The following is a 72,089-nucleotide window of genomic DNA, read 5'->3' as shown; positions in this document are numbered from 1 at the left end:
GAATGTCAAAAGTGGGCGGGTTGCTTGGCAGGTGTTGATCGCATGAACCTGGGTGGTTGAGGTAATAGTGACTTGGTAATAATCATTTGTTCTTGTGTGTTTTCTCTACATTCCGCAAATGTTGAAATGTTGACTAGTTTGATGATGACATGTTGGTTGTTTTTTTGTAGAAAATGATTGCGCAAGGATTATTTTGAGATAGGAACAACAAAGGAGAGAAGAGGGGGGAGAAAGGAAGAGCTTTCACTTTTCAACATTGCTACAAAGAGCTCAAGGATGAGGAGAAGTGGAAAACTAGAGAAGTTTTCAATGCTTCGAAGAAGAAAAGTGTGGTGGTGGAGGATGAAGAAGATGTCCCCGGTGATGAGAGAAGGAGCCCAACCCCTCACTCGGCGACTAAATCATATAGGCCCGTCAGAACTAAGAAGGTGAAGGGAACCCAGGCCGGAGACAATGATAAGGAAGTATTTGATGCCATCGTCATGGCAAGGAAAGAGTATGCAAAAGAAAAAAATGCTGAAGCTCAAAGAAATGGAGGAGACGAGCGAAGTCGAGCGACGGAGGGCGGCTGAGGAGGAGAAGAGGGCGACAACCGAAGAGAGGTTGGCGGCGGTCGAGGAGAGAAAGGTTGAGCTTGAGGAGAGAAGGCGGCGGTCGAGAGATGAAGATGGTCAAGGAGAAAGCACTCAAGTTTATGTTCATGGACACATCTACTCTTGATGCCAAGGCAAAGGCGTATGTCGAACTTTGTCGCGATGAAATGCCCATGAAGAAGCAAATGCTCATGAAAAGCATGATGGGAGGAATGGGAGGGTGGATGGGAGGTGCCATGGGAGGAGGAATGGGAGGTGGAATGGGCAGGTACATAAACATGATGGGTGGTGCCATGAGTGGTGCATTTGGTGGAAACATGGGAGGTGGCTTTGGTGGCAACATGGATGGTGGCTTCGATGGCATGGGAGGTGGCTTCGGCGGCAACATGAGCGCAATGGGAGGTGGCTTCGGCGGCAACATGATGAGTGGCATGGGAGGTGGCTTTTGTGGCAACATGATGAGTGGCATGGGAGGTGGCTTTGGCGGCAACATGATGAGTGGCATGGGAGGTGGCTTCGATGGCAACATGAGTGTTGGAAATATGCCCTAGAGGCAATAATATTGTATTATTATATTTCCATTATTCATAATTAAGAGTTTATATTTCATGTTATAACTGCTATGATCCTGGAATATGTGATTCAGTGGAAAACTCATATGCAGGTGTGGAATGATAAACGATAAACAAAAGGTTCCCGGTCCTGCCTCTAAGACTGGTTCAAGTGTTATTGGTGATCATGTTTTCCGGATCTTAGGATATTGTTAAGCATAACGATATTCCTAAAACAAACATTGAGGGTATGACATTTCATTAATATCCGAAATAGTTCCGAGAGGTTTCAGAAGCGTTTTGGGGTCAGCGGAAGGGTTTCGGTGAATATCGGGTAATATCGGCTGATGACCCACAAGTATAGGGGATCAATCGTAGTCCTTTCGATAAGTAAGAGTGTCGAACCCAACGAGGAGCAGAAGGAAATGACAAGCGGTTTTCAGCATGGTATTTTCTGCAAGCCCTGAAATTATCGGTAACAGATAGTTTGGTAGTAGGATAATTCGTAAAGGGTAACAAGTAACAAGTGTAGCAAAAGTGCAGCAAGGTGGCCCAATACTTTTTGTAGCAAAGGATAAGACTGGACGAACTCTTATATAAAGCAAAGCGCTCCCGAGGACACATGGGAATTATATTCAAGCTAGTTTTCATCATGCTCATATGATTCACGTTCATTACTTTGATAATTTGATATGTGGGTGGACCGGTGCTTGGGTGCTGTCTTTACTTGGACAAGCCTCCCACTTATGATTAACCCCTCTTGCAAGCATCCGCAACTACGAAAGAAGAATTAAGATAAATCTAACCATAGCGTGAAACATGTGGATCCAAATCAGCCCCTTACGAAGCAACGCATAAACTAGGGTTTAAGCTTCTGTCACTCTAGCAACCCATCATCTACTTATTACTTCCCAATGCCTTCCCCTAGGCCCAAATCATGGTGAAGTGTCATGTAATCGACGTTCACATAACACTACTAGAGGAAAGACAACATACATCTCATCAAACTATCGAACGAATACCAAATTCACATGATTACTTCTGCCCAGGTTTGCCTCGAGATGGCGGCGCTTCGTCCCGAAAGCTTCCTTCTTGTTTTTATAGGTCAAAACCCTCCATATAGCAGAAGATGGGCACCAGACGATGGCCAGGGGCCCCACAAGCCCTGGAGACGCTCCTTGGGGGGTAGGGCGGGCCCCCCAGGCTTGTGGCCACCTGATGGGCCCCCTTTCGTTGTTTCTTCGCACAATATTTTTTATATATTCCAAAACAATTCTCCGTAAAGTTTAAGGACATTTGGAGTTGTGCAGAATAGGTATATCAGATTTGCTGCTTTTCGGTCCAGAATTCCAGCTGCCAGTATTCTCCCTCTCCATGTAAATCTTGTAAAATAAGAGAGAAAAGGCATAAGTACCGTACCATAATGTGAAATAACAACCCATAATGCAATAAATATCAACATAAAAGCATGATGCAAAATGGACGTATCACCGGGTATTACCCATTAATATATATAGGCGGAAATATTTCCGAGGATATTAAATTATATATAATGCTCTGAAAATGTTTAGAACATTTTATATTTAATTTAAATATCAACGGGCCTAAAAATGCCAAGAGGTGGAAGGCAACTTGGGCCACAAGGCCCAAGTAGCAAGTGGCGCCCCCTTGCCATATAGGGGGGGGGGGCGAATTGGAGTAGGGGAGGAGTCCTACTCCTCCCCCTTGGCCGGCGCCCCAAGGAGGGACTTTCCCTCCTCGGTGGCTGCCCTCTCCTCCCCTCCTAACCTATATATACTAGAGGATTTCTCCCTATTTGAACATAAGTTTTGGAGCCTCCTCTAGTTGATCCGAGCAAGTTCTAGTTGGTCCTAGTTGACTAATTAGAGTGAGCCCTAGCCACCTCTAATCCTCATAATTAGAAGCCCAATGTGTTTCTAAACTCCTCCCTCTAATTCTCTGGTGACGATTAGCTCTGGATGGCGAAGTGCTGTTGGATCGTGAAGACCGTATGCTTGCAACCAAGTAGAGAGGTCGTGCTTTCGGTCTTCTGTTCAAGGGATCATTCGAGGGTGGTTCACGGGATCGTCATCGACGTTTGAGGGACTCCAAGTATGATCTACATCGACCCGTCTACTTCTTCTGCCCTCCTGGAGTCGGTAACGATCGTTGATCACAACCATTATGCATCTTCATATTGTTCCTGGGTGATCGTAGGGCGATTTTTTTGTTTTCTACTGCGTTTCTAAACAATGAGCAACATGGGAGGTGGCAGTGAAGTTGCTTCCGGTGGATTTTGCGGCAACAAGACTTCAACGCAAGAAAACGTCGACAAAGAAGCCATTGATGATGACCATACCACCATCCGCAGTGACACTAGAGACAACGAAGAGGATGCAAACTTAGTGATGTCTATGTGCATTTTCATTTGTTGGACCAACAACTTCGTTTGAGAAAATTGACTTTTGCTTGTAGGATTTAAAAGTATGGTTGATGATGCACTTCTGTTGCTAGGATTATGAAAATTCAATGTGCAAATGCGGTTGTGCAGTGACTGAACAGCAGCCGCGAGGCTGGCGGCTAGTTTTACATCTCTACTTTGCATCTTTTGTTGGAGTAGATATTTTACATATCCGTTTTGCATCGTCTATTGGAGTTGGCACTTTTTTGGAGATGTAAATTTTTACATCTCCAAATTTTCATATTCTATTGGAGATGCTCTAAGTGTTTTCTCCTCTCTATCTTGTTGTGATGAATTGAGTTTTCCCTTTGAGATTTCGTTTTATTGGATTGAATACTTTTGATGGATTTGAGAGCACTTGATATATGTCTTGCATATGAATACCCGTGGTGACAATGGGGTATTATTTTGATTCACTTGATATATGTTTTGGCACTCAACTCGCGGATTCCCGAGGTGGCATTGAGGTAATCTATGCATAGGGGTTGATGCACGTTCTTGTCTTTGTTTCTCCAGTAGAAATCTTGGGGCACTTTTTGATGTTCTTTGTGTTGGATTGAATATTATGAATATGAAATTTTTTGGTGTTATTTTAGTACGAACTCTTGGATAGATCGATCGGAAAGAATAGCTTCGAGGTGGTTTCGTACCCTACAAATGGTTTCTTCTTATGTTCTCCGCTAGATAGGAACTTTGGAGTGATTCTTCATCGCACGTTGAGGGATGGTTATATGATCCAATTATATTAGCATTGTTGGGAGATTGCACTAGTGAAATTACAGACCCTAGGCCTTATTTTCAAGCATTGCAATACTGTTTGTGCTCTCTTTTATCAATTGCTACCTTGCTGTTTTTTTATTTTTCTTATTACAAAAATCAATATCTACTATCCATATTACACTTGTATCACCATCTCTTCGCCGAACTAGTGCACCTATACAAATTACCATTGTATTTGGTGTGTTGGGGACACAAGAGACCTTTTATTATTTGGTTGCAGGGTTGTTTGAGAGAGACTATCTTCATCCTACGCCTCCCACGGATTGGTAAACCTTAGGTCATCCACTTGAGGGAAAATTGCTACTGTCCTACAAAACTCTGCGCTTGGAGGCCCAACATGTGTCTACAAGAATAAAGTTGCGTAGTAGACATCAAGATCTTTTCTGGTGCCGTTGCCAGGGAGGTGAGTGCTTGAAGGTATATCTTTAGATCTTGCAATTGAATCTTTTAGTTTCTTGTTTATCACTAGTTTGGTTTGTAAAAGAAAACTATAAAAAATGGAATTGAGGTTGCATCATATTATTCATCTTTATAATGTATTACGTGAAAATGATGGAAAGGAAAATTGTGCTCAATTGACAGAAGAAGAATTCAATAGAATGTTTGGTATAAATGATGAGCTTGATTGCAATGTTGTTAGTATGAATTCTTTGAATATTCATGATGCTAATGATATGCAAAACCATAAGCTTGGGGAAGCTATGTTTGATGAAGATGATACTTTTAGTCCCCCAAGATTTGATGCGCAAATTTGTTATAATGATTGCATGCCTCCTATTTATGATTATTATAATGATGAAAGTGGATTTGGAGAGGTCATGACTTTATTTAGTGATGAATCCATTATTTTGGATAAGGCTTCAATTGACTATGATAACAAAGTTGCTATCTATGATGATTATGGTGATGACATGTATGCTATAAAGAATAATTATAACCATGAAACTTGTCATCATGATTTAAATTTTCACTCTCATGATAGTTACTTTGTTGAGTTTGCTCCCACTACTATCGATGAGAAGAAATTTGCTTATGTGGAGAGTAATAAGTTTTCTATGCTTTTGTGTCATGAAAAGAATGCTTTATGTGATGGTTATATTGTTGAATTTCTTCATGATGCTACTGAAAATTATTATGAGGGAGGAACTTATGCTTGTAGGAATTGCAATAATATTAAGTTTCCTCTCTTTATATTGAAAGTTTTGAAGTTGCACTTGTTTTGCCTTCATATGCTAGTTGATTCTTGCTCCCATAAATTATTTGCTCACAAAATCCCTATGCATAGGAAGTTGGTTAGACTTAAATGTGCTAGTCATATGCTTCATGATGCTCCCGTTATGTTTCAATTCTTATCTTTTATGCGAGCATCATTGAAATCATCATGCCTAGCTAAAAGGCATTAAAGAAAAGCGCTTGTTGGGAGACAACCCAACACTTTTACCTACTGTTTTTGTGTGTTCAAATGATTATGCTACTGTAGTAATCATGTTTTATTGCTTTTGTTTCAATAAATTGCCAAGTAAAGCTTTTGGGATAGCTTGGATGATAGTTGACTTGATTCTGTGCAAAAACATAAACTTTTGCGTCTAGTGCAGAAATTCCTATATTTTACTGGAACGTGGAGAAAATTCCGAGACAAGTAGACCGACTCTTGCCTGCATCTACTACTATTACTCCACACATCGACCGCTATCCAGCATGCATCTAGAGTATTAAGTTCATAAGAACAGAGTAACGCCTTAAGCAAGATGACATGATGTAGAGGGATAAATTCATGCAATATGATAAAAAAACCCATCTTGTTATCCTCGATGGCAACAATACAATACGTGCCTTGCTGCCCCTACTGTCACTGGGAAAGGACACCGCAAGATTCAACCCAAAGCTAAGAACTTCTCCCATTGCAAGAAAGATCAATCTAGTAGGCCAAACAAAACTGATAATTCGAAGAGACTTGCAAAGATAACCAATCATACATAAAAGAATTCAGAAGATTCAAATATTGTTCATAGATAAACTTGATCATAAACCCACAATTCATCGGTCTCAACAAACACACTACAAAAGAAGATTACATCGAATAGATCTCCACGAGAGAGGGGGAGAACATTGTATTGAGATCCAAAAAGAGAGAAGAAGCCATCTAGCTAATAACTATGGACTCGAAGGTCTGAGGTAAACTACTCACACATCATCGGAGGGGCTATGGTGTTGATGTAGAAGCCCTCCGTGATCGATGCCCCCTCCGGCGGAGCTCCGGAACAGGCCCCAAGATGGGATCTCGTCGGTACAGAAGGTTGCGGTGGTGGAATTAGGTTTTTTGCTCCGTATCTGATCGTTTGGGGGTACGTAGGTATATATAGGAGGAAGAAGTACGTCGGTGGAGCAACAGGGGGCCCACGAGGGTGGAGGGCGCGCCTGGGGCGGGGGTATGCGCCCCCTACCTCGTGGCCTCCTCGAAGCTTCCTTGACTTAAGGTCCAAGTCTCCTGGATCATGTTCGTTCCAAAAATCACGTTCCCGAAGGTTTCATTCCGTTTGGACTCCGTTTGATATTCTTTTTCTGCGAAACTCTAAAATAGGCAAAAAACAAAAATTCTGGGCTGGGCCTCCGGTTAATAGGTTAGTCCCAAAAATAATATAAAAGTGAATAATAAAGCCCAATAATGTCCAAAATAGAAGATAATATAGCATGTAGCAATCAAAAATTATAGATACGTTGGAGATGTATCAAGCATCCCCAAGCTTAATTCCTGCTCGTCCTCGAGTAGGTAAATGATAAAAACAGAATTTTTGATGCGGAGTGCTTCTAGGCATAATTTCAATGTAATTCTTCTCATTGTGGCATGAATGTTCAGATTTGATATGATTCAAGATAAAAGTTTAATATTGACATAAAAACTATAATATTTCAAGCATACTAACTAAGCAATTATGTCTTATCAAAATAACATAGCCAAAGCAAGTTATCCCTACAAAATCATATAGTCTGGCTATGCTCCATCTTCCCCACACAAAGTATTCATATCATGTACGACCCCGGTTTTAGCCAAGCAATTGGTTCATACTTTTAACGCGCTTCAGCCTTTTCAACTTTTACGCAATACATGAGCGCAAGCCATGGATATAACACTATGGTGGAATAAGGTATAATGGTAGGGGTTATGTGGGAAGACAAAAAAGGAGAAAGTCTCACATCAACGAGGCTAATCAACGGGCTATGGAGATGCCCATCAATTGATGTTAATGCGAGGAGTAGGGATTGCCATGCAACGGATGCACTAGAGCTATAAGTGTATGAAAGCTCAAAAAGAAACTAAGTGGGTGTGCATCCAACTTGCTTGCTCACGAAGACCTCGGGCATTTTGAGGAAGCCCATCATTGGAATATACAAGCCAAGTTCTATAATAAAATTTCCCACTAGTATATGAAAGTGACAAAATGAGAGATTCTCTATTATGAAGATCACGGTGCTACTTTGAAGCACAAGTGTGGTAAAAGGATAGTAACATTGTCCCTTCTCTCTTTTTCTCTCATTTTTTTATTTGGGCCTTTTCTCTTTTTTTATGGCCTCTTTCTCTTTTTTTATTTAGTCCGGAGTCTCATCCCGACTTGTGGGGGAATCATAGTCTCCATCATCCTTTCCTCACTTGGGACAATGCTCTAATAATGATGATCATCACACTTTTATTTTACCTACAACTCATGAATTACAACTCAATACTTAGAACAAAATATGACTCTATATGAATGCCTCCGGCGGTGTACCGGGATATGCAATGAATCAAGAGCGACATGTATGAAAGAATTATGAACGGTGGCTTTGCCACAAATACAATGTCAACTACATGATCATGCAAAGCAATATGACAATGATGGAGTATGCCATGATAAATGAAACGGTGGGAAGTTGCATGGCAATATATCTCGGAATGGCTATGGAAATGCCATGATAGGTAGGTATGGTGGCTGTTTTGAGGAAGATATAAGGAGGTTTATGTGTGATAGAGCGTACCATATCACGGGGTTTGAATGCACCGACGAAGTTTGCACCAACTCTCAAGGTGAGAAAGGGCAATGCGCGGTACCGAAGAGGCTAGAAAATTGTGGAAAGGTAAGCGTGCGTATAATCCATGGACTCACATTAGTCATAAAGAACTCATATACTTATTGCAAAAAATTATTAGCCCTCGAAGCAAAGTACTACTACGCATGCTCCTAGGGGAAGGGTTGGTAGGAGTTAACCATCGCGCGATCCCGACCGCCACACAAAGGAAGACAATCAACAAATACTTCATGCTCCGACTTCGTTACATAACGGTTCACCATATGTGCATGCTACGGGAATCACAAACTCCAACACATGTATTTTTCAATTCCACAATTACTCAACTAGCACAACTATGATATTACCACCTTTATATCTCAAAACAATTATCAAGCATCAAATTTCTCATGATATTAATTAAAGCAAATTGCCATGCTATTTTAAGACTCTCAAAATAATATAAGTTAAGCATGATAGATCAATAGTTTCTATAAAACAAATCCACCACCGTGCTCTAAAAGATATAAGTGAAGCACTAGAGCAAAACAATATAGCTCAAAAGATATAAGTGAAGCACATAGAGTATTCTAATAATTTCCAAATCATGTGTGTCTCTCTAAAAAGGTGTGTACAGCAAGGATGATTGTGGTAAACTAACAAATAAAGACTCAAATAATACAAGACGCTCCAAGCAAAACACATATCATGTGGTGAATAAAACTATAGCTCCAAGTAAAGTTACCGATGGAAGTAGACGAAAGAGGGGATGTCTTCCGGGGCATCCCCAAGCTTTGGATTTTTGGTGTCCTTAGATTATCTTGGGGGTGCCATGGGAATCCCCAAGCTTAGGCTCTTTCCACTCCTTGTTCCATAATCCATCAAATCTTTCACCCAAAACTTGAAAACTTCACAACACAAAACTTAACAGAAAATCTCGTGAGCTTCGTTAGCGAAAGAAAACAAAAGACCACTTCAAGGTACTGTAATGAACTCATTCTTTATTTATATTGGTGTTAAACCTACTGTATTCCAACTTCTCTATGGTTTATAAACTCTTTTACTAGCCATAGATTCATCAAAATAAGCAAACAACACACGAAAAACAGAATCTGTCAAAAGCAGAACAGTCTGTAGTAATCTGTAACTAACGCAAACTTATGGAACTCCAAAAAATCATCCAAAATAGGACGACCTAGACAATTTGTTTATTGATCAGAAGCAATTGGAATCAATATTTTATCACGTTCTGGTGATTTTTAACAATTATTTTCGTGATCAGAAAGTTTCTGGAAATTTCTGCAAGATCAAATAACTATCATCCAAGAAGATCCTATAGGTTTAACTTGGCACAAACACTAATTAAAACATAAAAACACATCTAACCAGAGGCTAAGTCAAAGATTTATTCCTAAACAGAAGCAAAAAGCAAAAAACTAAAAATAAAATTGGGTTGCCTCCCAACAAGCGCTATCGTTTAACGCCCCTAGCTAGGCATAAAAGCAAGGATAGATCTAGGTATTGCCATCTTTGGTAGGCAATCCATAAGTGGCTCTCATGATAGATTCATATGGTAGTTTTATTTTATTCATAGGGAAGTGTTCCATGCCTTTCTTTAATGGAAATTGAAATCTAATATTCCCTTCCTTCATATCAATAATTGCACCAATCGTTCTAAGGAAAGGTCTACCAAGAATAATAGGACATGAAGGATTGCAATCTATATCAAGAAAGATAAAATCTATGGGCACATAGTTCCTATTTGAAACAATAAGAACATCATTAATTCTTCCCATAGGTTTCTTAATAGTGGAACCCGCAAGGTGCAAGTTTAAAGAGCAATCATCAAAATCACGGAAACCTAGCAAATCACACAAAGTTTTGGGAATAGTGGAAACACTAGCACCCAAATCACATAAAGCATAGAACTCATGATCCTTAATCTTAATTTTTATAGTAGGTTCCCACTCATCATAAAGTTTTCTAGGGATAGAAACTTCCAACTCAAGTTTTTCTTCATAAGATTGCATCAAAGCATCAACGATATGTTTGGTAAAAGCTTTATTTTGACTATAAGCATGAGGAGAATTTAGCACGGATTGCAACAAGTAAATACAATCTATCAAAGAGAAATTATCATAATTAAATTCCTTGAAATCTAAAATAGTGGGTTTATTAATATCTTCAATCCCACTTTTATCAATTTTAGCATCAAGATCTAAAAACTCCAAATTTTTGGAACGCCTTCTAGGTAAAGGTGGATCATATTCAGTCCCATCATTATCAAGATTCATATTGCAAAACAAAGATTTAATAGGGGACACATCAATAACTTTTAGATCTTCATCTTCATTTTCATAGAAATTTGAAGAACACGCTTTCATAAAGCAATCTTTCTTAGCACGCATCCTAGCAGTTCTTTCTTTGCACTCATCAATGGAAATTCTCATGGCTTTGAGAGACTCATTGATATCATGCTTAGGAGGGATAGATCTAAGTTTTAAAGAATCAAGATCAAGATAAATTCTATCAACGTTCCTAGCCAATTCATCAACTTTAAGCAATTTCTCTTCAAGCAAAGCATTGAAATTCTTTTGCGAATTCATAAATTCTTTAACACTAGTCTCAAATTCAGAGGGCATCTTATTAAAATTTCCATAAGAATTGGTGTAGGAATTACCATAATTATTAGAGGAATTACTAGGATAAGGCCTAGGATTAAAGTTTCCTCTATACGCGTTGTTACCAAAATTATTCCTACCAACAAAATTCACATCCATAGATTCATTATTATTATCAACCAAAGTAGACAAAGGCATATCATTAGGATCAGAAGAAACACTCCTAGTAGCAAATAATTTCATAAGTTCATCCATCTTTCCACTCAAAACATTAATTTCTTCTTTCGCATGCACTTTTTTATTAGTAGATCTTTCAGTGTGCCATTGAGAATAATTAACCATAATATTATCTAGGAGTTTAGTAGCTTCTCCTAAAGTGATTTCCATAAAAGTGCCTCCCGCGGCCGAATCTAAAAGATTTCTAGAAGCAAAATTCAATCCGGCATAAAAAATTTGTATAATCATCCACAAATTCAAACCATGAGTAGGGCAATTACGTATCATTAATTTCATCCTCTCCCAAGCTTGTGCAACATGTTCATGATCAAGTTGCTTAAAATTCATGATATCGTTTCTAAGAGAGATGATCTTAGCGGGAGGAAAATACTTAGAGATAAAAGCATCTTTGCACTTATTCCAAGAATCAATACTATTTTTAGGCAAAGACGAAAACCAAGCTTTAGCACGATCTCTAAGCGAAAAAGGAAATAGCTTCAACTTAACAATATCATTGTCAACATCTTTCTTCTTTTGCATATCACACAAATCAACGAAGCTATTTAGATGAGTAGCGGCATCTTCACTAGGAAGGCCGGCGAATTGATCTTTCATGACAAGATTGAACAAAGCAGCATTGATTTCACAAGATTCAGTATCGGTAAGAGGAGCAATCGGAGTGCTAAGGAAATCATTATTGTTGGTATTGGTAAAGTCACATAATTTGGTATTATCTTGAGCCATCGTGACAAACAAGCAATCCAACACACGAACAAACGAGAAGCAAGCGAAAAAGAGGCGACCGAAAAAGAGAGGGCGAATAAAACGGCAAGGGTGAAGTGGGGGAGAGGAAAACGAGAGGAAAATGGCAAATAATGTAATGCGGGAGATAAGGGTTTGTGATGGGTACTTGGTATGTTGACTTTTATGTAGACCTCCCCGGCAACGGCGCCAGAAATCCTTCTTGCTACCTCTTGAGCACTGCGTTGGTTTTCCCTTGAAGAGGAAAGGGTGATGCAGCAAAGTAGCGTAAGTATTTCCCTCAGTTTTTGAGAACCAAGGTATCAATCCAGTAGTAGGCTACGCGCGAGTCCCTCGCACCTACACAAAACAATTAAATCCTCGCAACCAACGCGATAAGGGGTTGTCAATCCCTACACGGTCACTTACGAGAGTGAGATCTGATAGATATGATAGGATAATATTTTTGGTATTTTTATGATAAAGATGCAAAGTGAAATAAAAGCAAAGTAAAAAGCAACCGAAATAACTAAGTGTTGGAAGATTAATATGATGAAGATAGACCCGGGGGCCATAGGTTTCACTAGTGGCTTCTCTCAAGAGCATAAGTATTTTACGGTGGGTGAACAAATTACTGTTGAGCAATTGACAGAATTGAGCATAGTTATGAGAATATCTAGGTATGATCATGTATATAGGCATCACGTCCGAGACAAGTAGACCGACTCCTGCCTGCATCTACTACTATTACTCCACACATCGACCGCTATCCAGCATGCATCTAGAGTATTAAGTTCATAAGAATAGAGTAACGCCTTAAGCAAGATGACATGATGTAGAGGGATAAATTCATGCAATATGATAAAAACCCCATCTTGTTATCCTCGATGGCAACAATACAATACGTGCCTTGCTGCCCCTACTGTCACTGGGAAAGGACACCGCAAGATTGAACCCAAAGCTAAGCACTTCTCCCATTGCAAGAAAGATCAATCTAGTAGGCCAAACCAAACTGATAATTCGAAGAGACTTGCAAAGATAACCAATCATACATAAAAGAATTCAGAAGATTCAAATATTGTTCATAGATAAACTTGATCATAAACCCACAATTTTCATCGGTCTCAACAAACACACCGCAAAAGAAGATTACATCGAATAGATCTCCACGAGAGAGGGGGAGAACATTGTATTGAGATCCAAAAAGAGAGAAGAAGCCATCTAGCTAATAACTATGGACCCGAAGGTCTGAGGTAAACTACTCACACATCATCGGAGGGGCTATGGTGTTGATGTAGAAGCCCTCCGTGATCGATGCCCCCTCCGGCGGAGCTCCGGAACAGGCCCCAAGATGGGATCTCGTGGGTACAGAAGGTTGCGGCGGTGGAATTAGGTTTTTGGCTCCGTATCTGATCGTTTGGGGGTACGTAGGTATATATAGGAGGAAGAAGTACGTCAGTGGAGCAACATGGGCCCACGAGGGTGGAGAGCGCGCCTGGGGGGGGGGGGGTAGGCGCCCCCTACCTCGTGGCCTCCTTGAAGCTTCCTTGACTTAGGGTCCAAGTCTGCTGGATCATGTTCGTTCCAAAAATCACGTTCCCGAAGGTTTCATTCCGTTTGGACTCCGTTTGATATTCTTTTTCTGTGAAACTCTGAAATAGGCAAAAAATAACATTTCTGGGTTGGGCCTCCGGTTAATAGGTTAGTCCCAAAAATAATATAAAAGTGAATAATAAAGCCCAATAATGTCCAAAACAGAAGATAATATAGCATGGAGCAATAAAAAATTATAGATACGTTGGAGACGTATCACGCGTCATGGAAGTGTTTTCGTCAAGGGTAACCAACACATGGCATCCACCGTAACAGGTCTCCGTTAAGCTATCGGGTCCGGTTTTGAATCCAATAACCCGTTAACAGCCCGGACCAGTGGGGATTTTCCACGTGTAAAATTCTCATTGGCCGGTGGAAACACGTGTTGGCTCACCGTTGGGACAGATGTCATCCACTCATTGGACAGGAGGCGCTATGATACGTCGACACATGGCACGACCCAACAGAGGTCCATTTTGGTGAAAAGGACGGCCTGTTTGACTTGGTCAAAAGGTAACGGGCCGGCCCACGGAAAGCCTGTTAACGGCCTGTTCGTATATAGCCCATTTACGGCCCACTAACTCCCGGCTCGTTACGACCTATCGAAATTAAGCCCAGTAGCTTCATCTGGGCCGTCCAATATGATTCCAGCCCATTGTAACTTCCGGCCCATGTATGGCCCATGATGTCTTTCGGCCCATATGAGGCCCTTTGTAACTCTGGGCCCATTAAAGGCCCGAGATGAAACTGCCCATAATGAACAGTGTATCGCTTTATACCCATTAACGACCCATTATTCCGTCGGCCGTTTCCAGCCCGTGTTAACTTTCGGCCTTCTAAGGGCCCATTTATTCTTGGGCTCATTTCTAGAATTCAGTTAGTTACGGTCCGTTACTGGCCTGTTCCATTTGTGGGCCAAATTCAGCCCGTGGTTACATTCGGCCCGTTTGTGGCCCGATAACCCGTTGGGCTGTTTTCATAGTGTTATCAAATACGGCCTATTAATGGCCTGTTATGGTCCATGAATAGTATGACCCATGTTTGGCGAAATGATTATAAGCCCCATAGAAGGCCCATGGATCCTACGAACCGTAGAAGACCAATGGATCCTACGGCCCGTAGAAGGCCCATGGATCATACGGCCCGTAGAAAGTCCATGGATCCTACGGCCCATAGAAGGCCCATGGATCCTACGACCCGTAGAAGGCCCATGGATCCTACAGCCCGCAGGAGGCCCATGGTTACAACAGTCTGTGTGCTGCCATGGTTATTGTGGCCTAGTTACCCAAAATAGGTTATTTTGGCCACTAGAAAAACACGGAAAAAGAACTACAGTGACTACAAGCAAACAACTAAACAAGACAATAAGGAAATAAATAAGCAAGCAACTAACGCTAGCCTATTATAGCTATTACACATATTACATCCACTGGGCATCAAAGTTCGTCACCAGTGCAAATATAGGGAACAAAGTAGCATATTACATACACTGGCTGTCAAAATTGGCGACCATTGCAAATAAACGTGGAAGCAAAACAAGTCCATAACTGAAACAACTTCAGAAGAGCTCAAGAAACATTATCCTGGGTATCCACCATGCTGGCAATAAGCTTAGCAAGCTTATTAGCTTTGTCCTGTTTGGCGCTAAAATCCTCCAACGCTTGCTGTTACACCAGAAAGTATGCATCTGAATGCTCCAGGGACTTCCGCAGTCCTTCCGCTTCTTGTCGCAGCATAGCTGATCGATGTCTTTCAGCTTGTAGTTGAGACTCAAGAAACCGAACTGATTCAGACAGTGAGTTTGAATAGCTTGTGCAAGCGGTAGTGGCCAGTAACTCGAACAGTAAACCAAGACGGGACTTTGGGGTTGTCTCACTATCTTCAAGATAGTTTTCCTTAGCTGTTTTATCAGCTTTGTTGGAGACCAACAAGGATGTCTCACTATCCTGAATCTTATCTGTATTACTTCCTTTACCATTGCTTAATAAGGCACTCTTCCCCAATATTCTGTCAGCATTCTAAAAGAAGAAACAAGCAGACACATAACAGGTTTAGCATGTACTAGTATATGAAACTCATTTCGGTGAACCAGTTCATTAGTAAGGTGGACAAGATTAAACTACCAAGTCTTCTATTGCCAAGTAGTACATTATAAAAGCATCAAACAAACATATATCTATTTCCTATGGTCACTGCATTGTCTTTCCAAATCAAAATAGAGACACGGTTCAAATCATATCAGTTCAAGAGAAAGCAACACTGAAATAATACAAAGCGTGGGAAACTACACGGCACAACAAGATTTCAGATGGGTACCACGGGTCTACATGTACAACAACACTATTGGCTCTGTTGTGATGCTAGTAATGTGCATGATATGAGAAGTCAACTGTATACACAATTGAAATTGAAATCAACAGAGCTATTTATAAGAGCAAACCTGTTAAAGAAACATGCGTAAACATACATGTTGTGCCATTGGAGTTTCAATTGGATCGTTCAATTTAAAAGTAAGTTTGTATGAGTAAATACAGTGATACAAGAGCAAAGCAGTATGCACGATAGCAATTGAATCTTAAATGAGAACATGTGTTCTTCATGTTTAAGCACTTGTTCTACATGAACAGAGTACAGTAAGACGCAAGCATATAGTACTTAAAAAATGAGCTCATAGACCTTACCACAGTCTTGGTTCGGGACTAGTATAGAACAAGGCGTTCCCAGTCATCGTCCAGTAAATGTGTTTCAGGAGAACGTAAGGGAATTTGATGAGTTTCTTTGCCAGTGAAGTACATTTTCTTCAGGTAATTCTGATACTGCCACCAAGCATTCTTGAAGATAGCAGAGGTATTAGCACATGTTACGTCATCCCGAGTTTCCAAATTGGTCCTTCTCTATAGAGAAAAATGGGAAATTTTGTTGTATTATAACCATCATGGAGGTAGAATGTATGGGACAAAGCAAAGTAATTGCCATGAATAACATTACTTACACATAACTCCTGGACAAACACCTGCAACTGGCATTTTCCTTAATCTTCAGTATAATATTTCCATGATGGGAAGATACGCACATATGATTTAACAACATCAAATGCGATAGATGCTAAACTATGAATGGCTGGTTGTGCTTTCTCCACAGGAATAGGTGTACTAACTGGTGGAGTTGGGGTTCACCGTGGTAGTACTGGCGCTTTGGGCACTGGAGCTGCCTTACTAACTGGTCTTGTTTGGGAGCTTTGTGGTGGAGATGGTGATGTGTCAACAGGAACTGGGTTACTATCTGCTGGGGTTGGGGTTAGATTGGGTGAAGCTGGTTCTATGTCCATCGTAGTAGGGGTACAATCTGCGAGAGTCTGGGTTATGTGTGGTAGGGCTGGTTCTTGTGCATGTACAACCGGGGTGCTATCTCCACCAAGAGGTAGCACTGTTTTATTTGAAGACCGTATTTTTACTCCGCTAGATACTGCCATCACCCGCTCCAATTCAAATGGCTGATAAACAGGAAACATAGTTGAATGTACATACATTGTATGAGAGACAGATGCAATAGATAGTGTGGAAAAAAGAGGGCATGAAATAGTTGACATGTATATTGTTTAACTAAAACGGATAGCATGACATAATTTCACATATATGATGTCTATCTAAACTGGATAGCATAGCATAACATAATTCAAAAGATATGATGACTAACTAAACAGGATCACATGACATAATTCACATACATGCTATCTAAGTATCAGGATCGCATGATTTAATTCACATATGTGATTTATATGCTAAGCAGAGGGCATTCACATATATGATGTCTTAACTAAGAACATGGTGTTGAATATTGTGTATATGATGTCTAAACTATGCAATGCAAGACACCATATGCATGATATGAGAAGTATAACCGTGCCAAGTTAGAGCATACACCTCGGTGGGGGAATAGGACTGGTCATCTGTCTCTGAGTCCATCTCTGAGGAGCTATCGGGACCCAACAAGAGATCTACTTTGACAGGTAGCACTGTCTGCTCTGAAGGCCTTGTTTTCACTCCAGATTTTTCCATCACCCACTCAAATAGCTGATTCACAGGAAGAGTAGTTTAATGTACAAACATTGTCGACAAATGGAAATGTAATGAAGAAAAGGATGGGCAAGATATCATTCAAATATATGATGCCTGGTTAAACAGGATGTCATTGCACATTTCACATATATTATGGCTGGCTAAAAGACATGAGACTGCATAATTCCCATATATGATATTGAAACTAAACATGTGGCATTACAGAACATGTCTAAACTAAGCAGATGACATATATGATGTCGAAAGTAGGCACCGCAAGGCAACATATGCATGATATGACTAACATCATCATGCCAAGTTAGAGCAAACACCTTGGGGGGTAAATAGGAGTGGTCAGCCGCGTCTAAATCAGCCTTAGAATAGATATCTTCCTCTGGATTACAATCCGGAGAGGGGGGGGGGAGGGTTTGCCATTGAACCCAACATGGAGCGATGTCTGCATGACATTGTATTGCTGCGCAAAACTCTTCTCTTTTTCTCTACATGTTCAGCATGATTGTGTACAATATCTGACATGCATACAAAAAAATAGTGAGATTATGTAAGGAGAGCATGCAGAAATCTAGAGTGATGGTAACAACCAGTGGATGGATCCAAAAATAATGATAGCAGGCTGATGATCGCTTTAATTTAATAAAAAAACAGATGATGATTGCTTTACTATTTGTTTCCCACCCAAGATGAACAACATAGGCATACCCTAGGTGAACCAGATATTAGACAGAGATACTATTCATTGCTGCCTCGATATGTGCCCCACAACTAATTTAGAACTCAAGTTTGAACATTAATTTGGACCTGACTTGGAGTCTAAGAGGTGAACAGGACGATAAAGTAGCAGGTAATATTAAGCAATGCATAACATAAGCAGAAACAAAAGAGTGTGACCTCTCTTGTGGACCCGTGTACTCCTCAGGTTCATCTGCTGAGTCGATGATGGTGATGCCATTGCGGTGGGTGCCAGTGGCAGGGAAGGAGATCTGAGGCGGCGAAAGATAGTCATGAGTCGTGATGTCTGGTTTGGTGGATGCTTCTGTCGATGGAGCAGCTCAGGTGAGGTGGACGACGTCGCGACAGGAGCAGGACAAACCACACAAAGTTTTCTTCGACACCTACCTGTAACTGAAGTAATTCTGTAAGGGCTCATTTGGCTTGCATGATTCTAAAAACACAGGGATAGGAAAATACTGGAATAGGATAGGAATGCACATGGGAAACAAAGCATTTGTGAACACAAGTTTTCTGTCAACTTGGGTGTTTGGTTCACAGGAATTGGAAGAGCAGAGGAATGCAAAGAAACATGGCCAAATTAAAGTGAAAACATATGAAAGCATGTACAGTTAGAATGTTATTCTGCCACTAATGCACTTGGTCTTGTTTTCATGCATAGGATTTTGAAAAGTAGGTCCAGGTGGATGTTTTGCTCCATTCCTTTCTACAAAATGCATGAATAATTGAATAGTAGAGTGCCATAGGAAAATGTCCTATTGCTATGTTTTTCCGTCGAACCAAAATAGCCCTAATGGATCAACATGAATGTAGAGTAATAAGTGATGTGATAAGTGTACAACCTCCTTGCTGTAGCCTTGTCGACCTCAGCATCATTGGGTTGGTCGCTGAAGAAGCTGAGGCAGAGGTGGCTGTCGGAGGTGTGCAGGAAGATTTGAGAAATCTGTCGACGGCATCCAGGGCACTGCTCTGTTGTGATGGATAGTTCCGTCGTTGGAGTAGCTCCGGCGAGCCGTAAGACGTCGAGGCCGAAGCAGCACAAGATAGACATCGTCAATCTCAAGTGGGATTCTAATAGCATCTCCGATAGATGATGTAAAATACATTACCAAAAATTGATAGATGTAAAATTTAGATCACCAAAAACCACTGGAGTACAACAAATGAGGTAAAAACTATTGACTCTGAACTTAATTGTCGAAACTGAAATTTACTATGGAATCTGAAGGTTACTGTCGAAAATGAATACAATGGTAGCAGAGAGGCACTTCACATGTAGTATAGGGAAGGCCTGCGGTTCATCTCCAACCTGCACTCCCCTGAGCCGCCAGCCACCACCGGCCTAACCGCCGGCCCCTGCCACCCGCGGCCCCGCCCTGAAACCACTCCCTACCGCCGGTCCACCGCCACCCCGGCCAGCCCTCTAGCCCCTCCCCCCGCACTGAGCTTTTTCTCCGGTGATTCCCACGCCACCGCCCCACCACCGCGCCCCCACCGCCGGCGACCACCGCCCCCACCCTAAACCCTAAGATAGATAGTGGGGCACCTCTCTGGCGAGCCCCCTCCCCGCTGCGGGTGGTTCTTCGTTAACTCCGGCGAGCCCCCATACCCCCTGAAAATTGACTGACCCAAAATTCGATTCAGTCGACTGAAGTGTAACTAAATCGGAGCAGAGCACAATCACAAGCGAGGGGGAGAGCAACAGCAGCGCGAGCGCACGAGCGAGAGCCGGAGCAGCAGCAACAGATCCGGCCGATATGGACGCCGCCGCCGAAGGGGCCTCGCACTGGGGGAGAGCCGCCGTGGAGATGTCGCCCGTGGAACCGGCTTCGAGGTAGCCGCGCCAAGCGGGTGCGGGATGGAGCACCGTCGGTGCCGGGAGGTCGAGTTAAGGAGAAGGTGCGATGCGAGTATGCGATGAGTGTACAACCTCTTTGGTGGCGCCTGATACGTCCATTTTGCATCATGTTTTCTTACTGTTATTTATAATGTTTTTATCCATAATAATGCTTCTTGGAGTAATTCTAATGCATTTTCTCTCATAATTTGCGAGGTACACACCAAGAGGGAGAATTCCGGCAGTTGGAAATCTGGACCTGGAAAAGCTACGTCAGGCCACCTATTCTGCACAACTCCAAACAAGCTGAAACTTCACAGAGATTTTTATGGAATATTTAAGAATTATTGCAGCAAATAACTACCAGAGGGGGCCCACCAGGTGGGCACAACCCACCTGGGCGTGCCAGGGAGCCCAGGCGCGCCCTGGTGGGTTGTGCTCACCCAGGCCCACCTTCGGTGCCCATCTTCTGGTATATAAGTCATTTTGACCTAGAAAAAATAAGGGGAGGACTTTCGGGACGGAGCACCGCCGTCTCGAGGCGGAACTTGGGCAGGAGCACTTTTGCCCTCCGGTGGAGCGATTCCGCCGGGGAACTTCCCTCCCGGAGGGGGGAATCATCGTCATCATCATCACCAACAACTCTCCCATCTTGGGGAGGGCAATCTCCATCAACATCTTCAACAACACCATCTCATCTCAAACCCTAGTTCATCTCTTGTGTTCAATCTTGTTACCGGAACTATAGATTGGTGCTTGTGGGTGACTAGTAGTGTTGATTACATCTTGTAGTTGATTACATCTTGTAGTTGATTACTATATGGTTTATTTGGTGGAAGATTATATGTTCAGATCCATTATGCTATTTAATACCCCTCTGATCATGAGCATGTTTATCATTTGTGAGTAATTACTTTTGTTGAGGTCACGGGAGAAATCATGTTGCAAGTAATCATGTGAATTTGATATGTGTTCGATATTTTGATAGTATGTATGTTGTTATTCCCTTAGTGGTGTCATGTGAATGTCGACTACATGACACTTCACCATATTTGGGCCTAAGGGAATGCATTGTGGAGTAGCAATTAGATGATGGGTTGCTAGAGTGACAGAAGCTTAAACCCCAGTTTATGCGCTATTCTGTAAGGGACCGATTGGATCCAAAGGTATAATCCTATGGTTAGAATTTATTCTTAATACTTCTCTCGTAGTTTCGGATGCTTGCAGGAGGGTTAATCATAAGTAGGAGCTTTGTTCAAGTAAGAACAACACCTAAGCACCGGTCCACCTACATATCAAATTATCAAAGTAGCAAACACGAAGTAAACCAACATGATGAAAGTGACTAGATGAAATTCCCGTGTACCCTCAAGACCATTTGCTTATCATAAGAGACCGTTTTGGCCTGTCCTTTGCCTCAAAAGGATTGGGCTATCTTGCTGCGCTTTTGTTACTACTAGCGTTACTTGCTCGTTACAAATTATCTTGCTATCAAACTACTCCGCTACTTACAATTTCAGCACTTGTAGACATTACCTTACTGAAAACTACATGTCATTTCCTTCTGCTCCTCGTTGGGTTCGACACTCTTACTTATCGAAAAGAGCTACAATTGATCCCCTATACTTGTGGTTCATCAAGGCTATTTTCTGGCGCCGTTGCCGGGGAGTGAAGTGCCTTTGGTAAGGAAACATTTATATAGCATGTTGAAATTTATTATCACTTGTTACTATGGAAAACAATCCTTTGAGGGGTTTGTTCGGGGTATCTTCACCTTGTCTGGAACCACAATTAGCTACCCCTCAACCTACTGCACCTACTGAAAATATTGAATATGAAATTCCTTCGGGTATGATAGAACAACTGCTAGCTAATCCTTATGCAGGAGATGGAATCGAACATCCTGATATGCACTTGATATATGTGGAACAAATTTGTGGATTGTTTAAGCTTGCAGGTTTACCCGGAGATGAAGTTATGAAAAAGGTTTGCCCTATATCTTTGAAGGGAAAAGCATTGGCATGGTATAGGCTATGCGATGATATTGGATCATGGAATTGGAATCGTTTGAATTTGGAGTTCCATCAAAAAAATTATCCTATGCATCTAGTTCATCGTGATCGGAATTATATATATAATTTTTGGCCTCGTGAAGGAGAAAGTATCGCTCTAGCTTGGGGGAGGCTTAAGTCAATGTTATATTCATGCCCCAATCATGAGCTCTCAAGAGAAATTATTATCCAGAACTTTTATGCTCGGGTTTCTCGTAATGATCAAACCATGCTTGATACTTCTTGTGTTGGTTATTTTATGAAGAAGACTATTGAATTCCGGTGGGATCTTCTGGAAAGAATTAAACGCAACTCTGAAGATTGGGAGCTCGACGAAGGTAAAGAGTCAGGTATTAAACTTAAGTACGATTGTGTTAAATCCTTTATGAATACCGATGCTTTTCAAAAGTCTAGCACGAAATATGGACTTGACTCTGAGATAGTAGCCTCCTTTTGTGAATCATTTGCTACTCATGTTGAAATCCCTAAATAGAAGTGGTTTAAATATCACTCACCTATTAAACAAGAAATTAAAGAACCGGTACCAGTTAAAGAAGAAACTATACTTTATAATGTTGATCCAGTTGTCCCTTCTGCTTATATTGAGAAACCACCTTTTCCTGTTAGGATAAAGGAACATGCTAAAGTTTCAACTGTGGTAAACAAAAGCTATATTAGAAGACCTAAACCTGATAAACAAATTAAAGTAGAACCTAGCATTGCTATGGTTAAAGATCTCTTGGAAGAAGATATGGATGGGCATGTTATTTACTTCTGTGAAGAAGCTGCTAGAATTGCTAAACCTGATAAAAGGGATAAACATAGACCTGTTGTGAGCATGCCTGTCATCTCAGCTAAAATAGGAGACCACTGCTATCATGGCTTATGTGACATGGGTGCTAGTGTGAGTGCTATTCCTTACACCTTATATCAAGAAATTATGAAAGACATAGCACCTGCAGAGTTAGAAGACATAGAAGTTACTATTAAACTTGCTAATAGAGACACCATATCACCATTTGGGATTATTAGAGATGTTGAAGTCTTGTGTGGGAAAATAAAATACCCTACTGATTTTCTTGTTCTTGGCTCCCCACAAGATGACTTCTGTCCCATTATCTTTGGTAGACCTTTCTTGAACACAGTTAATGCTAAGATAGATTGTAAGAAACAAACTGTTGGTGTTAGTTTTGGTGGTGAGTCTCATGAATTTAATTTTTCAAAGTTTAGTAGAAATCTTCATGAAAAAGAATTACCTAGTAAGGATGAATTAATTGGTCTTGCTTCTATTGTTGTGCCACCTACTGATCCTTTAGAACAATATTTGCTAGACCATGAAAATGATTTACATATGCATGAAAGAAATGAAATAGATAAGATTTTCTTTGAACAACGTCCTCTACTTAAACACAATTTGCCTATTGAAACTCTGGGAGGTCCTCCTCCACCTAAAGGTGATCATGTGTTTGAATTAAAACAATTGCCAGACATATGCTTATCTTGATGAAAAGAAAATATATCCTTGTCAGTGCCGACCTTTCAGAACATGAAGAAGAAAGACTATTGAAAGTTCTAAGGAAGAACCGACTTGCTATTGGATATACTCTTGATGATTTAAAGGGCATTAGTCCCACTCTATGTCAGCACAAAATTAATATGGAACCTGATGCTAAACCCGTTGTTGATCACCAACGTCCGTTAAATCCGAAGATGAAAGAGGCGGTAAGAACGGAAATATTAAAACTTCTGGAAGCAGGTATAATCTATCCTATAGCTGATAGTAGATGGGTAAGTCCTGTTCATTGTGTCCCTAAGAAAGGATGTATAACTGTTGTTCCTAATGATAAGAATGAACTTATTCCACAAAGAATTGTTACAGGCTATAGAATGGTAATTGATTTTAGAAAATTAAATAAAGCAACTAGAAAAGATCATTACTCTTTGCCTTTTATTGATCAAATGCTTGAAAGATTATCTAAGCACACACACTTTTGCTTCCTTGATGGATATTCTGGCTTTTCACGAATACCTATTTCTCAACCTGATCAAGAAAAGATCACTTTCCTTTTGGAACCTATGCTTATAGAGTATGCCTTTTGGTTAATGTAATGCACCTGCTACCTTTCAAAGATGTATGACTGCTATATTCTTTGACTTTTGTGAAAATATTGTTGAGGTTTTCATGGATGACTTTTCTGTTTATGGGAAGTCTTTTGATGATTGTTTAAGCAATGTTGAGCAAGTTTTGCAGAGATGTGAATGAAACAAATCTTGTCTTGAATTGGGAGAAGTGCCACTTTATGGTAAGTGAAGGCATTGTCTTGGGTCATAAAATTTCTGAAAGAGGTATTGAAGTGGACAAAGCTAAGTTTGATGCAATTGAGAAAATGCCATGTCCTAAAGATATAAAAGGTATTCGTAGTTTCCTAGGTCATGCCGGTTTCTATAGGAGATTTATCAAGACTTTTCTAAAATTTCTAGGCCTCTCACTAATCTTTTGCAGAAGGATATTCCTTTTGTTTTTGATGATGATTGTTTAGAAGCCTTTGAAACACTCAAGAAAGCCTTAATTTCTGCACCTATTGTTCAACCACCTGATTGGAACTTGCCTTTTGAAATTATGTGTGATGCTAGTGATTATGCTGTTGGTGCTGTTCTAGGACAAAGAGTTGATAAAAAATTGAATGTTATTCATTATGCTACTAAAACTCTAGACAGTGCTCAAAGAAATTATGCTACAACTGAAAAAGAATTCTTAGCAGTGTTGTTTGCTTGTGATAAATTTAGACCTTATATTGTTGATTCCAAAGTAACTATTCACACGGACCATGCTGCTATTAAATATCTTATGGAAAATAAAGATGCTAAACCTAGACTTATTTGTTGGGTTCTTTTGCTACAAGAATTTGATTTACATATCATTGATAGAAAAGGAGTTGAGAACCCCATAGCTGATAACTTGTCTAGGCTTGAAAATGTGCTTGATGACCCACTTCCTATTGATGATAGTTTTCCTGATGAGGAGTTAGCTGCAATAAATGTTTCTCATAGTACTCCTTGGTATGCTGACTATGCTAATTACATTGTTGCTAAATATTTACCACATAGCTTTACATAACAACAAAAGAAAAAATTCTTCTATGATTTAAGACATTACTTTTGGGATGACCCACATCTTTATAAGGAAGGGGTAGATGGTATTATTAGACGTTGTGTACTTGAGCATGAACAAGGACAAATCCTACGGAAATGTCACTCCGAAGCTTATGGAGGGCATCATGCTGGAGATAGAACTGCTCATAAGGTATTGCAGTCTGGATTTTATTGGCCTACTCTCTTCAAGGATGTCCGTAAGTTTGTCTCGTCTTGTGATGAATGCCAAAGAATAGGTAATATCGGTAAGCGTCAAGAAATGCCTATGAATTATTCACTTGCTGTTGAACCATTTGATGTTTGGGGATTTGATTACATGGGACCTTTTCCTTCCTCTAATGGGTATACACATATTTTGGTTGTTGTTGATTATGTTACTAAATGGGTAGAAGCTATTCCAACCAGTAGTGCTGATCACAATACCTCTATTAAAAATGCTTAAGGAAGTTATTTTCCCAAGGTTTGGAGTCCCTAGATATTTAATGACTGATGGTGTTTCACACTTTATTCATGGTGCTTTTCATAAAATGCTTGCCAAGTATGATGTTAACCATAGAATTGCATCACCTTATCATCCTCAGTCTAGTGGTCAAGCTGAACTTAGCAATAGAGAAATAAAATTAATTTTGCAAAAGACTGTCAATATGTCCAGGAAGAATTGGTCTAAGAAATTAGATGATGCACTTTGGGCTTATAGAACAGCATATAAAAATCCTATGGGTTTGTCTCCTTATAAAATGGTTTATGGAAAAGCTTGCCATTTGCCTCTTGAGTTAGAACATAAAGCATATTGGGCAGTTAAAGAACTCAATTATGATTTCAAACTTGCTGGTGAAAAGAGGTTATTTGATATAAGCTCATTAGATGAATGGAGAACCCAAGCTTATGAAAATGCAAAATTATTCAAAGAAAAAGTTAAAAGATGGCATGACAAAAGAATCCAAAAGCGTGAGTTTAAATTCGGAGAATATGTTCTTTTGTACAACTCTCGTTTTAGATTCTTTGCAGGAAAACTCCTCCCAAAATGGGAAGGCCCCTATATTATCGAGGAGGTTTACCGGTCTGGAGCCATCAAAATAAATAATTCCAAAGGTACTAACCCGAAGGTTGTCAATGGACAACGAATAAAGCATTATATCTCAGGTACGCCCATTAATGTTGAAAGTAATATTATCCAAACTTTGACACCCGAAGAACACATAAAAGAGTCCTTCCGGAACACTCTAGAATTGTGAAAATAAGGAGGTACGTGATACGGTAAGTAAACGGACTCCGAAAAATCCGCAAAAATATTTTTTATCAGTTTTGGAATATTTAAGAATTTTGGAAATAAAGAAACTTCCAGGAAGCGTCCCCTGGAGGGCACAAGACACCAGGGCGCGCCAGGCTTGCCTGGCGTGCCCAGGTGGGTTGTGCCCACCTGGGACACCTTCCAGACTCCGTTTTCTTCTGTATGCTTGTCCCCCAAGAAAAAACAAATCTATATATACTTCCCGAACCTATTAACCACCGTATCGCGGAGAAATCCTCTATTCTCTTTTCTTGCTGTTTTCTGACAGATTCAACTAGAACATCGTCATGTCTTTCTCACCCTTCAACAATGGAGAAGGAGACATAAGGTTGGTTCAAGAAGATCTAGGGGGGGGTGTGAAGCTGAAGAGGTTGTTATGGAGGAAGAAGAGGAAAGTCCCTTCGGGATTCACCCTCCGGCCTCCGAGAGGGGTACACTAGCTGGCATCTCCACTCACCCTAATCCTCATCAAGCCATGGGATCATCGAACAATCAAGCGGGCCTGGAAGTGCAAGAAGATCTCCCACCAAGGAGGCCCTTACACAGGTTACATCGTAACAATTTTCATAATTTGATTGACAATTATGGGTTCGAGAACACTCCTCGTAGGCACATACCATCCAACTGGGACATATCTCGGCCAAGAGAAAACAGTGTAGGAACCAAACCGTGGGGCCCTGAGAATAAACACATAATGGCTGAGGTGAAGAAAACAGCGAATTAATTCATCAAGCCCTTCGGGAGATTCAAGGGTTGAAGGATCTACTCATGGTTATATTGGAGAATACTACTTCATCACCACCACCAACTTCTTCACCACCAAAGGAGAACTGAGCATCGAGTATGGGCACTCCCCTTTGCTTCCGCCAAGCTTGGGGGAGGTGCCCCAGTATCATATCATCCCACTATCTTTTTGCTTTTACTTATCTTAGTTCGATCTTTTTGCTTTAGATGAATAAAAGTTTATTTTGATCCTTTCCTCTTTGAGAGTTTGCTTAGTGATCTATCCTTGTAATCATGTGCAAGTTATATAATAAAGTTTAGTTTGAGTTTTTGCTTTTCTCTACTTTCATGTTGCAAATAAAGAAAAGAAATAAGAAAGAAAGAAAAAGAGAAAGGAAATAAATAAAAGAAAGGAAATAAATCAATAAGATCACATACTAATCCTATGGTAGTTGATGGCACCACATAAGGAAAAGTATAAGTAGGAAATTTTATTAGGGATTGACAAACATAGCATTAGTCAATGATGCAACTCATGAAAGAATTATTAAGGGAAGAGAAGATTCACATATAAATATACTATCCTAGAAATCTTTTATGATTGTGAGCCCTCATCAAAATATTATATGCCAAAATTGTTGACGTTGGACAAGGAAGACAACTTAATGGTTTATGTTTATTTATATTCACATAGAAGTCATATTGTCATAGATCCTTCAACATGTGGTGCTTGCCCCTATCTTTGCTAGCCAAAAATTCCGCACTAAGTAGAGATACTACTCATGCATCCAAAAACCCTTAAACCCAAATCTTATTTTCAAGTGTCCACCATACCTACCTAGGGATTGAGCAAGATCCCTCAAGTAAGTTGTCATCGGTGCAAAAGGGCAATAAAAATTGCTTCTAAAAGTGTGAGATCATTTAGTGTAAGAGAAAATTGAGCGTTGTACGAACTTGGATGACAAAGAATAAAAGCGACAGACTGCATAATAAAGGTTGTCATCTTAAGGGGCAATACAACGTGACGTTCTTTTGCACTAAGGGATTGAGCATACAAACAAATAAGCGCATGGTAACCTCTGCTTCCCTCTGCGAAGGGCCTATCTTTTACTTTTATGTATTTACTTTTATGCAAAGAGTCAAAGTTTTTTCTTCTATTCCCTTTTATTTTTCTCCTTTGGCAAGCATCATGTGGTGAGGAAAGATCTAGGCACATATGTCCAGTTGAATATAGATAGCATGAGTTATTATTGTTGACATCACCCTTGAGGTGAATATGTTGGGAGGCAAAACTATAAGCTCCTATCTTTCTATGTGTCCGGTTGAAACGTTTTGCTCATGTGTACACGGTGAGTGTTAGCAATCATAGAAGACTATATGATGGTTGAGTATGTGGACTTGCCTAAAGGCTCCGGCACGTGACCCTTCCTCAAAAGATGATGAATTGTAGTTGCAAAGTTGACTGAGAACATAGTTTGTTGGTTTCTAATAGAGTTTTTGCTTTGTACTTCGATTGTGTGATGAACTGTTACTTACTCATGAGAAGTATATGATAAAAGTTCCATGATAAAGTCTTATGTTTAAATTTGTTGTTGTTATAATAATCAACATGATGCTTCTATGTCCGCATTTTGTTTTATCGACACCTCTCTCTCCAAGCATGTGGACATGTTTTTCGATTTCGGTTTTCGCTTGAGGACAAGCGAGGTCTAAGCTTGGGGAGTTGATACGTCCATTTTGCATCATGTTTTCTTACTATTATTTATAATGTTTTTATCCATAATAATGCTTTTTGGAGTAATTCTAATGCCTTTTCTCTCATAATTTGCAAGGTACACACCAAGAGGGAGAATTCCGGCAGCTGGAAATCTGGACCTAGAAAAGCTACGTCAGGCCACCTATTCTGCACAACTCCAAACAAGCTGAAACTTCACGGAGATTTTTTATGGAATATTTAGGAATTATTGGAGCAAATAACTACCAGAGGGGGCCCACCACATGGGCACAACCCACCTGGGCGCGCCAGGGAGCCCAGGCGCGCCCTGGTGGGTTGTGCTCACCCAGGCCCACCTCCGGTGCCCATCTTCTGGTATATAAGTCATTTTGACCTAGAAAAAAAATAAGAGGAGGACTTTCGGGACGGAGCGCCGCCGTCTCAAGGCGGAACTTGGGTAGGAGCACTTTTGCCCTCCGGCGGAGCGATTCCGCCGGCGGAACTTCCCTCCCGGAGGGGGAAATCATTGTCATCATCATCACCAACAACTCTCCCATCTTGGGGAGGGAAATCTCCATCAACATATTCAACAACACCATCTCATCTCAAACCCTAGTTCATCTCTTGTGTTCAATCTTGTCACTGAAACTATAGATTGGTGCTTGTGGGTGACTAGTAGTGTTGATTACATCTTGTAGTTGATTACTATATGGTTTATTTGGTGGAAGATTATATGTTCATATCCATTATGCTATTTAATACCCCTCTGATCATCAGCATGTTTATCATTTGTGAGTAATTACTTTTTTTCTCGAGGTCACGGGAGAAATCATGTTCCAAGTAATCATGTCAATTTGATATGTGTTCGATATTTTGATAGTATGCATGTTGTTATTCCCTTAGTGGTGTCATGTGAACGTCGACTACATGACACTTCACCATATTTGGGCCTAAGGGAATGCATTGTGGAGTAGCAATTAGATGATGGCTTGCGAGAGTGAAAGAAGCTTAAACCCCAGTTTATGCGCTATTCTGTAAGGGACCGATTGGATCCAAAGATTTAATGCTATGGTTAGAATTTATTCTTAATACTTTTCTCGTAGTTGCAGATGCTTGCGGGAGGGTTAATCATAAGTAGGAGGTTTGTTTAAGTAAGAACAACACCTAAGCACCTGTCCACCCACATATCAAGTTATCAAAGTAGCGAACACGAATTAAACCAACATGATGAAAGTGACTAGATGAAATTCCCGTGTACCCTCAAGAGTGTTTGCTTATCATAAGAGACTGTTTTGGCCTGTCCTTTGCATCAAAGGATTGGGCTATCTTGTTTCACTTTTGTTACTACTAGCGTTACTTGCTCGTTACAAATTATCTTGCTATCAAACTACTCCGCTACTTACAATTTCAGCACTTGTAGACATTACCTTACTGAAAACTACTTGTCATTTCCTTCTGCTCCTCATTGGGTTCGACTTACTTATCTAAAAGATCTACAATTGACCCCCTATACTTGTGGGTCAACAGCGCCGAGTAGGCCTCGGCTTCGTCCGAGGAGTCAGTGAGGATGCTGTGGTTCCGTTGGAGCAGGTTAAGGCGGCGCTGTGGGGATGGAGCAACCGCGATAGACGAGGCGATCGTCGGAGCAGCTCCTTGGAGGTGGAGGACGGGGCGGCTGAACCGGCGGGACGATGATATGGACGACGGATCCTCATCCGGGGAGGTGGATGAGGGACGTCGAGCTGTTGCGGGTGGACGACGTCGTTGGGGAAGAGGCTCCGGCTGGGCAGCGGTGAGGTGGCGGACGGAGCAGGGTTTGGTTTCGCGGCTGGAGCGGAGAGGTTATGGCGGCCTGGGATTTCGAATGGCGAAAAGGAGGCGATGGGAGGGGGAACCATGACTTAGGAACGCGCTTGTCCAAAATGTAGGGTGTGTTACAAAGTACCCCCACCGATTTGAACTAGCGCCCCTTTCGGCTCAGGGTTTGAAGGGGGATTTCGTGTGTCGGGATTTGGCAGCTGGAGGGAGTTTTCGCGCGCGTTGTAATTTCGGGATAGCAAGGCACGGGTTGTGAATGCGGGAGTTTTGGGAGCACGATATCTTAATTTTCGGGATATAACAAGGCACGGGTTTAATTTTAGGGACAAGCCTAACGTGTAATATTGTACTTCTACGTACCAAATCAATTCGCACTTCCCTCAACGAAAAAAACGAAAAAATAAAACTATTCACACCACACAAAGAGAGAGTCTTGTCCCGTTTTACTATACAAATGCTATTCAAAGCTATGAATCCATGTTATGTCCAATTAAAAAATTTCGCTGGCTGTATAATGCATGTAACCTACTCATACCAACATTTTAGTGCATTCCAAATTTCTATACTACCGTTGCAATTCGAACTAAATTTGAATTTGTTTCTCTATTTGAATAAGAATCTACAATCATGATTGTTGCCAACTTCAACCATCATTCGTGTATTACCTTAACAACACACCACATGATTACTATAGAGATAGATATGAACTATGTGTACTATACGAACTCGAACTCAATTTTTTGAATACACTTGATGTTGATTCCAAATAATAGTACATTTGATGTACTAACTAGATATTCATAATCTAAACCATGTTCCATACGTACACCGTGTTTATCAAACAAAGTATAGTGCCCCGCCCCCTACATTATGACAAGTATTTAGCCCTGAGCTGCAAAAGCCACACATTATCCCAAATTATAATCAATGTTCTATATATTATATGTAGTACTAGCAAGATGCCCATGCGTTCCACGGAACATCAAGATGATCGAGGGGAGGCCTTATTTGCAAATGTGGAGAGGGGTGTGGGTATGTTTTTTCAAAATTGCCATAGTTTCCTTCCCATCCGTCAAATATAAATCGAACGGCCTATATTGCAGGATGGCAGGCACACCATCATCAACAACTCTGTTTTTTATAAGAGTAGAGATAAAATATATTATATGTAGTATAACATGTTCATAACCACACTATGTGTATCACCGTTATATATATATTCACGCATGCGTCGGTTTAAAACACTATGATAAATTCTTCAAATATCCGAATTCACTTTTTATAATGAATTATGATCTCTATTCGTCTTTTACACCCACAAAATCCTCTTATCTTTGTAGCTAGCGCTAACTTCTCTCGTGCATGCACACGCCCGCATCCCTCTCACCCTCCCTCAGCATTCTCTAGCTCCATTGCGCAAATTTGTCTTTTCACTTTAGGTCGTTCACCCATGGTGTGTGTAGGCCCCCCAGCTCCTTCTTTACGTCACACATCGATCGATATGCCTCTCTAGCCAGGTGTGCCTACCACAAACACAAGCTTTCCCTCTTCTCTTCTCATCGTCCATGCCTCACTCCCACCCCTCTTTTCTTCGATCTCGTACTCGCACACTCCTTCCCCCTCGATATAGTATGCCTCTCGCACCACCTCCTAGCTGCATCCCCCTCTCTCTATCCTTCTCCCCGGACCTTATTTGCTTCTAACACATACATGCATGTATACCGATCGATCTCCCTACACATACCTAGGTCAACTTAAACTATTTTCCCCCACCCATCGATCGACGTACCTCACAAGTTATGTCTCTCCTTTCTCTGACAAAGGACGATTGATCTTCCTATGTAGTTACGTCTGCTTACCACAGCCATATCGTCCCCCCTCATCATTCGTGCATGCCTCCTGACCCGTCTCTCACACGTACGTGCACAGACAGGCAGCCATCCACTCTCTTATTGATATTGCAGGCATGCCCTCTGTTTGCCTAGCAAGCCTCTCCCACCATTTGTTAGAAGTAACTCCACCACCAACCCCTCCGACATTCTAGCTCTGTCTCTCTCCCAACCTTATTCCTCTCCTACACATATGTATGGATGCCGATCGAGCTCCCTCAATACATAAGGTAGGTCTCTCTCCTCCTCCACACATATACCAGCCATTGTACCTCTATAGTTAATTAGGTCTCCCCCACCCCCCCACCACACACTGATAGTCGAGCGCTGTAGGTAGGTATCCATGCCACAGAGACAAACTGCACCTGTCCCCTCTCACATTCCAGTAGGCTAGCCACCCTATATCTTTGACGTGGGCACACACAAATTCGATGGCACTCTTTATCGATCGCGCGCGCACACACACACACATCATCCCTCTCTTTGATTCTATGGATACCTCAAGCCGATGATACCTCCACTCTCTTCTCGTGGAACGCCCCCTCTGTATATATGATATATCCAGGACTCTATTGTAACGCCCACGATGCGGCTATATCTCCCACGTGTCGGGGCACGACTTAGAGGCATAACCGCATAGTGGTTTTGTCGCAAGAAGGGTCATCTTCACACAATCCCATGTAATGAACAAGAATGGGATAAAGAGTTGGCTTACAATCGCCACTTCACACAATACATAAATATAATTCATACATCATCCAAAATACAACCATATAGACCGACTACGGTCAAATCCAGATGAAAATAAGACAACCCCAAATGCTAGATCCCCGATCGTCCCAACCGGGCTCCACTACTGATCATCAGGAAAAGACACATAGTAACGACCACGTTCCTCGTCTAACTCCCACTTGAGATCGACCCCATCATCTGCACTGGCATCGTCGGCACCTGCAACTGTTTTGGTAGAATCTATGAGTCACGGGGACTCAGCAATCTCACACCCGCGAGATCAAAACTATTTAAGCCTATAGGGAAGGATGGTTTAATGAGGTGGAGCTGCAGCGGCAATAAGCATATATGGTGGCTAACATACGCAAGAGAGATCGAGAAGAGAAGCAACGGAACGGTCCTCATCTAGCAATGACCAAGAAGTGATCCTGAACTCCTACTTACGTCAATCATAACTCAAACCGTGTTCACTTCCCGGACTCCGCCGAGAAGAGACCATCACGGCTACACACACAGTTGATGTATTTTAACTGGGTCAAGTGACAAGTTCTCTACAACCGGACATTAACAAATTCCCATCTGCCTCATAACCGCGGGCACGGCTTTCGAAAGATAATACCCTGCAGGGGTGTCCCAACTTAGCCCATCATAAGCTCTCACGGTCAACGAAGGATAAACCTTCTCCCGGAAAGACCCGATCAGTCTCGGAATCCCGGTTTACAAGACATTTCGAAAATGGTAAAACAAGACCAGCAAAGCCGCCCGAATGTGCCGACAAATCCTGATAGGAGCTGCACATATCTTGTTCTCAGGGCACACCGGATGAGCAGTCCGTACAACTAAAACCAATCCTCGAGTTTCCCCAAGGTGGCGCTGCAAAGGGCTCTAGTTTGGACCAGCACTCAGATGAACACTGGCCCGGGGGTTTAAAATAAAGATGACCCTCGGGCTCTAGAAAACCCGGGGGAAAAAGGCTTAGGTGGCAAATGGTAAAACCAAGGTTGGGCCTTGCTGGAGGAGTTTTATTCAAGGCGAACTGTCAAGGGGGTCCCATAAATCACCCGACCGCGTAAGGAACGCAAACTCAAGGAACATAATACCGGTATGACAGAAACTAGGGCGGCAAGAGTGGAACAAAACACCAGGCATAAGGCCGAGCCTTCCACCCTTTACCAAATATATATAGATGCATTAATTAAATAAGAGATATTGTGATATCCCAACATATCCATGTTCCAACATGGAACCAACTTCAACTTCACCTGCAACTAGCAACTCTATAAGAAGGGCTGAGCAAAAGCGGTAACTTAGCCAAACAACGGTTTGCTAGGAAAGGATGGTTAGGGGCTGACATGGCAATATGGGAGGCATGATATAGCAAGTGATAGGTAGCGCAGCATGGCAATAGAGCGAACAACTAGCAAAGCAAAGATAGAAGTGATTTCGAGGGGTGGTCATCTTGCCTGCAAGGTTCTCAGAGTTGTCGAAAGCTTGATCCTCATAAGCGTACTCAACAGGTTCCTCGTTCATGAACTCATCTCCCGGATCTACCCAAGACAAGAACACAAGCAACGGAACCACAATCAATCACGAGAAATGCACAAGCAACATGATGCAAAACATGTATGATATGCGAGATATGATATGCGATGCATATGCGTGCTCCGGAAGGAAAATGAAGAACAAGGCAGTAACTTGGCAAACCAAGCATGTCACTGGAAAGATGAGATGATTTCGGTCGAAATCGATATAAAGATCACCGGAAACGGATGCACGGTTTGCAAATGGCAAGCAAAACAAGAATGACATGAATCTGCGATTAACAGCATGATAGCACTTAGAATACATCAAAAAACTTGCTACAGCACTCCAACATAGCAACAAAGAATATGACAGTAATCTACCGGAGATGCTTGACAAAAGATGAACACTGAGCTACGGCTAGATCACAACATATCAAGCTCAAACAAGCATGGCAAAAGTGCAAAGATAACAGGTTCACAGACTTAGTGAAATTACTGGACATGGCAGAAAACAGCATCAGGTAGCAATGTTCAGAGCACAAGATCAACATGCTACAGGAACTTAACATGGCAAAACAAGGCATGAAAGTGTTCTACTAAATTCATATGACAAAAGTCCCTTACTGACCATAAGCCAAAAAGGACCAGAAGATATGATGGCAAGCATGTAAACATAGCAAGTTTCGTTACCAGGTTTCAGACTTAGCAGAAAACAGAGCATGGCAGAAATAATAATATGATGGCCTCTTTGTGAGCTTGATGCACTCACCACGAAGCAATGCATGAAAAAACAAGCATACCTAGGATGTATGGATCAACTACAATAAGCTTGGCAAAATTGCATATCATGTTAAGAATCTGCCAGAAATATTTTATAGCAAAAGTAGAGCAAGATTGAGTCATGCTATGGCACTCCATAATTTCAAATAAGGGCAGGAATGGATCAATTAAAACAATATCTACAAAATATCCTTACTGTACATCTCCAAAATATGCATGGATCTCTCTGTAGCATCAAGTTTACATGGCAACAAAATAACAGCAGACAAAGACACAGAGAAATCACTAAGTCCCTGAAATCAGAAACATTACGGGGCCTACTTTGCATGCTTGTGCTAGTCACCACAGTGATCACAAAAATACATGGCATACACCACTGGAAAGATGGCATGGCATACAACAAAACACATGTAGAGCTCATGCCCATAAGATGCACAGATTAAATGATACAAAAATGACAAATCTCCAAGTTCTGATAAGAACCAGGAGATAACAGCAACTAGCACTCTTGCACCAGAGATTTGGGCATCAAGATGGCCTCTAATGAACATGGTGCAATTGAAACAAATGTAGAGCATCACGAGATGAACAATTCGACATATTACATGCGCGAAACGGAGCTACATGCAAAGAGTTATGCACTGTTGAACAGGGGCACATGCTGTAGAAGTAAAGACTTAGAGAAAATTTGGGATCGGGAAAAGTCAACCTGCTACACTATACCAGATCCAGATCGAGGGAGAGAGCTCGGGCGACGCTCGCCGGCGTGGAGATGGCGGCGCGGCGGCCGGAGGAGAGGAGAGGACGGCGGCCGGCTCGGGCTTGGGGAGGAGGTGAAGGAGGAAGAGGGCGCGGCGGCGGCGCGGTCGACGGCCGGAGTTGCGCCGGCGGGCGACGGCGAGGTGGCGGAGGGAGGCGCGCAGGCGGCGGCGGCTCGCGGACGCGGGCGGAGACGGGCGCCGGCGGCTCGGGCTCGCGGGCCCGCGGCGGGCCTGGCGGGCCGCGGCGTACGGCGCTGGCGGCGGCAACACGTGTCGGCGCGGGATTCGTCGGTGGGCGGCGGTGGACGCGTCCGGCTCCGCCCGGACGTGTCCGGCGGCGGAGAGGGAGCGGGTCTAGGGTTTCATCTGCGTTCGTTTTTCGGGAGGGTCACATATAAATAGGTAGAGGGAGCTAGGAGGCTCCAAATGAGGTGCGGTTTTCGCCCACACGATCGTGATCGAACGACCTACAGCATGGAAGAGAGTTTGGTGGGTTTTGGGCTGGTTTTTAAGGGGGTTTTTGCTAGAACACACAGAAGGCATCTGCGGTTACCCGGTTAACCGTTGGAGTACCAAACAACCTCCAAATAAAACGAAACTTGACCGGTGGTCTACCGGTGGTATACCAAGGCCACTTGACAAGCCTCGGTCCATTCCGAGAACGTTAGACACCCGCTCACGAAAGAAAATAAGAGGGGTGCACCGGAGGAGATGGGAGCGCCGGATTGCAAAACGGACAACGGGGAAAATGCTCAGATGCGAGAGACGAACACGTATGCAAATGCAATGCACATGATGACATGATATGAAATGCATGACATGAACAAAATACAAAATGAAAGACAAAACCCGACCACGGAGGGAATATCATAGCACATAGCCGAAAATGGCAAGAGTTGGAGTTACAAATATGGCAAGTTACATGCGGGGTGTTACAACACTCCACCACTACGAGAGGATCTCGTCCCGAGATCTAGGACTGAAAGAACTCCGGATATTCAGAACGGAGGTGGTCCTCGCGTTCCCAGGTGGCTTCCCGGTCGGAATGGTGCGACCACTTCACTTTCAGGAATTTGATTGACTTGTAGCGAGTCTTGCGCTCAGTTTCTTCAAGAATAGCAACGGGGTGCTCATGATAAGACAAATCTTCTTGGAAGTCAATCCCTTCGAAGTTGATAGTGCGCTCGGGCGTCTTGAAGCACTTGCGGAGCAGTGACACGTGGAACACATCGTGCACGTTCGCGAAGTTGGAAGGAAGCTCAAGTTGATAGGCGAGGTCGCCTCTTTTGCCAATGATCTTGAAAGGACCCACGTATCTAGGGGCAAGCTTCCCTTTGATACCGAAACGACGAGTGCCTTTCATTGGAGAGGCGCGGAGGTAGACATGGTCTCCGATCTCGAAAGCCACATCACGGTGCTTACTATCATAGTAACTCTTCTGGCGCGATTGCGCGGCTTTGAGATTATCACGGATGACTTTACACATTTCTTCAGCTTCAGTGATTAAGTCATTGCCAAGAAGTTGGCGTTCACCAGTCTCTGACCAATTGAGAGGAGTACGGCATTTTCTGCCATAGAGAATCTCGAATGGGGCCTTGCCCGAACTCGCTTGGAAACTGTTGTTGTAGGAGAATTCGGCATATGGAAGACAATCTTCCCATTTCATGCCAAAGGAAATGACACAAGCCCTGAGCATATCCTCAAGAATTTGATTGACTCGCTCGACTTGGCCACTAGTTTGAGGATGGAAAGCTGTGCTGAAGCGAATGTTTGTGCCCATGGCCTTCTGGAAGGAGTCCCAGAACTTAGAGGTGAAGATGCTTCCACGATCTGAAGAAATCAATTGTGGAATGCCGTGCAAGGAGACAATTCTGGAGGTGTATAGCTCTGCCAGCTGAGCTGCTGTGATGGATTGTTTGATTGGAAGGAAATGAGCCACTTTAGAAAGCTTGTCGATGACAACGAAGATAGCATCATTTCCGCGCTTGGACTTAGGAAATCCAGTCACGAAGTCCATTTCGATATGATCAAACTTCCATTCTGGGATAGCAAGAGGTTGGAGGAGACCAGCTGGTCGTTGGTGTTCTGCTTTCACTCTTCGACATACATCATATTCATTCACGAATTTAGCAATCTCTCGCTTCATTCGAGTCCACCAATACGACTGCTTGAGGTCATGATACATCTTCGTACTTCCAGGATGAATGGAAAGAAGAGAATTGTGTGCCTCGTTCATAATGACTTTCCTTAGATCACCTTTAGGAACCACAATCCGGTCCTCGAAGAATAAAGTGTCTCTGTCATCAATGCGATAGCACTTGTATTTGGAAAGACCCTTGTCGATACCACGTTTCACCTTCTTCACCATGGCATCAAGGAGTTGAGCCTCACGAATTTGATCTTCCAAAGTAGGAGAGACTATGAGGTTGGCAAGAAAGCCTTGAGGAACAACTTGGAGATTCAGCTTGCGGAAAGCTTCACAAAGATCCGGTTGGAAAGGCTTGAGAATTAAGCTGTTGCAATAAGCCTTCCTGCTTAAAGCATCTGCAATTACATTGGCCTTGCCTGGAGTATATTCAATACTCGGATTGTACTCTTGAATCATTTCGACCCATCGAGTCTGCCTGAGGTTGAGGTTGGGCTGAGTGAAGATGTACTTGAGACTCTTGTGATCGGTGAAAATGTCCACTTGTCTTCCCAACAAGAGATGTCTCCACGTTATTAATGCATGGACAACTGCCGCCAACTCAAGATCGTGAGTGGGGTAGTTCTTCTCGTTGGGCTTCAACTGACGAGAGGTATAGGCCACAACTTTCTTCTCTTGCATTAACACAACACCGAGACCTTGGAGAGAAGCATCACAAAAAACTTCAAATGGCTTGGATTCATCAGGAGGAGTTAAGACAGGAGCTGTGACTAGTTTCTCTTTGAGAGTGTTGAAGGCAACGTCACACTCAGGAGACCAGACATACTTCACATGCTTCTGGAGGAGGTTGGAAAGAGGCTTTGCAATCTTGGAGAAATTCTCAACGAATCTTCGGCAATAGCTTGCAAGACCAAGAAAACTGCGGAGCTGCTTGACATTCTGAGGAGGTTCCCAATTCACAATTGCGGACACCTTCTCGGGGTTAACAGCGATGCCCTTGGCAGAGATGATGTGACCAAGGAAAAGAACTTCATCAAGCCAAAACTCACATTTGGAGAACTTCGCGTAGAATTGATACTCTCTGAGCTTGTCGAGCACCAATCGCAAATGTTTGGCATGATCCTTCTTATTCTTGGAGAAGACCAAGATATCATCGAGATACACCAGAACGAATTCATTGGTATAGGGGTTGAAGATGAAATTCATCATCCGAGAGAATACTGGAGGAGCATTGACAAGGCCGAAAGACACGGCAATATATTCATAAGAACCAAAACTTGTTCTGAATGCTGTCTTGGGAATATCTTCTTCACGAATGCGAATCTGATGATAACCCATACGAAGGTCAAGCTTGGAGAATACTTTAGCACCTTTGAGTTGCTCGAATAGCTCATTGATGTTGGGAAGTGGATACTTGTTCTTGATTGTCTTCTTGTTCAATGGACGGTAGTCGACACAAAGTCGGTCCGTGCCATCCTTCTTCTTTACAAAAAGAACACCACAACCCCATGGAGATGAACTCGGTCTGATCAAACCCAGACGCTCTTGTTCATCGAGTTGTTTCTTCAATTCCTTCAGCTCGTTGGGTCCAAGCTTGTATGGACGCTTGCAAACGGGTTCAGTGCTGGGCTCAAGTTCGATAACGAACTCAACTGGCCGGTGAGGAGGCATACCCGGAAGCTCTTCTGGAAAGACATCTTGATACTCACAAACGACTAGAATTTGAGAGATGGCATTCAATTCGCCCTTCTCAGTGAGAGAAAATAACCGAATGGTTTCATCACGAGCGGCATAAATAATCACATCCTCAAAAGAGTGTGTCAATTGAATTTCCCTGGCAGCACAATCAAGCTGAGCCTTGTGCTTAGAAAGCCAGTCCATCCCGAGAATTAGATCAATATCCGAGTCACCAAGAACAATTGGAGAAGACAGAAATTCATAGTCGCCCATCTTGATTGCGGAATGCCGAACGAATGCTCGAGAAGTCAGTTGTCGAGCCGGAGAAACAATAAACAGAGGACTCGACAATACTTCAGTAACCAGATCATGCATAGCCACAAAAGGTCTAGAAATGAAAGAATGCGATGCACCAGTATCAAATAGAACTTTTGCAGGAATATCATTAACAGGAAGATTACCCATTATCACATCAGTAGATTCCTCTGCTTGAGCTGCATTCATCATGTTCACCTTAGCAGACTTTGGATTATGCTTGACCACTGCATTGCTGGAAGATCTGACAGGAGGAGGAGGCGGAAGGCGCCTTTGGTTGAAGCACTTGTTAGCATAGTGACCTTTCTGCTGACACTTGTTGCAAGTCATCTCTGAGAGTGGACGGTGATAAGGAGCATTGGACTTTGGAGCTTGATTCCGAGACTTGTTCTGATAGCCAGAGTTGGAAGAGTTGGAAGAACCATGGCCACCTTTGTTCTTCTGCTGGTAAGGCTGACGAAACGGAGGAGGAGGAGGCAACCAGAACTTCTGTTGCTTAGCTGCCACAAGTGAGGAAGAAGAAGACTGAACTGCGTCCCTGACTCTCTTCTTAGAAGCCTCACACTTGAGCTGAGCAGCCTCTTGCTTCAGTGCCATGTTATAGAATTGATCAAACTGAGTAGGCTCAACAAGAACGAGAGCTAACTGCAGATCCTCTCTAAGGCCACCTCTGAAGTGATAGATCATGCTCTTCTCATCAGGAACGTCTTGTTTAGCGAAGTGAGCAAGTTTCTGAAACTGGATGTTGTATTGATACACATACATGTTGCCTTGCTTGAGATTGCGGAACTCCTCACGCTTGCTCTCAACAACACTTTGTGGAATGTGGTGCGCTTTGAAATCCCGACAGAAGTCAGTCCAAGTGATCACACGACCTCCTCTGGAATCTTTGTATTGCCGAAACCAATCAGCAGCTTGGTCCTTGAGCTGAAAAGAAGCGAACTTGACATAGTCCTCAGGCCTGACATTGCTACATTCAAAATGCTTGTTGATGTCCACGAGCCAATCATCGGCATCCGTGGCCTCGGCACAGTAGCTGAAAGACTTGGGCTGATTTGCGAGAAACTGGTTGAGTGTAGCGAAGTGAGGCTGATTGTTGCCTTGACCTTGATTGCCTTGATTGCCTTGCCCTTGGGTGCGTTCTTGCAAGAGTTGCAGAATCATCTGAGCATTGGCGTTGGTGGCTGCCATGATAGCTTGCCATGCCTCCGGAGGTGGAGGTGGTGGCGGAGGGTTCGCTTGACTCCCTTCATTGCGATCCGGATTGTAACGCGTTGGCGGAGCCATCCTGAAGAGGTGACATCCGTTAGCATCTTGATAGACAAATAGATAGTAGAATCAACGGATAGAAATTGCAACATATAGTCTTCACAATAAACATTCGAACGAAGATGAACGAATGAATTCCATAGTAAATCATCACACTTCCATAAGTTGAGAAGGCACTTAGAAAAAGATATGGAATCAACATATGCCTTCGAAGCAACTCGAATACCACAATTCAAAACAAAACAAAGTATGGCTTGCAGAATAAGCCGGAACAACATATGATAGAGATTTCGTCCGAAGTTTTTGTGGTGGGGCCCACACGGGCTCAATCGTACAGCACCATCATGTACAAGGCTGTGCACATGACATACGAAACGTCCCCGAGTCGGCATAGCCAAGGACTCTTTAAGACACTACGAGACCACTGTAAAACCAACCGTGTATAGGCGGACCACTAGACGTCGAACCCCAATCTCATATCATGCGTCTGTCGGAAAGATATCCTAAGGCTACTTGAATTCCCACTTATAAACTCCCGAAACTTTCTGGTTATGCAATCTGGTGTTGGGGATACAGGGGACACAAAATATATCACCCAAACTAGCAATCCCTAGATCCAGCTGTATCCATCCGTCAACACATAACCAAGAAACCTTCGGAAATCGTTTACCTCAACCTTTGAAAAGCATCCGTTATACAAGTTATGGCAATACTCCCGAACTCCCGCCCCAGTACTGGGTGACGTCAAGGTGATCTCACCAACAACTGCATAAAAGAGATTTCGATGTCGGCGAAACTCAGGTATTCCAGAACTGCAACGATAAAATTGTGACGACAACACCTCGGAGCTCAACTCCCCGGGACACTGCCACAACCCCTAAATGTCAGGAGGCACCAAGAACAATGTTCTCGTCACAAAACCATCGGAACGATTCCAAGATACCCGTGTGATCCTAATTTTTTTTTTTGCGAAATTTGAGGAGAGAAGAGTCAAAACTTCTACGTCAGGAGACCTCACCAGAGCGACGAAGGGACTGAGGAGTAAAAAGAATCCTACTCTCCGATATATATAATCCTAAGACTCAAAACATTTTTGTTCTAGACTCAACAACGCCAGCGATTCGATCAAGCAGGGGCTCCTAAGTCGGGGATGGCTCTGATTACCAACTTGTAACGCCCACGATGCGGCTATATCTCCCACGTGTCGAGGCACGACTTAGAGGCATAACCGCATAGTGGTTTTGTCGCAAGAAGGGTCATCTTCACACAATCCCATGTAATGAACAAGAATGGGATAAAGAGTTGGCTTACAATCGCCACTTCACACAATACATAAATATAATTCATACATCATCCAAAATACAACCATATAGACCGACTACGGTCAAATCCAGATGAAAATAAGACAACCCCAAATGCTAGATCCCCGATCGTCCCAACTGGGCTCCACTACTGATCATCAGGAAAAGACACATAGTAACGACCACGTTCCTCGTCGAACTCCCACTTGAGATCGACCCCATCATCTGCACTGGCATCATCGGCACCTGCAACTGTTTTGGTAGAATCTGTGAGTCACGGGGACTCAGCAATCTCACACCCGCGAGATCAAAACTATTTAAGCCTATAGCGAAGGATGGTGTAATGAGGTGGAGCTGCAGCGGCAATAAGCATATATGGTGGCTAACATACGCAAGAGAGAGCGAGAAGAGAAGCAACGGAACGGTCGTCATCTAGCAATGACCAAGAAGTGATCATGAACTCCTACTTACGTCAATCATAACTCAAACCGTGTTCACTTCCCGGACTCCGCCGAGAAGAGACCATCACGGCTACACACACAGTTGATGTATTTTAACTGGGTCAAGTGACAAGTTCTCTACAACCGGACATTAACAAATTCCCATCTGCCTCATAACCGCGGGCACGGCTTTCGAAAGATAATACCCTGCAGGGGTGTCCCAACTTAGCCCATCATATGCTCTCACGGTCAACGAAGGATAAACCTTCTCCCGGAAAGACCCGATCAGTCTCGGAATCCCGGTTTACAAGACATTTCGACAATGGTAAAACAAGACCAGCAAAGCCGCCCGAATGTGCCGACAAATACCGATAGGAGCTGCACATATCTCGTTCTCAGGGCGCACCGGATGAGCAGTCTGTACAACTAAAACCAATCCTCGAGTTTCCCCAAGGTGGCGCTGCAAAGGGCTCTAGTTTGGACCAGCACTCAGAGGAACACTGGCCCGGGGGTTTAAAATAAAGATGACCCTCGGGCTCTAGAAAACCCGGGGGAAAAAGGCTTAGGTGGCAAATGGTAAAACCAAGGTTGGGCCTTGCTGGAGGAGTTTTATTCAAGGCGAACTGTCAAGGGGGTCCTATAAATCACCCGACCGCGTAAGGAACGCAAACTCAAGGAACATAATACCGGTATGACAGAAACTAGGGCGGCAAGAGTGGAACAAAACACCAGGCATAAGGCCGAGCCTTCCACCCTTTACCAAATATATATAGATGCATTAATTAAATAAGAGATATTGTGATATCCCAACATATCCATGTTCCGACATGGAACCAACTTCAACTTCACCTGCAACTAGCAACTCTATAAGAAGGGCTGAGCAAAAGCGGTAACTTAGCGAAACAACGGTTTGCTAGGAAAGGATGGTTAGGGGCTGACATGGCAATATGGGAGGCATGATATAGCAAGTGATAGGTAGCGCAGCATGGCAATAGAGCGAACAACTAGCAAAGCAAAGATAGAAGTGATTTCGAGGGGTGGTCATCTTGCCTGCAAGGTTCTCAGAGTTGTCGAAAGCTTGATCCTCATAAGCGTACTCAACAGGTTCCTCGTTCATGAACTCATCTCCCGGATCTACCCAAGACAAGAACACAAGCAACGGAACCACAATCAATCACGAGAAATGCACAAGCAACATGATGCAAAACATGTATGATATGCGAGATATGATATGCGATGCATATGCGTGCTCCGGAAGGAAAATGAAGAACAAGGCAGTAACTTGGCAAACCAAGCATGTCACTGGAAAGATGAGATGATTTCGGTCGAAATCGATATAAAGATCACCGGAAACGGATGCACGGTTTGCAAATGGCAAGCAAAACAAGAATGACATGAATCTGCGATTAACAGCATGATAGCACTTAGAATACATCAAAAAACTTGCTACAGCACTCCAACATAGCAACAAAGAATATGACAGTAATCTACCGGAGATGCTTGACAAAAGATGAACACTGAGCTACGGCTAGATCACAACATATCAAGCTCAAACAAGCATGGCAAAAGTGCAAAGATAACAGGTTCACAGACTTAGTGAAATTACTGGACATGGCAGAAAACAGCATCAGGTAGCAATGTTCAGAGCACAAGATCAACATGCTACAGGAACTTAACATGGCAAAACAAGGCATGGAAAGTCCCTTATTGACCATAAGCCAAAAAGGACCAGAAGATATGATGGCAAGCATGTAAACATAGCAAGTTTCGTTACCAGGTTTCAGACTTAGCAGAAAACAGAGCATGGCAGAAATAATAATATGATGGCCTCTTTGTGAGCTTGATGCACTCACCACGAAGCAATGCATGAAAAAACAAGCATACCTAGGATGTATGGATCAACTACAATAAGCTTGGCAAAATTGCATATCATGTTAAGAATCTGCCAGAAATATTTTATAGCAAAAGTAGAGCAAGATTGAGTCATGCTATGGCACTCCATAATTTCAAATAAGGGCAGGAATGGATCAATTAAAACAATATCTACAAAATATCCTTACTGTACATCTCCAAAATATGCATGGATCTCTCTGTAGCATCAAGTTTACATGGCAACAAAATAACAGCAGACAAAGACACAGAGAAATCACTAAGTCCCTGAAATCAGAAACATTACGGGGCCTACTTTGCATGCTTGTGCTAGTCACCACAGAGATCACAAAAATACATGGCATACACCACTGGAAAGATGGCATGGCATACAACAAAACACGTGTAAAGCTCATGCCCATAAGATGCACAGATTAAATGATACAAAAATGACAAATCGCCAAGTTCTGATAAGAACCAGTAGATAACAGCAACTAGCACTCTTGCACCAGAGATTTGGGCATCAATATGGCCTCTAATGAACATGGTGCAATTGAAAAAAATGTAGAGCATCACGAGGTGAACAATTCGATATATTATACGCGTGAAACGGAGCTACAGGAAAAGCGTTATGCACTGTTGAACAGGGGCACATGCTGTAAGAAGTAAAGACTTGGAGAAAATTTGGGATCGGGAAAAGTCAACCTGCTACAGTATACCAGATCCAGATCGAGGGAGAGAGCTCGGGCTCGGGCGACGCTCGCCGGCGTGGAGACGGCGGCGCGGCGGCTGGAGGAGAGGAGAGGACGGTGGCCGGGCTCGGGCTTGGGGAGGAGGTGAAGGAGGAAGAGGGCGCGGGCGGCGCCGTGGGGCGCGGCGGCGGCGCGGTCGACGGCCGGAGTTGCGCCGGCGGGCGACGGCTAGGCGGCGGGCCGGCCGGCGACGGCGAGGAGGCGGAGGGAGGCGCGCAGGCGGCGGCTCGCGGACGCGGGCGGAGACGGGCGCCGGCGTCTCGGGCTCGCGGGCCCGCGGCGGGCCTGGCGGGCCGCGGCGTACGTCGCTGGCGGCGGCGACATGTGTCGGCGCGGGATTCATCGATGGGCGGCGGTGGACGCGTCCGGCTCCGCCCGGACGTGTCCGGCGGCGGAGAGGGAGCGGGTCTAGGGTTTCATCTGCGTTCGTTTTTCGGGAGGGTCACATATAAATAGGTAGAGGGAGCTAGGAGGCTCCAAATGAGGTGCGGTTTTCGCCCACACGATCGTGATTGAACGACCTACAGCATGGAAGAGAGTTTGGTGGGTTTTGGGCTGGTTTTTGAGCGGGGTTTTGCTGGAACACACAGAAGGCATCTGCGGTCACCCGGTTAACCGTTGGAGTACCAAACGACCTCCAAATGGAACGAAACTTGACCGGTGGTCTACCGGTGGTATACCAAGGCCACTGGACAAGCCTCGGTCCATTCCGAGAATGTTAGACACCCGCTCACGAAAGAAAACAAGAGGGGTGCACCGGAGGAGATGGGAGCGCCGGATTGCAAAACGGACAACGGGGAAAATGCTCGGATGCGAGAGACGGACACGTATGCAAATGCAATGCACATGATGACATGATATGAAATGCATGACATGAACAAAATACAAAATGAAAGACAAAACCCGACCACGGAGGGAATATCATAGCACATAGCCGAAAATGGCAAGAGTTGGAGTTACAAATATGGCAAGTTACATGCGGGGTGTTACATCTATTTCACACACATTGCATATGTTACGTTTTTTGATTGAAATATCATCCACACATATTGCTTGTCTATTTCTCAACCCCCCCAAACACTCATGAACCCATACATTATATCTCTCCACGTTTGTATCTCTCTCACACAACCCCACGTAGGTGGTGTACGTACACGAAGAGAATAGGTGCACGTACTCACGCTTCGTGCCCAGCCACCCCCGCGCGGGTACACGGTGGAGCTCATTTCTGTACGAAATGGCAGCCCACATGCTAATTTGAGCATGTGTAGCGGTTGTTTACCTACGGAGGTCATGTACCACGCGTGCATGCTAATTTGAGCATGGGTAGGCAACGGAATGCGTCGTGTTCATCGTGAGGCAACAGAATACGTCGTGTTCATCGTGAGGCAACAGAATACGTCGTGTTCATCGGGAGCCGACCGGCTTGGACGGAACAGCCGATCGAAACGAGGCCTGGCATACTGCAGAATGGAGGAAACGGCCTTGTGTTCGACCGCCTACAGTCGAAATGGGATCCTATTCATCGGGAGGGGTCTGGCGTACCTACTCCCTCCTTCCGGTTCACTACTGGTACTCCCTCCGTCCTGGCTTATTGGTCCCCTTTGTACTCAATTCATGGGATCGTTTTCCACAAGAAATTGTCTTTACCAATGTATTAATATCGGGAATGCATGCGTGAACAACAAATGATTAAACCTTGCATGCATTGTTTTGACAAATCATTGACTTATGAAAGTTTAGGCTTAGCTTGACCTGAGGTCAGAGTTCACGCGGTGACCGCGTTCGTCCAGGCGTGCTGGCATACGGCCGACGCGCTCTGCGTCGCGCCTGCGCCTATGTTGCTCGCGTGATCGCTTCCCCGCCTGCCAAACCTTGCCAAACTTCGCCCCAATCATTGTCCCGACCCTCATAACTCTCTCCTGGCGCTCGCCGACATCGGAGCTCGCCGCAGCGAGCACGGGCGCGGTCCTGCCAACCCAACAGTGCGCTGTGGACCGTGTTCATCGCCACCCCCTCGCTCCTGTGCTCATCTCCGCTCGCCCACAGTGCTCGCGTGAGCTGCGTCGCCTTCCCCCTCACTCACTGACGCCGTTCGTCGCCGGGCGCCATGTCCAGGTGTCCTCCGGCGGAGCCCGAGCCCCTCTCATCGCTCGGCTATAAATAGAGCTCTCCCTAGCCTCCTCGAGCATCATCTACTCCTCACACACACTCCACAAACTCGTAGAAAGCCATAGCCCGGCCGGGCAGGCCACGGGCCGCCGTCCCCGAGCTCGAGCTCGCTGGCGATCCCCTCGGGTCATCTCCGTAGCTCCAGCCCCTCCCAGGCTTGGGCCACCCTTCCAGGGCCTCCGCCGTGCCTCGGTGGTGCCGTTCCGCTCGGTTGGAGCCCCTGGTGCTGCCTATAGTCGCCGTCTTCTCCAACTCTGGCGACCTCTGCTTTCTGTCGCCGCTGGAGAGGCCGTTTCCGACACCGTCCGACCACCCCTAGCTAACCTACGGGTACGGGCAGGTGCGCCTCCGTCTCCTCTTTCGATCCCTCGCTCAAGTTCTGGCCAAGGAGCCCTCCTCGCCGGCGTGTGCTCCGGCAGAGCCTCGCCGCCCTCTGTTTCCCTCTCCCCCTCCCTCTCACCTGACTAGCAGGGCCCGCTAGTCAACCACTCTGTACGCGCCCGAAGCGGTACGAGTGGTGGCGCCCGCGAGGTTTACGCCTTCGACGTCACCCCCCAGTTCTGTTTATTTAAATTCAAAATTCAATTTTATCCAGAGAGCTTCAAATAGCCAAAACTTTTTAACCATTAGTCCAAATGAATTGATTCTTTTTGCATTGTGTTCTTTATGAAGAAATCTAGCAGCTCACCAAAAATGAGATTTTTCTCTGATGTCCAGATTTTCTGGTGAATTTCAGAAGGGTTCTTGATGTTTTCTTTTTGTGTTTATAATTGTTTTCAGAAAGTGAAGCTTGTCTTGAGGATCACCAGGAGGATTGTGAACCTCATCTGCACTAAGGCAAGCCACAGCAACATTTTCATGGTGCCATTACAATATTTGTGATTTTTCAACTTGAATTAATGGTTTAATCCATGCATTTAAATCACTAGAATAATATTTATATTCTGTTGGTTGCTTGTTTGAGTTGATATGCTTAGTTTACAGAAGTTTGAAGCTAATTTAGTTGGTTAAGTAACTAGAAGTAATATTTGTTATGAAGAAGTAATATGGTTATGGATATAAGTAATTATTTTTGAGTTATTTTCTTAAATGAGATAAATGATAAATTTGCTAAGTAAAGATTCTGTTTAAAGTGATGATAAATCATAACCAGAGGGGTGTTATGAGCTGTTGATGTCTATGCTTAGAGTGGATATGGTTGACCCAGTTATTTCCGTTGATATATGATGCATATGTTTGTGATGCATTTTCATGGCATATCATGACACCGGTTACTTTCACCTTAAGTTGAACCTGATAATAACTCAACTTTTGATCGGGTCATGGTGCCACTGAATCGAGTTCTCCCAGTGCAACCACATTTGCCTTTATGGGAAGGCCTTTATTCGGTCCGTTGTCATGCCTCTGGTCGGTGCCCCCAACGAGGGAAGGTTATGGGCGTGCGGTACCCTGGCCCGGTAAGCAGACATAACCTTGTGTGCCCGTTGTTGTTATGGTACCTTATCCCCGTTTGGGACCGTTTATGTTTTGCCACGACGGTGGCCGTTGGTGTCTTTGGTAGACACGGGGCCACCCAGGACTAGCCCAGTGGGGAGTGAGTCGGAGTGGCCGGGAGAGTGTCATGGCAATGGAGGGGTTTCGTCGGAATGCCGTTGGTCCACCCAAATGGGAGTGCGAGGCCATGGGTTCCGTGGTGTGGGTACAGTGCGCTACCTCTGCAGAGTGTATTAAATCTATCGATAGCCGAGTCCACGGTTACGGACACGCTCGAAAGTAGGTCAGACCATGGGTCAACGTTTACTTAATTTTGCACACTAAGATATGAACTTTGCACCATTGAGAAGATGATGTTTGGGAAAACATTGTGTTGATGGAGACCAAGTCGTTGGTCCGTTTGTGATCTCGGTAAGATCACCGTTTGGTTACGAGGTAACCCGATCAAAGACCACGAGGTTTGTCCGTTTGTGATCCGAGAGCGATCACCGTTTGGTAAGCAAGTTCGAGGGACTTATATCACAAGATCATGATCACTGCATGTATGACATGATGTTGCATTAGTAAAGCAATTGGTTAAATATCATGATATTGCTTGTCATTATGTTTATGTTTGTTGTGAGCTTGCAAGTACATTCAATGTACTGACCTGGCATGTCATGCCAGCTTTCAGGAAAGTCTCGTTGGAAAGGAGTGCTGTCCGAGTCTAGATCGTGTCCACATCGGTGTCCCTGTGCTATGGAGTTCCGCTACGACGTCGTTCCGCTGCCGCGTAGTTGTTATGATCGAGGCCCCTCTATGTTCACTAAATAATGTACATATTGTTCAGCCGCACCGTGTGTGCCGCTTGGCCTCGCCACCTGTTGTAATATGAACTATGATCCGCTAGGATCAATAAAGCGGTTGTTTTCTGTACCAAGATGTTGTGTGTTGCCAGAAGACATGGTCTCTGGGCTGGCAATGCATGGTAAACTGGTTGCTCTGAGCCGAGGTGCCACAGTTTTGTCACAATTATTGTCATAGAAGTGTCATAAGCATGACAGAAAAAATTCGTTCGGCCCAAAATGTCACGAATGTGTCTTTTTTGTAGTGTGAGCGAGCCATCGGCCCCTCTGCCTCAGGAGTGCTCACCTCCTGGCCCTGCCGGGCATCGCGCCCCGGTGCGTTGACAACGGTCGGCCCTCGCTCGGGGGCTCCAGACCTGGGGTGATCCGCAGCCACGGTCTGGCTCATTGCCAGGGAACCCTACGCAAATCTCCGTTCCCCGGAGGCTCTGGACCCTCGTGAGTTCCCCGGAGGCCTCATGGGCAGCATGCCCTTCAAGGCTCCGGAGCTTGTCAGGGGGCCTCCCTAGGTCGCTCTGGCACTCTAACTGCACCATCACCAGAAGAATCTCCGGAGGAGCACGCCCCCACGACTAAGGAACCCGCCAAGGGCCACGAGCGCACCAAGCTAAGTTATTCTAATCACGCCAGGTAGGAACCTTTCAATTAATGGCAATATAATGCTGGAAGTATGAGCAGGAAACACTAACATAAAGGTGCAAGCGCCGCGGTTCATTACACGCCCCGCAGGGCTCTTTGCAAACTCTTGATGCAGGAAAGAAAAAAAACACAAAGCAAAAGAAGCGGCCTTCCGAGGACCGCCACTCCTGAGGCTTGGCTCCGCCACCGCCCGCGCTTAGTCGGAGTCCTCCTCCTGCTTGACAGGGGCATGGTGGTGAGGCGACTCGGAGTCCTCCTGAGTGGGGGCAAGACGGCGTGGCGGCTTGCCGCCCTCCTGGGTTCGGGCACGGCGAAGGGGCGGCTCGCCGTAGTCATCATTGCTCGAGTTTCCCCGGAGGAGGCGCCGCCGTTGCTGCTGGAGGTGCAGCGGCCAAGGGCAAGTTCACCGCCGAGGACACCATCACCACGCAGATTGTCGTGGTCTGAAGGGTGGTCGCTGTCATCGTCGCCGTCCGGGCAGCACCCCAGGCGGCTGCCATCCTCCCCGAAGACCCTGACAAAAAGCGTTGCCGCCCCGTCATACTTAAAGTGGAGGGTGCGCCTCCCGTCCAAACCGCGGGTGCGGGCGAACGACTGCCATCCACAGGTCAGGAACACATGGACAATGGAGTTGACCTTGACCTCCACCCACGAGGACCCGTTGCAACAACCGTCAGGCTGCAGCCACAGCCGAACGGGTCCCGCTGCCGGTAGCTCCTTCGCGAAGGACCTTGGAAGCAGAAGCCAGGTGCCCTGAGGGCCCTCCACCCGCACGATGAACTTGCACGCTGAGTCGCTCGAGCAGGTGCGATGGTCGGCTGGCCACGACATGCCTTCCCCCTTGGCCGTGGCTGCTAGGGCCCCCGCGGGGGAGGCCCCTCTCCTGGGTGTTGGAGTTGTTGCGAGCCGTCAGAGGCGGACGCACCCGCCCCCGTGATGACGTCGCCGGTGTACCCTCGGATTTGCGGGGACGGCCACGCCCTCTCTTGTGTGGCGGCGCCTCCGGCCCCACCTAAGAGTCCTTGCCCTTCTCTTCGGCTGAGAACCTCCGTGCTGGCGCCATGGTTGCTTCGGCAAGGTGGAGGATGCGGCGGAGATAGGAGAACGGGAGGCAAGAAGATGAAGATCGGCTAGGGGGCTCCGCCCCTCCCCCTTTTTATAGGCGGAAAAAGAATAACCGGCGCCCCTCCATGTTCTGAGTGATAATGGCCCTGCCGCATGCATCAGGCTGTTGTCAACTCAGAGCGGGTGTCGAGGCGGTGTGGGAAGCGGAGGCGTCCGCTTCCCGTCAAGCGCCACGTGTCAGGCCTGGCTCGCAGGCGATTGGGCCCCGCGGCACTTTGCCCTTGCCCCTTGGCTTCGCCTGAAGCTAGCCCAAGCATGCCTTGGCCCCGGGGGCTATTGTCGGTGTTCTGGGAACCAGGGTACCCAGACTTGCCTGCCTGCAGCCCACGGCGTGGCTCCCTCGGCGGCCTGGTATGGCCCAGCAGGAAGGCACTCAAGACAATACCCACGCGAGGGCCCCGGCCCCATGAGGCGGACGACACCAAGACCTCCAGAGAGAGCAGCCTCCCCAGGTGGCCTCATGAGGAGCGGAGATTTCTATGCAGGTACCCAGCCTCCCAAGGCTGCAATGACATGAGCCATGACGACCATGGTCAGGCAGGTGCCAGCTGGCACAGAGGAGACAGTTTCCCTTTCGGTGCTAAGGGAGCAAGGGCAGACGCGGGTTCCCAAGGAATCCCCCAAAGCTTTCTATTCCGGTGCTACAAGACCAAGACCACGAGCTTGGCAGGACGGATGTCATCACCGAGCCCACCGCTGCGTCACGACCAGAAGCTTTGCAGGCGAAGACCACCTTTCATCAAGATCAGATGTACTTCCTGTCCCCTTTCAAATTGGCCATTGTGGGATCCCTTCCCACCTAAGTTTTGGAGGAAGAGGACCAAGGCCACTATAAATATAGGTTAGCCACCACCGTAGAGGGGGATCCGGACCCGATCCGACCCCCGAGAGCAGATCCTCTCCATCCTCACCACCATAGCCCTCGCGAGGATGTTCATCCACTGTACTTGTTCATCCTCAGCCCCTCGTGAGGCCAATCCACCACAAAGCAGGAGTAGGGTTTTACACCGCAAGGTGGCCCAAACCTGGGTAATCTGTCGTGTTCATCTTCTTCCTTTCTCACGCGAATCCGGCGAGGCTAGGCTGTAGGGCGACGAGCTTGAGACTAATAATTTGTCAGTTAAATCTTTGGTCAAAATTTAGCATAAATTACATAGGGGACTAATAAACCAGGACGGAGGTAGTATGTGAGAGTGTATGGTGGGTCATGTTGTAAAAAATTAGTGGTACTTTCTTGTAGCCCATTACTATACATGTTGACTATCACATTGGCTATAGATGACATGGCAACAAGTTAGCCATCAACCGACTATATTATTAACCATGCTTAAGGCATGCTTGCACACACACACACACACACACACACACACACACACACACACACACACACACACACTAGTACAACGAGCTGCTAAACAAACGATTTTTAACCCCTTTCCGCGACGGCCTTCGGAACCGTCGCCAAGTGAGTGTGGGCGATAGGGCGGTCCTTCCCACACGACCCAGAAACCATCGGGGATATGCCCTCCTGGCACACACGCTCCGCAAAATGAGGTCGTGTGCGACCGGCGAGCGCTCAAATATGGAAATACGTACATTAGAGCTAAAAAAATACAATTATATGGCGAAATTGTTTCCGGTCGCAAGTACATCCCACACAGTTAGTCCCCGCTAAACGTTTTCGTTCGTATGTACACCCCACACAGTCGCTCCAAGGAAAACGTTTCCGTTCACAGGTACATCACACACAATTTGTCCCGTTAAATCATTTGTGATAGCGTTGCCATTGCACACGATATTAATAATTTTATCGTTTGCGTTATTGAATGCATCACACACGGTGCGTAGAAGAAACTGTGTGGCAAAGGCTGTCCATCACACACAGTTTTTATGTGGTAAACATTTGCGCCAGGTGGCCTAACGCAAACAGTTTTGAAGAGGATGTCGTGTGTGATTGTTCATTAATCTAACACGGTTTATTCCTAGAGACTGTGTGCGTTATTGAATGTATCGCACACGGTGTTTTCTCAATAACCGTGTGCAATAGAAAAACCTAATTAGCAGGCTAATTATCCGATTATTCATAATCCATTTAGTAATCTAATTGACATTTCATATTAAGCACACAATATATTTCATTTTCACAATTGAAATACATCAGAGTACAACATCATATAGCTTCAGCACTCAGCTACCCCATTACACAACTACACCAGGACCAAGTTTCACATGCAACATCTATAACCTTTTGAAATTAGCATCATAGACGGTACATAGATAGATGTATCTCATCTGGAAAACTGCTGAAGCAGAAGGCGAATATTGAGCCTTCATTGATGTTGAAGGTCTTTGTAACTTTAGGCCAGTGCCTGTGGATGATTGACCGTCCATCCTTCGTCCTTTTCAGGAACACTTCAATATTGAACCGTGGATGTTGTATGAATACCTTCCTCGCCTCCTGACCATACATGTGGTTTGAGAGGTAATCATCAGTGAACTGCCTTGGAAAGGCCTGAAAACAAGGATGTGCATAAATATCTTCTCTATATTGGAAATGGGGCAAAGGAATAAAAAATGCAAGGTATAATAGTTAGTACCATCCTGTAGTGAACTGATGTCTTCTTTATTGTGCAGACAAAGATCTTGTTGTTTTTTGTCGCTAATTTCTTTGTCCTAACAATCTTTCTGAGTTTCTTGACTTGACTGATATTCATGGACAACTCATTTCCCCATATGCAAAAAGGGTCGAACAGTGGGTCAAAACCTCTGACATCAAGACCTACATGTGCAAGACCAAATTGTTAAAAACCTAAATATTAGAATGGTTCATGCAATTGCACAATAATGTGCTATTAGACAATGGACCATGCACGTGCTAACCTCGATTGTAAACCTCAGTGCTTCCCATTGTTTCCCTGCAACACATATAAGGTAGTTAGTCATCAGGTTAAGTAAGGGTTCGCATGCTATAAATAAAATATGTTGATGAAAAATAAGCACATTGCAGATTCATCAGATTAATTCAAGCCACATGGAAAACCCATTTATCCGAACCAAGCATGATTAAGAACTAGGAAATATAGCAATTGTATATGTTTCTCATGTATTAAGTGCATCCAAATTCGATTTATTCCTCACATGCACAACAATACAAAATTTTACCCATGACAATTGGACATCGCAGTGTAGAATTGAACCAAGCAGTTAGCTAAACACCACAACAAATGAACCAAACATTAACTGAGCACCGCATTGCACAATATAACATACTCCTAATAGAAGATCAGACAGTTAACCAAACCAAGCATGCTTAACAACTCGGAAATATAGCAATTGTATTTGTTTCTCATGTATTTAGTACATCCAAATTTGATTTATTTCTCACATGGTATACAATAACAGAATGCAGCCACAACAATTGAACATTGCATTGCAGAATTGAACCAAGCAGTTAACTAAACACCACAACAAATGAACCAAACGTTAACTGAGCACCACATTACACAATATAACATACTCTAATAGAAGATCAGTCAGTTAACCAAACCAACATGCTTAAATACTTGGAAATATTGCACCCTGAAGAATTGAACATCACATTTGCAGAATTGAACCAAGCAGTTAACTGAACACCACATTGCACGACATATAGAACATATACACTATAGCAGAAGATTGCATGGTAAAAGTAGATAGCACAATTCACTAGAATTTGTTAAGGAAAGGCAGTAGCTAGCAAACGATGGCCTCGAGAAAACGCCACGAACTGTCGTTTAAAGCAGCCAACCGCGTCGCGGCGTCGGCGCGCGAGGCGTCAATGATGGCCTCAACGGCGAGGTGGTCCTCTAAGATCTGTGGGTCGGCACGAATGGCAGCCATCGCGACCTCATCCGCGCGTGCGGCCCCGATTTGCTTCTCCGCTGCCAAATGCTCCTTGAGATCCTGGCTATACTGCATGCACCATGGCTTAGGTCGGCGCTTATTTGGTGGAGGGGTTGGTGATTTGGGTGGAAGGTGTCGCGCTCGCGTCGGTGGTCGGCGCATGTGGGATGTGGAAGGACGAGGAGGATGGGGGTCGGGTGTGGATTACCTGCCTGGATAGGCGAGGCCGAGCAGCGTGAAGGAGGGTCGCCGGCAGGGAGGCGACGCTGCAAGCAAGGAGTGAAGGTTTCAACTTGGAAAGGAAGGCGGAAAGGGGGGAAATGTGGCTTTTCGTAAGGGGGAGGGGGCGGGGAGGTAGATATTTCCGCGGAAGTCGAAAATTTGGAATCGCTTCAGCCAAAAAAATGGCGCGCAAAGTGTCATCAAACACGGTCCCTTATTCAGAACCTTGTACGATACGTGAACATCACAAATGATTCAGATAGCTTAACCCGTGTGTGATGAGTTTGAACGTCAAAAATTTTGGTTCGAATTTCCATGGTTAATGGTCATCCACGTCATTGCATAATTTGGGTACACAAAGGAGACTACAGCACACCAACACTTCTTAAGCGAGCAATTTCAGCAATTAAACAGAGCTAGCTGACCTAAACATTACTCTAACTAATTAAAGATCGGCGCTCTGAATTAAACAAAACAAAGAGTACTACTATGGCTGGTGCTCGTTGATCTCCGCCGCCGCCTCCATGTCCAGCTCGCGCCCGATGGTCTCCTGGGAAGGGGCTCCATGGCATCAATCGCACCATACTCGGCAAGCATCTCGCCATCCGCGTCCGCCATATCTTTGGATAGGCCGCCACGAGCAGGGCGTGGGCGGCCGCGATCTAGGCTTTGGCGGGCTCCGTCTGGCAAGGTATGCCGCGCAGGAATGGATGGCTGCTCGAACTCTCTCAGCGATTGCTAACTCTTCGCCCGTGGGTTGCCGACCATTGTCGAAGAAGCTTCCTTCGATTTGTGCGGTGAGCACCACGATCTTGGCGTGGACGGCCTCGACATGGTGGTGGGCGGCCTCCATCAGGGCTAAGGCCGCCGCTGCGGAACGGACAGCTGCTGTGCCGCTCTCGCCAGTTGCTATCCCCGAGGCAGATGCTGCTGCCGCCGCCTGAGAAGCAACAGCAGCCGTTTGAGCTGCCTTGGTCGCCCGAACGCAGATTGTCATCCCCCTCACGAAGCTTGCTAGCACGCGCCTGGCAGCTGTGGCCGCGCTCTCGCCGGAGTGGGTCGCCGAAGTTGCCCTCACGACGCGGGTCCACATCCCCATCTATCACCGGCGACGATTGAACAGTGAAATGATATTTGGGGATTGAGCTAGTGTGCTTGACACGCCTGCTGTGGACTGTAGCCGACACACCTTCTCGCGTAAGCCATAGGCGTACTATACGCGGACGGTGCTCCAAGATATTTTGTGCTGCATCTCACACGGTTGGTGATAATAAACTGTGTGCGATCTACTTGATTTTTCGTCTTGATTTGAATTACGTAATGGGGTCACAGCTGCAAAGGATGGTGTTTGAATTGCTAGAACTTTTATCTGCAGTGAACATGCAACTATAGGTGTGTCGTCAAAAAATTGGAATTATTCAGGATTCGTTTGGACGTTTTTATACATTAACTTGGTTTTGTAGGCATTTCAGGTGCATAATTCAAATTTGAACTACATGCACATGCTCCAGTGCATATAAATTGGTTGAAAAATCAAATCTTTGTCCTTGGGTGCATGCTTAGGTCCCATGCAAGAAATGGGAATGAATATCAAACACCCTGCCACCGTCACTCGGCCGCAAATATTGAGATACCTGGTTTTTAAATTCTAGTAAATCCAAAACTCGTTTGAAATTCATGAAACTTGGCATGCTATCATGGAGCGGCATCAACATGCCGTGGTAAATTTTTTTTCCCATTTGGGGTAGTTTGGGTATAAGCTTCTCACAAACCAGAGCTTCTCACAACAAGCGTGATGGTTTCGGTAGGGAACGTGCCACCTTTTGGGACGAAACGATATCCGTTGCTGATGTCTACTACGCAACCTTCTCCTTGTAGACGTTGTTGGGCCTCCAAGTGCAGAGGTTTGTAGGACAGTAGCAAATTTCCCTCAAGTGGATGACCTAAGGTTTATCAATTCGTGGGAGGTGTAGGATGAAGATGGTCTCCCTCAAACAACCCTGCAACCAAATAACAAAGAGTCTCTTGTGTCCCCAACACACCCAATACAATGGTAAATTGTATAGGTGCACTAGTTCGGCGAAGAGATGGTGATACAAGTGCAGTATGGATGATAGATATGAGTGTTTGTAATCTGAAAATATAAAAACAGCAAGGTAACAAGTGGTAAAAGTGAGCGTAAACGGTATTGCAATGCGTTGAAACAAGGCCTAGGGTTCATACTTTCACTAGTGCAAGTTCTCTCAACAATAATAACATAATTGGATCATATAAATATCCGTCAACATGCAACAAAGAGTCACTCCAAAGTCACTAATAGCGGAGAACAAACGAAGGGATTATGGTAGGGTACGAAACCACCTCAAAGTTATTCTTTCTGATCGATCTATTCAAGAGTCCGTAGTAAAATAACACGAAGCTATTCTTTCCGTTCAATCTATCATAGAGTTCATACTAGAATAACACCTTAAGATACAAATCAACCAAAACCCTAATGTCACCTAGATACTCCAATGTCACCTCAAGTATCCGTGGGTATGATTATACGATATGCATCACACAATCTCAGATTCATCTATTCAACCAACACAAAGTACTTCAAAGAGTGCCCCAAAGTTTCTACCGGAGAGTCAAGACGAAAACGTGTGCCAACCCCTATGCATAAGTTCACGAGGTCACGGAACCCACAAGTTGATCACCAAAACATACATCAAGTAGATCACGTGAATATCCCAGTGTCACCACAGATAAGCACATGCAAGACATACATCAAGTGTTCTAAAATCCTTAAAGACTCAATCCCATAAGATAACTTCAAAGGGAAAACTCAATCCATTACAAGAGAGTAGAGGGGGAGAAACATCATAAGATCCAACTATAATAGCAAAGCACGCGATACATCAAGATCGTGCCGAATCAAGAACACGAGAGAGAGAGAGAGAGATCAAACACATAGCTACTGGTACATACCCTCAGCCCCGAGGGTGAACAACTCCCTCCTCATCATGGAGAGCGCCGGGATGATGAAGATGTCCACCGATGAGGGATCCCCCCTCCAGCAGGGTGCCGGTACAGGGTCCCGATTGGTTTTTGGTGGCTACAGAGGCTTGCGGCGGCGGAACTCCCGATCTATTCTGTTCCCCAATGTTTTTAGGGTATATGGACATATATAGGCGAAAGAAGTCGGTCATGGGAGCCACGAGGGGCCCACGAGGGTGGGGGCGCGCCCAGGTGGGGCAGGCGCGCCTCCCTGCCTCGTGGCCACCTCGAAGCTTCCCTGACGTCTACTCCAAGTCTCCTGGATTGCTTCCGTTCCAAAAATAACTCTCCCGAAGGTTTCATTCCGTTTGGACTCCGTTTGATATTCCTTTTCTTCGAAACACTGAAATAGGCAAGAAAACAACAATTTGGGCCGGGCCTCCGGTTAATAGGTTAGTCCCAAAAATAATATAAAAGTGTTTAGTAAAGCCCATAAACATCCAAAACAGACAATATAATAGCATGAATACTTCATAAATTAATGATACGTTGGAGACGTATCAGTTGCCTCTTATTGCTTTCAAAAAATTTCGAGTGTCAACATAGAACAACAGGAGTGTTGTGTTCAATTTTGGAATTTTTTGGGGTTCGTTTGGACATTTTAATACATTAACTTGGTTTCCCAGGCATTTTATGCTCATAATTCAAATTTGAACTACATGCACATGCTCCAGTGCATATAAACTAGTTGAAAAATCAAATATGTGTCCTTGGTTCAATGCTTAGGTACCATGCAAGAAATGGGAATGAATTTCAAACACCCTGCCACCTTCACTCATCTACAAACATTGAGATACCTGGTTTTTAAATTCTAGTAAATCCGAAACTCGTATGAAATTCATGGAACTTGGCATGCTATCATGGAGCGGCATCAACATGTCGTGGTAAAAATATTGTCCCGTTTGGGGCAGGTTTGGGTATAAGCTTCTCACAAACCAGTGCTTCTCACAACAAGCGTGATGGTTTCGGTAGGGAACGTGCTACCTTTGCGGACAAAACGATATCCGTTGCCTCTTATTGCTTTCAAATTTTTTCAAGTGTCAACATAGAACAACAGGAGTGTTGTGTTCAATTTTGGAATTTTTCGGGGTTCGTTTGGACATTTTTATACATTAACTGGGTTTCCCAGGCATTTTATGCGCATAATTCGAATTTGAACTACATGCACATGCTCCAGTGCATGTAAACTGGTTGAAAAAACAAATATGTTCCTTGGTTGCATGCTTAGGTCCCATGCAAGAAATGGGAATGAATTTCAAACACCCTGCCACCGTCACTCGGCCGCAAACATTGAGATGCCTGGTTTTTAAATTCTAGTAAATCCAAAAATCGTCTGAAATTCATGAAACTTGGCATGCTATCATGGAGCGGCATCAACATGCCAGGGTAAAAGTTTTGTCCCATTTGGGGCAGGTTTGGGTATAAGCTTCTCACAAACCAGAGCTTCTCACAACAAGCGTGATGGTTTCGGTAGGGACGTGCCACCTTTGGGGATGAAACGATATCCGTTGCCTCTTATTGCTTTCAAAAAAATTCGAGCGTCACCATAGAACAACAGGAGTGTTGTGTTCAATTTTGGAATTTTTCGGGGTTCGTTTGGACATTTTTATACATTAACTGGGTTTCCCAGGCATTTTATGCGCATAATTCAAATTTAAACTACATGCACATGCTCCAGTGCATATAAACTGGTTAAAAATCAAATATGTGTCCTTGGTTGCATGCTTAGGTCCCATGCAAGAAATGGGAATGAAGTTCAAACACCCTGCCACCGTCACTCGGCCGCAAACATTGAGATACATGGTTTTTAAACTCTAGTAAATCCAAAACTCGTCTGAAATTCATGAACTTGGCATGCTATAATGGAGCGGCATCAACATGCCGTGGTAAAAAATTTGTCCCATTTGGGGCAGGTTTGGGTATAAGCTTCTCAGAAACCAGAGCTTCTCACAACAAGCGTGATGGTTTCGGTAGGGAACGTGCCACCTTTGGGGACGAAACGATATCCGTTGCCTCTTATTTCTTTCAAATTTTTTCGAGCGTCAACATAGAACAACAGGAGTGTTGTGTTCAATTTTGGAATTTTTCGGGGTTCGTTTGGACATTTTTATACATTAAATGGGTATCCCAGGCATTTTATGCCATAATTCAAATTTGAACTACATGCACATTCTGGAGTGTATATAAACTGGTTGAAAAATCAAATATGTGTCCTTGGTTGCATGCTTAGGTCCCATGCAAGAAATGGGAATGAATTTCAAACACCCTGCCACCATCACTCGGCCGCAAACATTGAGATACATGCATGGCTTTTAAATTCTAGTAAATCCAAAACTCGTCTGAAATTCATGAAACTTGGCATGCTATCATGGAGTAGCATAAACATGCCGTGGTAAACTTTTTGTCCCATTTGGGGCAGGTTTGGGTATAAGCTTCTCACAAACCTTAGCTTCTCACAACGCGCGTGATGGTTTCGGTAGGGAACGTGCCACCTTTGGGCACGAAACGATATCCGTTGCCTCTTATTGCTTTCAAAAAATTTCTAGTGTCAACATAGAACAACATGAGTGTTGTGTTTACTTTTGGATTTTTTCGGGGTTCGTTTGGACATTTTTATACATTAACTGGGTTTTCTCAGCATTTCATGTGCATAATTCAAATTTGAACTACATGCAAAGCTCAAGTGCATATAAATTGGTTGAAAAATCAAATCTGTGTTCTTCGGGGCATGCTTAGGTCCCATGAAAGAAATGGGAATCAATTTCAAACACCAGGGCACCGTTGATTTCCGGAAAAACGTTGAGATACTTTGTTTTTAAATTCTAGTAAATCCAAAACTCGTCTGAAATTCATCGCAAACGTTTTAGTTAGAACACCCGAATGCAAACCGACAGCTTCCCTAGGAAGCCAAAGGAAAATGTGCCGTGCAGGATTTCTGCAGCTCTTGATCGCAAATGTTTTAGATAGAACACCCGTATGCAAAGTGAGAGCTATGGTCTTCCCCCTTAAGTCGAGGGAAAATCCGCAGCGCGGGATTTGTGCATCCCTTCAATGCAAACAGTTGTTTTGGATGACCCGTGTGCAATCACGTACAAACAATTTTTTTAAGATTTGCATCTGTCATATTGGGTATGTTGCCATTTGTCAAACTGGAAAGATTTACATTTTTTGATCTAGTAATGTTGCCATTTGTCAATCCTTGTAACACTGCGATTTGTCAAAATATGCAGCTAGAAATCACTAGCACTATCTAATTTTTGCAACTAAAATTCAGTAATTAAGCATAGATTTCATTCATAGATTAAGCAGTCGTTCTTAATTGATACAAACAGTTCGACTCGACAGTTGAACCGACCAAACTTCTCCCCAATTGTTGCCAACCACGTACTGAAATAGCTAGTTCAATTATAAATACTAGCTAATTTTAAGTACGTTGTACAGTTCGACCGCACATCTATAGTTAGATGAACCGAACAAAATAGCCCCTAAATACTACTACTACCACAGAGGGGCTTTGTGCTACTTCCGGCAGCCTCTCCTCTGCCGAGCGCGCTCAGTAAGAGGCAGAGGAGGAGGAGGAGCCTACCGACGAGCTGGACAAATGCAATACGGTGCCTGCCGCTGCTGCACGTTCAGCGACGCTCGCCAGCTCGAACGCCCACTGCCGCTCCAGACGATCCCTCTCGAAGCGGCCGGACTGCTCGTAGATCTCCTGATTCCTCGCCTCTGCGTCGGCGTGTGCTGCGGCCATGGCTGCGGTAAGGCTGTTTGCGTGCTCAATGAGGCGCTCCTGCTCCTTCCGCAGGAACTCGATGTAGCGCGCAAGGTTGCTGACACACATGCGGGCCTCCACCTCCGCCTCCCGCCTTCGGTCCGTGGCGGCAAAGCGGATGATAATCCCGGCGGTCGACGGTGGGCTGGCGGCCACGGCGGCCGATGATTGGGTGGCGGCCACGACCACGACCTCCCGCCTTCGGGCCGCGGTGGCGGAGCGGGTTATGGCCACGGTGGCCGACAGTGGGGTGGCGGCCACGACGGCCACCTCCCGCCTTCGGGCCGCGGCGGCGGAGCGGGAGATGGCCCTGGCTTTCAACGGTGGTGCGGCGGCCGGCAACAGTTGCCGACGGGCAGCGACGGCGGAGCATGTGGTGGGTGTTCCGCGCACACCCAACAAGGACGCCACACGCACTACACTATGCCGGGGACTGCGCCACCGCCGCGGTGTAGCCTCCCAGCTGGAGCTGTCCTCTGATGACGGCGATTGTGGGAGAAGTAGACGAGATAAGCTACATCGAGGGAGGGGAAAATGCGACGCAGGACTCGCCGGCCGTGAGGGTTTTTATAGCAGGCCGATAAGCATTGGGATTTTGGGGGATTTCACCGAGTCGGGCGGGAAGCTTCCGCGGGAACCTGCGAGGTTGTGCGGGAACGGGCTCACCGATGATTCATTGGCGCCACCGTTTGGCAAAAAGAACGCCCCCGCGTGCTGCGCAAGCTTGCGCTGTAAGCCATCTGCGGCAACGGGGTGACAAGACGTGCGAGAGGAGGACGAAAGGACACGTACACATACGGTTAATAAAAAACGTTTGTGATTTAATTACCTACTATACCCCTGTCCTGGTTTATAAGTAGGATTTAACTAATAAAATACGAATGCATGTCGCCAAAGATTATATCGTTGGAGTCATATTTGAACATAGTTTCTAGCTATACAATTTTTGTAACATGCATTAACACTTTTTTGGTAAATTTAAGGTTATATTCCAGCAAGCGTTTGCCCGCAACACACACGGCTTATTCCATCACAAACAGCTCGGATGGATCAACTGTATGCCACGTATCGCACACGCAACTCTAATCTGATTCGTGCTTGATGTCTCCGACATCGCTCGCACAGTTCGTCTTATTTGCCACGTATCACTGTGCCAGCCTCTACTCGCGTCCCTCGGCAAGCTCTGCTCGCCGTTAGGCGCCGCGACGCGCTCTGTCGCGTCCGTTGGCGTGCTCGGCTTGTGGACAACTTTTCCTTACACGTTCAACTGCCATCGGTGGTAGTTACCTCCATCCTCCGTGCCATCCGATTGCATCATGATCTGTGCGATTCTTAACGGGTCATGGATTGAGAAAGAGTGGATTTCTAGTGGCCGCTTCGTGGGTTAGTTATGCTAGCTCCCGATTTTCTTGCTTGGGTTGCGCGTTTTCTCTCCTCCATATTTGGATCAGGACGCCGGATGTTATTCCTGGAAAAAAAGGATTGGATCTGAACGATGGAACCAAAGCGAGCTCGTCTATCTCAACAACCAATTCAAAATGTGCGTCTGCTAGCACAAAGGTATGGCTCCAACAATTGATTTACACGCATGCATGATTCTTTCATTACATCCGTGCATGCTTCGTGATGCTAATTGATTTCTTTCCTGCAAGCATTGGTGAACACAGAAGTGTTCATGTTTGAATCAGGCTAGGGATGGCTTCCATGTTCGGCAAGACAACACGGTGGCTATTGCCATGGCCGCCGCCATCGAATACCATGCCACGCCGCGTATCTGCTACCACTGACAGCATCTGCATGCTGCAACATCCTACATGGCCTCAATTCCCAGTGGTGACCAACCGGGGAGATTTCTCTGGCGTGACGGCGACGACAAACGACCTCACATGGCCGATGGGTGGCTGCTCCATTGTGGTTGTAGAAACAGCTTGCACGGCATGGCGACAGCAGCGGCAAAACGGTAGTACGGCGGACAAGTGACTGACTGACTGCTCTGGCACGGCGGCGTCGAAGTCGCACCGGCCACGCGGTCGTCTCCGTGATCCATTGACATGGACAGCCTGGACAAACATCAAGCACTGAAGCTGATCATGATCCTAAACGACCGAGCAGCGATTCTGAGTGAGATGAGCAGTATTTTCCTTAGGATGAGATGAGCAATATTTGGTGGTCAACGTTGCTCCTTCATGTGATGCATGGCTGACATCACGTGTGCATGCATGATGCACAATCAATACCAAATGCATTATTAGAAGTATAAATAGAAAGATATTAACATGTACTCCACTTCATTCTGGACGGCCTACATACTCTTCCTTTTTTGTGTTACTATGCAATTCAATTTTACCTTTTTAATACTATATACTCCACACTTTATGCTTGACATTTTTTTCCTGAATACAGTATACTCCATACTTTTCTTTTGCAAGGCAATATACTCCATACTTAATATTTGTGTTTTGAAATATACTACATACTCCATACTTCCTCATATGGAAAACATACTTCGTACTCCTTCTTTGAGTACAGACATGTACAATATGATTTTGGAGATATCATCATGTAATATGCATCCTCTACGACACTGAACATATACTCTCTGCCACTCCATACTAGTTTCAGTTAAAAGTATATATATACTCCCTACTAAACATCACATACTGCCATACTCCATACTGCCTTTTTTGAAAGAAAAAGTATACAAACTCCATACTAGTGAGCCAGATGTACACGTTCATATATCGATGATTGCTATCTCCCTAGTCCCTACGATGCATGCATGACATCATTTATCCATTACATACGTATTGGTTTATATATGTTGTATAAGCATACTCTCCACCCGTACTTTCTGCACAGGAAAAAAACTCCATATTCCATCCATGATTGTTCTACGTAGTGTATAAACTCCATACCATACTCCATCTGAGATTGCCTGCAAAAAAAACTCCATCTGAGATTATACTACATACTCCATACGCCTAGAAACAAAAAATCATACATGGTACCGCTTTCAGAATCAACTAGTAGATGCTTTTTTTTGCATGAAACTACATACTATATGCTCACTCAATTATATACTAGTCCGTCTGTCCCAAAATAAGTATATTAAATTTAGTCCAACTTTATACTAAAATTAGTATAAAATTGAGACTCTTATTTTGAGATGGAGAGAGTATTTTCCAAACAATACCAAGTACCATCTCCGCACAAAAATTACCAAATACCATATACAGCTATTCCAAATTATATACAATACACTTTACGTTAATTTTTTGCACAAGGTATTTGCGGCAACACGCCATACTAGCGTCTCTTATCCATTCAACACAATCGTTTAGTTTGGAAGACCTACAAATTAGAAGGTTGTTGAAACTAAACGCATGCAATTTGCTAAAAAAAAATCCCGAGTGGTAATCAGACGCTAGTTAGTTGCCCTGTTATTGGGTTTCCCACATCCACTAACCCGTTTAGTATGGAGATAGAATGAGACACGTGGCGGGCAAACACATAGGGGTAACTACCATGGATTGTAGATAAAATTTGTCATATATATATATATATATATATATATATATATATATATATATATATATATATATATATATATATATATGCTCGCCGTTGAGGCGACCGCGGAGCGCTCTGCTCGCGTCCCTCCGCGCGCGCTCTGCCAGCGGTTTGGCGTGCGCACGATCACGATGGGGGCCCCATATGCATGCAGTTGCGCCGCGCACGTTGCCACGTGATGCAGTTACGTGCGGCACGATGGAGATACGGTACGATGGAGATACACGCTACAAATTAGAACTACCATCAGGGCCTGCCGATATTCCTGGCCGTTCGGCTTCCCCTTTAATTCCCGCGGCCATTATAACCTTAGTCTCTTCAACCTTTCGATCGCGTCCCACAACAAAACAAGCACACCCACGACGACACATAGAGAGGGGATGTCCAGCGGCGCTCCAATGGAGTTTGGCGAGCATACCCATGCGAGGGAGACGGATCTCTCGGTGGTGTACACCATCGACCCGATCGTGGTGGACGACTACATCAACAGCGTTGAGCAGTTGCTTGCTCGAGACAAGTACAAGGTGGTCGGCATCAACCTCCAGTACACCCGGTCGTCCCGGCATAGATCAGAAGGTTGCCGTCGCCCAGTTGTGTGTGCGCCATCATGTCCTCATCTACCACTACTACATGGCCACAGAGCCTTGCGACCATTTCAACAGGTTTGTCAACAACACCGACTACAAGTTCGCCACGGTGGAAACCATGGACGATGTAAAAGCGCTCAGTGTTACGGACTTGGCCTGCAAGAATCTTGTCGAAATCCATGACCACTACAGGGTCTGGGGCAGCACGAAGAAGGACTCCCTAGTCGAACTCGCCTCGTCCATCATCGACCCCTACTACGAAAAGATGAAGCAGGATGCCCAGAGAACAAGTCCCCTATCCTGGCACAGGGTCTGGATGCGGCAACTGGATGAACCTCACCTCAGGTTCGCGGCCAAGAGCGTGTACACATGCTATGAGATGCACAGGCGGATTGTTGACATGAGGAAGTGCCTCGTTGTCCAAATCGACGAGCCCGGATCGAGCCACAAGCTAAGCAAGCGTCACAAGAAGAAGCAACCATCACTTTTTGTTGAATCCGCTTCTCCGACATGTAGTACAGTATTCTTTTAGGAACCAACGTTTCGTTTCAGTGGATCATGCCATCGAGCAAACCAACGTTTAAATCACGTATGTCGCGCTCGTGTCTCACCCCACACAAGCCTCCACCCCACACGGTCGCTCGGCATGCCACTCACCACAAACCGACTATACGCAAACATTCCCGCTTGCTTGTCAATGGATCGCGCCATGGAGTACTAGTACTACTGGAGGAGATAGACAAGGAGGAGGAGGACAACTAGCTATAGCACGGGCTCCCAAGAACTTTTTTACATGCATGTTCGTCTCATGGTTGCATCGGCTAGTGAAGCTGATCGATGTTCAATAAAGAAAGGATTGTCTTCCATCAGTGCTCTTTGCTTGTTACCCACAAAGACGATATCCATCATCAGTTCATCTTGGACGCAGTCATTTACGTTGGTGCAATTTTATCACACAATTGGATATGAACCAAGTGTTTCCTCGAAGAAGCATCGACGTTGGTACTAAGAGCAAAAGTATTGTATTGATTTCTCAGCCTTCTCATAACTTTTTCTTCAGCTCCCCTGTAATTTAATTTGTCCAGCTTTTAACTAAATATGTGGTCAGACTTTGATTAAAAATATGGCGTGGACTAAAAACTCGGATGGAGGTAGTACCCCTCAATTTTTATTTACTCTGCATATAAGATTTGAATGAAGTCAAACTTTGTTCGGGTTTGACCAAGTTTATAGAAAACAATATAAATATTTACCATAATAAATCTATATGATGTGGAAGTACATTCAATAATGAATCGAATGGTATTGATTTTTATTGTCTATGTTAACATTTTTGTTTAGAAACCTTGTCAAAGTTTACAAAGCTTGACTTTGACCAAAGCTAATACGTGGACAAAATAAAAACGGAGGGAGTACAAGATACGGTGGCATACTGATTTAGGCCGAACACAACAAACCATAATTAGTCGGAGAGGGCAAACTGTACATACAAAATAATTGAAATTAATTTTCTTTGTTTGTACACACTCTCACACCTTTCCGATAATTTGGCGCGTGTGTGGTTGTTCACTTAACGGAGGGTAGTGTACCGCATGTGAATGACATGAAGTGCGACCAAGATGCATGGAACGTTAGTTAATCGTAGTTTTCTTCACTGGTACGTTAAATAAAGAGTTTTGTCCCTCTTCATCAGATCTAAACAAATTGTGTTGGCCTCTATCTCCCCCCTCACAGCTGGTCAAGGAGATGTCCGGATCCCGTCGGACCGGGAATGTAACATCCCAAATTTTCAATTTGGAATGTTATACATTAGATCATCATTGCATATCATATTTTATTGCATTTTTTGTTTGATCCTAGAAATTCTACGCAACTCAAGGACCCACGGAGAGAGTTGGGGATTTCGTTATTTTCATATTTGGGTTTTCTCAAATTTTGAAAATACGATCATTTGATTTATTTTATCTTCAATTATTTCATTTATAAAAATAAGAGAGAGGGAATAAAATGACTTTCCCAAAAATAAGAAATATTGAGGATTTAATAAAAAAAATCAAATCTTATTTTATTTGGAGTTTTGCTATTTTATTTGAATTTAGGAAAATTGCACGTTTTTCAAAATTGCATTTTAGGGCCAAGAAAATGTTCATCTTGTTCTAAATATTTTATTTAGACGGTGAAAAATTTATTTTGGCATTTTCAGAATTTTATTTTATTTTCTAGAATTTTTCTCAGTTTCGGCGGAATTGTTTTAAAAAAAAACTCCCGCGCGCCCGACTGGGTTGAAGCCCAGCCGAACCAGGCCGGCCCGCCCGCGCCACCGCTTCCCGCCGCCGTCTACGGATCGGAGACCGCCGCCGCCGCCCGAGTCCGGGAGGAGCACGCCTCCCGAGGCGCCCCCTTCCCCAAGCCGCGCCGCCCCCCTCCTTAAATAGCCGCCGCCGCCGCCCCTCACCCCGCCACCGAACCCGCAGCCCCACCGCCGGAACCCGCCCCGCCACCGGAGCCGCGCCACCGCCGAGCCGCCCCGCCGCCGACGACGACGACGCCCGCAGCCCCGCCGCCCCACGCCGCCTCCCGTCCCCCCGCCGGAGCCGCCGGACTTCGACGGAGCCCCGAGCCGAGGTAGCCGCCCGCCGCCCAGTTTTCTGAAGAAAACCGATTCATTTTTTTAGAAAATCCTAGGTTTTTTAAGATCGGTTTTTTTTTCGGTTTTCTTATTTAGCGAGCGTTCGCTCGTTTGTTCATTTTAACGAACGCGTTCATCATTTAGTTACAGTTAACGAACGTCCGTTCGTTAAACTGTTCGTCAGTTTTTCTTTTTCTCGGATTTTCCGCGATTATTTCTGATCACGATTTCTGATGTGTTTTTCGTTTTGGTTTAACTTTTTGCTCGTTTGTCGGAATCAGGCGATTCAAGCGCCTAGAGTTTCGTCTCGAAACCCTCTTTCTGTTTAACCAACTCAAACAAGTTTTTGCTACTGTAAAATTTGACTTAGGTCCAGATTAGTAAACGAAGCTTGTTTCTTTCGCCGTTTGACTTTCGTTGCTTTGTTTGATTTGATTCTTTTTGCAAACCGGAGTTCTTAAGTTGAACTTTCTGGTTAGATCTCTTATTTGAGTTTTACCTGTGCATTAGACGAGTACTTATTGTATGCTTGTTTGTTTGCGATAGAGTACCCGGAGTGCGCCGCTTGCTACTTCGAATCCCTAGGTTTCACGGATCATCAGCAAGGCAAGTAACACTTTGATCATACCTCTTTTCATACCCAGTTTTATTGCATTAGATCAATCCTCAAACAATTGCATGATTAGGATCTGATTAAATTGCGGGTTGGGAAGTAGCTGATGAGGTAGAAACTATTGCCCTGTTTATTACCAAACCCTTGGGAGTTACTTCTACGTTTGCTTATATTGCTATGCTATGCTAGTAGACGTGGGTTGGGTGAGTGTATCCATGACAGATGTGAGATCGTTAATTAATGGTTCAATTTAAGGTGGCTACTTAAACACACATCTGAGTGGATTGAGGCACCTGGGTATTCCAGCGATTGCCTGTTTTTTTTATGGACCGCCACCCAGGCTCAAAGGGATCATGAGATTATTCATGCTAGAAACCAGATGAAGATACACCCTTTGGACGCCACTTGAAGGAAGTCACTAGATACCTGAACATCGGAATACCAAGCTTCACCGGAACCTACAACGCCACACTACCAGAAGAGGAGCGTTGGATGATTCAAGTTCAAGTTCCAGGAAGGACGTTCATGCCCGTCACCGAGCCCATAGAGTTTTCCTTTGATGCACCAACCTGGAGTCTAGGAAAGAGCATGGCAGCCCACATCACCATGGGACGCATTGGAGAAGTTTACCACAAGGAGCTTAAGGATACCATTTACCAGATTTGTGGGCGCCGAGATGAGCAATGGGAGATGATCAGTACCAAGAAGGATAGATCAATTGCAGCTTCCATCCAGGAGTTAAACCAACACATTCGTCGCCAGGAGAACCAAATGTGCACAGGCATGATAGATCTGAAGAAGGCATTGACCAAGATCACGGAGCTGGAGGAAGAACTCAAGGCTACACGCGAGGATTATATGGAGGAAATCGTCGCACTGGTGGAGAAGAATGACGACCTGGAAAAGAAGATCGGAGTATTCATGGGAGACCCAGCACCAGGAGGAGAAGACGATGATTGCGCTTGCCCGGATAACTACATCATCATCGACGACACCGACTCGGACCCCAGTGAAGATGACTTTGTTGATGAAGCTGGAGCAGATATCATGG

This window comes from Aegilops tauschii, chromosome 7 (assembly GCF_002575655.3).
Source record: "Aegilops tauschii subsp. strangulata cultivar AL8/78 chromosome 7, Aet v6.0, whole genome shotgun sequence".
Taxonomy (NCBI): Eukaryota; Viridiplantae; Streptophyta; class Magnoliopsida; order Poales; family Poaceae; genus Aegilops; species Aegilops tauschii.
The sequence above is the reverse complement of the archived record's forward strand: the minus strand, read 5'-3'. Positions refer to the sequence as shown.